We start from the raw sequence: 72,089 nt of genomic DNA, 5'->3' as shown, positions 1-72,089 counted from the left end.
TAATTCCACTTGCAACTCATCGGCAGTGAGCCTCTTTGGCGCATCACGGTTTTCATGCTTTGCATTGAACACATGTCTTCGGTATTTTGTAGGACACGGCATGTCCTTGGCAAGGAAACGGCGGTGTCCAATGTAATAAATCTTGCTAAGTATTGCGTATGATAGCAGATTCTTGTCACAGCGAACACATGCATTGTAACCATGTGTCGTTCGCCCTGACATAGTGCCCAAAGCCGGATAATCATGGATGCACCAAATTATAACAACATGCAGAAAGAAATCAGCTGGTGGGCTGCTATATAGGTCTCGAGTGAGAACACCCCTCCATAGCTGTTGAAGTTCCTCCACAAGAGGCTCCATGAATAAATCAAAATCCTTCCAGGACTTTTTGGACCTGGGATGAGCAAGGCCATCATGTAGTTTGATTCTTTGGTGCAAACATTTGGAGGCATGTTGTAAGGGATAACAAGCACTGGCCACATGCTATATGTGGCGCTCTGGTGGACAAATGGGTTAAATCCATTTGTAGCTAAGCCAAGTCTAATGTTTCTCAGGTCAGCAACAAACTTTTTGTGTTTCTGATTGAAGATTTTCCAGTCACTACCATGAGATGGATGGCTCATTACATTCTGATCTCCATACTCCTGATTCCTAGAATGCCACAGTACATCCTCTCTTGTTTCAGCATCATGAAACAACCTCTGCAATCTTGGTATAATTGGAAAATGTCTCAGAACATTATGAGGAATCCTCTTCACAACATCGCCATCTTTCCATCTTGATGATTTGCATTTTGGGCATTCACTTAAGTTGGCATAATCCTTCCAGAATAGAACACGATTATTCTTACAAACATGGATCATCTCATATCCAATTCCAACTGCAGGAAGGAAATTCTTCATTTTACTATAGGTTTGTGGCAGCTCAGATGCATCTGGGAAAGATTTGCGGAAAGCAACCAACTTCGCATCGCATGATTTGTTGGTCATCCGCTCAGATGTCTTCACCTGAAGAAATGTGACCATAGCCGAGAATACTAACAACTTATTTCCTGGGGTGACAACCACGTTGCATTGTTCCAACATGCGGGCCCACCGTTTTTCTTCTGCAGGTGAAAGTTCACGAAATGCGTGAGCATTTAATAGCATTGTTTCAATGTTGGTCAAACTCACTGGCTCCGCCACCACCACCTCTTCCTCCTCTTCCACCTAAGCATCAGGCAGATCAAGATGGTGATCTGCTGCTTTCACATAGTCAGTAACATTGATGTTCACAGCTTCACCATGATGAACCCACCTAGTATATATGACCGACATCCCATACAAGTGTAGATGATTTTGCACAATTGACTGGGGTCTTGTAACTGAATTCATACAACAGCTACACGGGCACAACACATCTGATTTTGGACCACCGTACTCAGCTATGACAAAGTTAATGAAGTTTTCAACCCCCTCGACATATGCAGCGGAGAATCTTCGAGTAGAAGTTATCCAAAGCCTTTCCATCCGTTAGACATACAAATTAGTTCTTCTACTAGATATTACAGGAAAAACATATATGCTTTTTTTATGAAGTCCAGAAAAATACCTAGGTTGATGTCTAAAGCTATGGCAAGATATTTGGACAAGCAGATCTAAGTAACGAAATATATATAAAGCTAATTCAGCAAACAGATTTGAGTGCTAAATTACGGCAGGTAGTTTCAGCAGTCAATGAGGACGAGCACACAACCATCGAAGGCCATCGCAGCAACAAAGATCGAGTATAAAACGGTGTAGAGCTATTTCACATAACAGATTGGCTACTAGACCATGGCAATCTACGTCACAATAAATATATGGCAGGATATTTTAGCAACTAATCGGGCATGGCATGCCATCTCAGCTAAGCAGATTGAGTGCAGAACAGGGCAAGGAAGCTTCTTAAGCAGAACATATTGACTATAAACTATTTCAGGAAATTGTGAGATTAACAGCGTCTATCAGCTACAGCGTACTCCGACATGCACGGGGCCTCAGTCTAGAATGCGCGTACCGTGGGAGAAGCTGACCACCGTGTGTCTCCACAAGAACGTCGCCGGCGGTGGCGGCGCGACTAGAGGACGGCAGTCTACGAGAGCGTACTGTGGGAGTGAGAGGATCGCCGTGCGTCCCCTCGATGAACCGCGACACCGACATATCGGCGCGGCGGGGAGGGCGGCTTTGGCAGAGCGAATGGAGTGGAGGGGGCCAGGGGGAGGGGGGTTTGGGGAATATTATTGGCTAGTTGGCCAAAGGGTGGTTGAATTTGGGATTTGGGGGGAATTTGGGGGGGGGGGATTTTCGCGTGTTGGGCGGGGGAGTTTGGCGCATGGTCGGTTTCTCCAAGTGCGGTCCCATGTGTCAGTGAAGTGGCATGCCGAAGCGCGTTTCGTTTGCATGAGCCGTGTGCAGGACCGAGCGTGTGAGGGGTGCAATGCGACCGCGATAGGCGTGCTGTGAGTGTACCTCCTTTTTTCCTTTTAAATTTGGCGCTTCATGCGATCCATCGATACTACTACTAGTAATGTGGTAATCCCAACTAAAACGGCACGGCCGGGTCTTTTCCCGCACGATATGCTGGGAGGTTGGCTTAGTTGTTTTTTTAGGACGAGTAATGCTACACCTACGTAATCCCAGTTACGTAATTAACGTAATGTGAAACATGTGGGCTGTTGTTTGGAGATTGGGGTGAGGGAGGGGCCCACCACCATGAAAATCAGGGGGAGAGAGAGAGGCAATTTACGTTAACCCTTTCATAGGTTTCCGTAGATGTAGAAAGATGTGAAATGTGTGAATGTGTAGTGGACGTACTGTTGGAGTGCCTAAGATAAATTGTGTATGTAGACCCTATGTGTTTAATTACTTCACATGTTAGCTTTGTCTTGGGTAAAACCTTCTAAGTTTATACACACAAAAATGAATCATCATTCCATATATTTTCATACTCCTACAATATATCTTACTATTATTGTGAAAGTTCATATACACCGGACGAGATTCATGCAAACACGACAGATTTTCATTACATTTCGAACTTTTATAGGACAGAAAAATAAAAGAAACCCGACCCTAAACCTTTTCTACGGCGGCGACCGATGTCCTCCATCTGCCACCTCCATGTACGGGGGCGGGGTTCAAGACCCGTGAAGTTAAGGTGCGGTCTCTGGCGAGTAAGAGTAGAACACGGGAGACGGATTGGCCAGTTGGCACACCATGCCCTGCCGCCTCACATGCCCTACTCATCCTCGGAGGAGTCCCCGACCTCGGCGGTGCCGATGGACGTGAGGTCGATGATGATGGACGTGGACAGTTCGTCGCTTCACCTGTCACATGCACAACCGAACGTTGGACGACAGCAAGTAGGACGCTGATACGTCTCCAACGTATCTATAATTTTTGATGTATTCATGCCATGTTTATAACATTTCTACATGATTTTGGTATGATTTGGTTAGAACTAACCCGAACTGACGCTGTTTTCAGCAGAACTACCATGGTGTTGTTTTTGTGCATAAATAAAAGTTCTCGGAATGCGCTGAAAATCAACGGAGATTTTTTTTGGAAAATATAAAAAATACTGGAACGAAGAGTTAACGGAGGGGAGTCCCGTGGGCCCCACGAGGGTGGAGGGCGCGCCCACCCCCTGGGACGCGTCACCCTGCCTCGTCGACTCCCTGTGGGGCCCCCTGACTTGTTCCTGACGCCAACACCTCTTATATATCCCAAAACTTCCAGAACATAACCTAGATCGGGAGTTCTGCCGCAACAAGCCTCTGTAGCCACCAAAAACCAATCGGGACCCTGTTCCGGCACCCTGCCGGAGGGGGGATCCCTCACCGGTGGCCATATTCATCATCCAGGCGCTCTCCATGACGAGGAGGGAGTAGTTCACCCTCGGGGCTGAGGGTATGTACCAGAAGCTATGTGTTTGATCTCTCTCTCTCTCTCTCTCTCTCTCTCGTGTTCTTGATTTGGCACGATCTTGATGTACTGCGAGCTTTGCTATTATAGTTGGATCTTATGATGTTTCTCCCCCTCTACTCTCTTGTAATGGATTGAGTTTTCCGTTTGAAGTTATCTTATCGGATTGAGTCTTTAAGGATTTGAGAACACTTGATGTATGTCTTGCATGTGCTTATCTGTGGTGACAATGGGATATTCATGTGATCTACTTGATGTATGTTTTGGTGATCAACTTGCGGGTTCAGTGACCTTGTGAACTTATGCATAGGGGTTGGCACATGTTTTAGTCTTGACTCTCTGGTAGAAACTTTGGGGCACTCTTTGAAGTTCTTTGTGTTGGTTGAATAGATGAATCTGAGATTGTGTGATGCATATCGTATAATCATACCCACGGATACTTGAGGTGACATTGGAGTATCTAGGTGACATTAGGGTTTTGGTTGATTTGTGTCTTACGGTGTTATTCTAGTACGAACTCTAGGATAGATCGAACGAAAAGAATAGCTTGGTGTTATTTTACTACGAACTCTTGAATAGATCGATCAGAAAGGATAACTTTGAGGTGGTTTCGTACCCTGCAATAATCTCTTCGTTTGTTCTCCGCTATTAGTGACTTTGGAGTGAATCTTTGTTGCATGTTGAGGGATTGTTATATCACCTAATTATGCTATTATTGTTGAGAGAACTTGCACTAGTGAAAGTATGAACCTTAGGCCTTGTTTCCTAGCATTGCAATACCATTTATGCTCACTTTTACCACTTGCTACCTTGCTGTTTTCATATTTTCAGATTACAAAAACCTATATCTACCATCCATATTGCACTTGTATCACCATCTCTTCGCCGAACTAGTGCACCTATACAATTTACCATTGTATTGGGTGTGTTGGGGACACAAGAGACTCTTTGTTGTTTGGTTGCGGGGTTGTTTGAGAGAGACCATCTTCATCCTACGCCTCCCACGGATTGATAAACCTTAGGCCATCCACTTGAGGGAAATTTGCTACTGTCCGACAAACCTCTGCACTTGGAGGCCCAACAATGTCTACAAGAAGAAGGTTGTGTAGTAGACATCAGACGCGTGGTTGACGTTGCTCCCGTCATCGGCCACGAACGTCACCACCGCTTGTGCGGTCGCGTATGTGTCCGGCTACGCCGCTATTGCGTTGTGAGAGGCGACTTGAGCGAGGGCGACAACCTCGAGCTTCATCCCCAAAGACAAGCTCTCCCGCTGAGCGTTCGTGCTCGCGGTCATGGTGGATGTGTTGCCAGATACCAGGAGGATACGCTATGGCGTGGAGTTTAGCTACGCGTTGCCGCTTTAAGTAGCGCATTCCGGTGAGACCAAGCGTCCGGGTGCGTCATTAAGTCACTAGTGTTGGTTCCTCGGGCACCGAGCCTCTTAATGACGGCATACGGACGGACGACATGAATGCGGGCAGCTGGCGCCGGCTAGGAACGCACCACGCGATGGTGCGAGGGACGAGGGTTTTTGGTGTGCCAGGGTAGTCAGCTGCGGACGTGGTAACGTTGGAGATGCCCTTTGCTCACATGCGATCCCCACATGTCATTGAAAAAGCAAGACGACCCGGCATGGTCTCAGGTCCTGGGGATGTAGTTGGCCGCGCTTTGAACACTCCGCGGACACATCGTGGCGTGCGCGCACTTCGGCGCCCCGTGCATCCTCGACGAGTCGGGTGTTGATCTGCTGGTCGTGCCACAATGCTAAAGACGAGCGTGTCCAGCGATGATGAGTGTGTCGCTCACCGCGGTCGCCGTGTCCAGAGGCAGTGCGGGAGCTGCGCCACGTTGCTGGCCCCCACGACCCACATGAACGGTTGCCGCTGGCGAGGAGGTCGTGGGCTAGCTCCTCCATTGGACTAGTCTGCGCCACGTCATCCCGACAGGTGTGCCCCACATGTCAGTTTTCCTGTTTTCCTGGTCATATTCGAGCGTCAGTGCTTCGCGTTACACATTAGGCGCAGAACAGGTGGTTTTTGTTCCCTAGTTCAAATGTGGTACAATACCAAGTTGTTACCCTAGCCCCAACTGTGGTGGTTTTGGGTACGGTACCACCCTTTTCCGTTTCAACTAGTGAAGCATAACACTTGATTAAGTAGTCGGATGGTGTGCTAATGTAGGTGTCCGACTGTTTGAAGGAATAGTTAGGTGTGCCCGATCCGTGCCCGCATTTAGGTGTCCAACTTACCATGTTCCGGCAGTAGTAACTATATACTAGTCCCTGTGTACTCCCTCTGTTGTTATTTACTCCACATTTTAGCTTTGCTCAAAGTCAAACTTTGTAAACTTTGACAAAGTTTATAGACAGAAATAATAACATCTACAATAACAAATCAATACCATTAGATTCATTATTGAATATACTTTCACATCATATAGATTTGCTATTGTAAATGTTCATATCTTTTCTATAAATTTGGTCAAGTTTTATGAAGTTTGAGTTCAGTGAAACCTAATATGCAGAGTAAATAAAAACCTGGAGTATCTTACTCCCTGACCAAGACGGAAGGGAAAATGAGATAACTTAATGTTTATTTGAGCCGTTCAAGTATAATCATGTAGTTTTGCTTATTTCTCATTCCTCTCCAACCCTCTTCTCCGTTGATCATGCCGCCCTCCAGTCGAGTCCATCCTCCCACATGCCTCATTTGAACATTCCATCGAGTATAATTCACATGTGGGCCCAGACCATGCTTGTATTTCCAATGTTGTAATTTGTCCGACATGCATACAGACAAACGGTTCGTTTGAAGTTTCACTTTGCCTCCACTACGTGTCGCTTCCCATCTTAGTTTTGACATCCCATTCGGTTCATGCCCTGGCACATCTTGACGATATCGATTGACGTTGAGAGATCAAGTGCGCGTCGTGCAAGGAGATAAAGGTTTGGTGTGTTTCTATGATAGAAATGACCCCCCCGGGGGGGGGGGGGGTGGTCTGTGTGGATCGGAGGGAGTATATTGTACATTCAAAAGCAAAACGAACGTACTGTACTCACCCTAGTCCTCTTTCAATCAATCTCTGGACCCCGAGATGAAACCGAGAGAGAACGAGTGGGTGCATGTGTGATACCTAAGGCGGATTCAAAATTTTGAACCGGTGATCATAGCATCAACAAATCATATATAAAGGGTATTCAATGTTAGTTTCGCTTTGAACGTACAATATACTCCCTCCGATCCTTTCTAGTTTACATATAAGTTTTATGTGTAGTCAAAATATCTCTACTTTGATCAAACTTACAGAAAAAAGTATCAACATTCAATAACGCCCAATCAATATTGTTTGATTCGTACGTACTCCTAGATTTGTATTCAAACAGAGATGGTTTCCAATTTGTTTTCAAACACATGAATGTGCTTGTTCTCGCGCATGCTCTTCGTACTAGGATTTCGCAATGAATAGCCGGTCCAATAGTAACCTTTCTTAAGCTCCCTGTCCAATAGTAGTAGAAGTAGTAGTACTAGTGGAGTACTGACAACATCTGCAGTAAAGTATGCAATACTCATAGTACTAGTAGTATACTCCCTTCATTTTATTTACTCCGCATAAAACAGAGGGAGTACTAGTAACACTCGGCCGACCTCTCTCTCTTCTAGTAGTATAAATGACGCGGCGGGGGAGGGGGAGGGACGTCGGTTTGCTCTCAACTGCGGTCCCACCAGCAAGCGAAAACGGAAGACGAAGCGCGTTCCATTCGGTGAGCGACGTGGAGGGTCCAGCGTGTCGGGGTGCAACGCGAACGCGACAAGACTGATATACACTGTCCGTTCCTTATGAACTTGCATACTTCGAGTACTCCTTTTTTAACACAGTACAGCCGCAAGCGCTCATACATGCGCGCATACACTCACCCCTATGAACACACACGCACACCCTACCCCTGTGAGCACCTTCGAGAGACTGAGCGATCATACCTCTATCTCTACTCTTATCTCTACTCTCGGTGATGATGGCGTGCCTGCCATCTTGCAATATAGGCCGCCCAATCTATATCTGACGGATAGAACGCGAACTATGGAAATTTTGCAAAAGGATACCCGCACCTCTATCGTTCATCCTTAACTCCCACAACTTCATTGTTGAGTAATTAAATGTCAGGACCCCGATTCCAAGTCACATCGATCTAGCCGGTAACACCTCATATCACTTTGCGGCCTCACGCACGGTATTCCCACGGGTGTCGCCTTACCATGGCCCAGGACCGTTTGCGTCTTTTGGCTCACGTATATGATAGTGTCGCTAGCATCCATATGACAGAGAACCCGGGCCGACATGGCTAGTCGTGAACCCAAAGTGGCACCAACTTACGGGGACAGGCATACATGAATCAACATCGAGCATGTCGGTCAGCAGCGTGCGAATCCGGGCTGTAGCACTGGGCTAACAGGACTCCGGTGAACCGGGCTGTAGCAGGCTAGGAAGGACTCCGGATGTCACCGCGTGACATTTCCCCGAAGGGACAGACATAGGAACGAAGAGAATCACATGCCGGCCAGTCAAGTGTTCCGGAGCAGTAGTGCTGGGCTAGCAGGACTCCGGTGAACCGGGCTGTAGCGGACTACTATGGCTCATGGAAGCACAAGACTACATTTCCCCATAAGAGAGGCTACCAAGGATAAGCAACTAGATTGTCGGATCCCACACATACCAAGCATTTCAATCATACACACAATATGCTCGATATGTGCAAATACAACATGGCATCACAACAAGACTCTACGACTCAGAGTAATTATTCATTAGGCTCCGAAGAGCCAGATATTACAAACATGGGTCTCATGACCCAACATTCAGAGCATACAAGCCAAAGCGCATGCGGAAGCTTAACATGTCTGAGTATAGACATCTACAAATGAAAAAGGCTGAGAAGCCTGACTATCTACCAGATCCTGCCGAGGGAACAAGATCGTAGCTGAGGTATCAAGCTAAACGTCGAAGTCCACACGGAACTACTAGCGAGACTGACGTCTCTCTGCAAAACATAAAATAGGCAAACGTGAGTACAAATGTACCCAGCAAGACTTACATCAGAACTAGCTACATATGCATCGGTATCAACAAAGGGGGGGTGGTGGAGTTTAACTGCAGCAAGCCAGCTTTGACTCGGTGGCTATCCTGAACTACGACTGCAAGTAACTCTTTTGAGGTGGCGCACACGAGTCCACAAATTCACCATATCAATACTCCACTATGGATCCGCTCCCGTCTCCCTACGAGAACGCCATCCATAGCACTCACGCTTATCTTGTGCATTTTAGAGTATCCACTTTCACTTGTCTATGAACTGTACAGGCAACCCAGAAGTCCTTTACCGCGGACACGGCTATTCGAATAGATGATGTTAACCCTGCAGGGGTGTACTTCGTCACACACGCTCTCGCCACTTACCACCATGTACACGTCGTGTACCTCGGCAACCTTCAAGCGGAAGCCTGGCGAGGGAGTCGGCCACGACCTGACTAACCACACAAGTCTCTAGTCCAGGTTTATCGCCTATTCGGGTTCCATCCGCAAGGAGATCCGGCCGGGGTGTCGCTCACGGCCCCAAACGATGTGAACAGGGTTCCCAAGCCCACCTCGACGGATGGATCTACGCTTGGTACACCGTGCCACGGTGCCTAGTCTGTCCCAAGCCCACCTGTACCGGGTACCACTTGGTAGACTACTAACACAACCTACAAACACCAGAAACTAGTTGCAACTCCTGGACAGAGATCGAGGCGGTTAATAAGCCGAGAGGGGTCGAGTTACCGGAACCCAATGTGTGGTAGTAACTGTTCATGGATCACAAATACAGAACTCAGTTCCTGAGGACGGTTTCAATGAGACAACCCACCATGTACTCCTACATGGCCTCTCACCGCTACCTTTACCAAATCGTGTTCACACCCTTAGCTCTCACACAGTAGGACATGTTCACCACTTTCCAATTCATTCCCGATGAATCAGACCTGACACAACTCTAAGCAATAGCAGGCATGACAAACAAGCATGAATGAGTAGGCACATCAGGGCTCAAACAACTCCTACTCATGCTAGTGGGTTTCATCTATTTACTGTGGCAATGATAGGTCATGCAGAGGATAAAGGGGTTCAGCTACCGCAGCAAGTAACAGATGAATCGTTGTTGTCCTAATGCAGTAAAAGAGAGCAGGAGCGAGAGAGTGGGATTGTATCGGAATGAGCAAGGGGGTTTTGCTTGCCTGGCACTTCTGAAGATAGCATTGAGTCTTCATCAGTGTCAACGATCACAACGTCGGAACAACGTCTACCGAGGGAACAAATACCGGCAACAGAGAAGGGAAACACAATCAATGCAATGCATAATATGATGCATGATCATGACATGTCAATATGCTGTGTTTTAAGCTAATGCAACTAGCAACATGTTAAATGGAGTTGGTTTGAACCCTAGGTTCAAATTCAAACTCCATATGTGAGGGTTTAAATGCCATTTATATGACTTGGCCTAAACAGCAGCCATAAGTTGTTCTAACATGCATGAAAATGGTACCGATGGATAGATTGGATTTTTCTGATCATTTTTCATATATAAATTATTTCATTTTGAGCTATAGATTATTTTCTATGATTTTTAGAAGTTTATAGGATTTCCTGGAATTTCCTGAATAAGAATAAATCCAGAAAATAATTAACTGCATCAGCACTGCGTCACTGTGACGTCAGCAGGTCAACAGACCGGGTCCAGGTCAAACCTGACCAGTGGGGTCCACTGGTCAGTGAGACAGACACTAATCCCGCGTTGACTCCGGCTTTGACCCGCTGCGGGGCCCGCTGTCAGCGTCTGCTGGTGGTCCAGCTGGCGGGGTTAGTGCTAATGATGAGGCCACGTCGGCCCTCGCCGGAGTTTCGCCGGCGACAACCAAAACTGTGGCGGCAACTCGCCGGACTTGAGCTACAGACGGCGGTTGGACGCGCGGAAACCACCAGGAGGTAGCCCACGCTCTTCCGCATCCAGGGGAGGTGTCAGAAGGTCGCGGGGTGGCCTGGTTCGTCGGCGGCGAGCACTTGGGCGGCCGCCAGAGTTTGGTGTGTGCGACAGCTGCGGCTAGAGCATGTGGCGGAGCAAGTTAAGCAGCGGGGCGGCAGCTACGGACCAGTAGGAGCACAACCATGTGCTCGGACGCAAGCTTTGGGTGCCCTGGCCACGGCGGCGCCATGGCCGGCGACACGGAGCTCTCGGCTCGGGTGGCTAGACTGGCTAGAGGAGGGGATTGACTACGGGGAGAGGGGGAAAACGCTCGGGGGCTCACAGCGGTGCCGTAGAGATGGCCAGCGTGCTCGGGGAAGCGTCTGCGACGGCGAATCGACCACGGGGATCACCGGACAGAAGCGGTGATGAAGACGACAGGGGCGGTGTTCTGCTGCTCCTGGAGTTGCGTCGACGAGGAGAGGAAGAGAGGGATGGCAGAGCTCAGGGATACGGTGGTTGGACGAGGGGGTCTCGGTAGCCACGGTGGACGGCGACGGTGGTGACGGGCGTGCTCGGTGGGCGTGAGAGAGCGAGACAGAGGAGGGGAACGGGGGAGAGGGAGAGCGGTCGAGGGGGGGGGGGTGCGTGGCGACGCCAGAGGCGTCCAGGCCGTCGAGGAGGCAGACGAGCAGGGTGGAGGTGGCGCGCGCGTGTGCGCGCACGGCGGCCACACGCCCTGCCTACTGGCCTGGGGAGGAAGACGACAGGGGAGGTGGAGGTGGGCTGGGCCAGCGAGCTGGGCCGGCTACAGGGACGGGCCAGGTAGGGCAGGTCAGTCCTTTCCTCTCTCTCTTTTATTTGTTTCTGCTTTCTATTTCTTTCCTCTGTTTTGAATTAGTAAAAATGCTAATTCATTTTGTAAAATCCTGATAAAAATTGTGGGCACTATTAGAATTATTTCCAACAGCCCCCAATTGTTTTCAGAAGTATTGAAGCATTTAAAATATTTATAGGCATTAAATGCTCCAATTCAAATACAATATGATTTAGCTCAAAAAATCCATAAATGGCCAAGAAATATGCTCATCATTTCTGGCAGAGGTTTTCACCTTTATTAGAAATCATGAACATTTTCCATGACATTTTGGGTTCTTTGCACCAGATTTTATTTAAACCTATTTGAATTCTTTCTGGTGCTAGGGTTTGATCAATCCCCATTTTAGCTTTACATAAAATTTAAACATGATGCAACACCAGATACTAGCACTAGGAATTACTAGAACTAGGGATGTGACAACAAAAAAGGAAGCCTATAGAACAATCTTGCATGGTGGCTGCTGCTGGCGTCGTCCATCCCCATGTCTCCGCTAAGTCCGATCACCAATCACCACCGCGCCCCACTCCTCCTCGCCTTATCTCTCATATTTCTTCTCGAGATATCATTTTTGATGAAATTCTCGAGATACCATTTTTAGATGAAATTCTCGAGATATCATAAAAAAATGCATCCTGGTGTTCCGTGCAATGCATGGGCATCTTGCTAGTCATCTTGAGATTTACGAAGCCACCACCTCGTCGTCGACAAGAATGGTGGGGAGGTTCGTATGTCTGCCATGTGAAACTCCAAAACTTTGGTCCCATCCCACCCCACAACTCTCCAGGCTCCAGCTGTCCGGCTTTGCAAACTCCGCACAGTCAAAACTGAATGACCGGTTGTCAGCGGAATCACTATTCACAACTGAACCTTCGTTGCTTGGCGTACGCCAGCTACTTGCCGGCCAGTCACCACTATCCCAAAACTAGACCTCCTCTCCAGCCCATTCCCCCACCTTTTGATCCCCTAGTCCGCATCAACCGTCCCCTAGTTCGCTGGAAAGCCATGGTGCGCCGCAAGATCACGTACTACAAGATGCTGAAGCCGGAGCGCCGCCCAGAAATCGCAGCGGCGGTCGGCGCCACAGACCTCCTTCCCAAGCTCGCTTTGAGGCAGGCCAATCCCCGAGTTCTCTGGAGCCAAGCTCCGAGGAGGAGGAAGCCGATCCAATGTTCATGGCGGAGGTTGCGGCGCAGAAGGCCCCTAATGCGTATGAGATGATGGACGTCGACTTCGTGCCGGTGTCCAGGTCCCCCATGGTGCAGGCGGACCAGCGGTTCAACCTGGCGACCTGATACGTCTCCAGCGTATCTATAATTTTTGATTGTTCCATGCTATTATATTATTTGTTTTGGATGTTTTATATGCATTAATATGCTATTTTATATTATTTTGGGACTAACCTATTAACCTAGAGCCCAGTGCCAATTTTTGTTTATTTCCTTGTTTTAGAGTTTCGCAGAAAAGGAATACCAAATGGAATGAAACTTTCGCGATGATTTTTCTTGGACCAGAAGACATCCATAGGACTTGGAGTACACGTTAGGGAAGCCACGAGGCACCCACAAGGACAGAGGGCGTGCCCAGGGGGTAGGGTGCGCCCCCACCCTTGTGGGCCTCTCGTGACTCCACCGACCTATTTCTTCCGCCTATATATTCTAAAATATTCAAAAACCAATGAGGAGAGCCACGAAAACACTTTTCCACCGCCACAACCTTCTGTACCCGTGAGATCCCATCTAGGGGCCTTTTCCGGCATCCTGCCAAAGGGGGAATCGATCATGGAGGGCTTCTACATCAACACCGTTGCCTCTTCGATGAAGCGTGAGAAGTTTACCTCAGACCTATGGGTCCATAGCTAGTAGCTAGATGGCTTCTTCTCTCTCTCTTTGATTCTCAATACCATGTTCTCCTCGATGTTCTTGGAGATCTATTCAATGTAATACCTTTTTGCGGTGTGTTTGCCGAGATCCGATGAATTGTGGATTTATGATCAACTTATCTATGAATATTATTTGAATCTCCTCTGAATTCTTGTATGCATGCTTTGATATCTTTGCAAGTCTCTTCGAACTATCGATTTGGTTTGTCCAACTAGATTGATTTTTCTTGCAATGGGAGAAGTGCTTAGCTTTGGGTTCAATCTTGCGGTGCTTGATCCCAGTGACAGAAGGGGAACTGGCACGTATTGTATTGTTGCCATCGAGGATAACAAGATGTGGTTTTCATCATATTGCTTGAGTTTATCCCACTACATCATGTCATCTTACTTAATGCGTTTCTCTATTCTATGAACTTAATACTCTAGATGCAGGCAGGAGTCGGTCGATGTGTGGAGTAATAGTAGTAGATGCAGGCAGGAGTCGGTCTACTTGATACGGACGTGATGCCTATATTCATGATCATTGCCTTAAATATCGTCATGACTTTGCACTTTTATATCAATTTCTCAGCAGTAATTTGTTCACCCAACGTAATATTTTCTATCTTGAGAGAAGCCCATAGTGAAACCTATGGCCCCTGGGTCTATTTTCCATCAGATAACTTTCTGATCTACAATTTTAGTTCCTGACTTACTTCCTTCGCAATCTTTTACTTTCTGTTCCATAAACCAAAAATACCGTTTATCCATCTCTATCAGATCTCACTTTGCAAATAACTGTGAAGGGATTGACAACCCCATTATCGCGTTGGTTGCAAGTTGGTGTTTGTTTGTGCAGGTATTCGGTGACTTGTGCGTTGTCTCCTACTGGATTGATACCTTGGTTCTCAAAACTGAGGGAAATACTTACTCTACTTTTCTGCATCACCCTTTCCTCTTCAACGTAAGTATTTCCCTCAGTTTTGAGAACCAAGGTATCAATCCAGTAGGAGATAATGCAAGAAGCCAGCGAATACCTGCAAAAAAACACCAACTTGGAACCAACGCGACAAAGCGGTTGTCAATCCCTTCACGGTTACTCACAAAGTGAGATCTGATAGAGATGGATAAAGGGTAAAGTAATATTTTTGGTATTTTTGGTTTATGGAACAGAAAGTAAAGATTGCAAAGAAAATAAATAGGAAACTAGAATTGTAGATCAGAAACTTATATGATGGAAAATAGACCCGGGGGCCATAGGTTTCACTAGAGGCTTCTCTCAAGATAGAATTTATTATAGTGGGTGAACAAATTACTGCTGAGCAATTGATAGAAAAGCGCAAAGTTATGACGATATCTAAGGCAATGATCACGAATACAGGCATCACGTCCATGTCAAGTAGACCGAAACGATTCTACATCTACTACTATTACTCCACACATCGACCGCTATCCAGCATGCATCTAGAGTATTAAGTTCATAAATAATGGAGTAACGCCTTAAGCAAGATGACATGGTGTAGAGGAATTAACTCAAGCAATATGATGAAAACCCCATCTTTTTATCCTCGATGGCAACAATACAATACGTGCCTTGCTGCCCTATTGTCACTGGGAAAGGACACCGCAAGATTGAACCCAAAGCTAAGCACTTCTCCCATTGCAAGAAAATCCAATCTAGTTGGCCAAACCAAATCGATAGTTCAAAGAGACTTGCAAAGATATCAAATCATGCATAAAAGAATTCAGACGAGATTCACATAATATTCATAGATAAGCTGATCTTAAATCCACAATTCATTGGATCTCGGCAAACACACCGCAAAAGAGTATTACATCGAATAGATCTCCAAGAACATCGAGGACAACTTTGTATTGAGAATCAAAGAGAGAGAAGAAGCCATCTAGCTACTAGCTATGGACCCATAGGTCTGAAGTAAACTACTCATGCTTCATCCGAGAGGCAATGGTGTTGATGTAGAAGCCCTCCGTGATCGAATCCCCCTCCGGCAGGATGCCGGAAAAGGCCCCAAGATGGGATCTCACGGGTACAGAAGGTTGCGGTGGTGGAAAAGTGGTTTCGTGGATCCCCTGGATGTTTTTGGGGTATAAGAGTATATAGGAGGAAGATCTAGGTCAGGAGGTCTACGAGGGACCCACAAGGTTGGGGGTGCGCCCTAGCCCCTGGGCGCGCCCTTCACCCTTGTGGCCGCCTCGTGGCTCTTCTGACTTGCACTCCAAGTCTCCTGGGTGTCTTCTAGTCCAGGAAAAATCATCGCGAAAGTTTTATTCCGTTTGGACTCCGTTTGGTATTCCTTTTCTGCGAAACTCTAAAACAAGGAAAAAACAGAAACTGGCATTGGGCTCTAGGTTAATAGGTTAGTTCCAAAAATCATATAAATAGCATATTAATGCATATAAAACATCCAAAATAGATAATATAATAGGACAGAATAATAAAAAATTATAGATATGTTGGAGACGTATCAAGCATCCCCAAGCTTAATTCCTGTTCGTCCTCGAGTAGGTAAATGATAAAAACAGAATTTTTGATGTGGAATGCTACCTAACATATTTATCCATGTAATTATCTTTATTGTGGCATGAATGTTCAGATCCATATGATTCAAAACAAAAGTTTAATATTGACATAAAAATATTAATACTTCAAGCATACTAACAAAATAATTATGTCTTCTCAAAATAACATGGCCAAAGAAAGCTTATCCCTACAAAATCATATAGTCTGGCTATGCTCCATCTTCATGACACAAAATATTTAAATCATACACAACCTGATGACAAGCCAAGCAATTGTTTCATACTTTTGACGTTCTCAAACCTTTTCAACTTTCACGCAATACATGAGCGTGAGCCATGGACATAGCACTATAGGTGGAATAGACGGTGGTTGTGGAGAAGACAAAAAGAAGGAGATAGTCTCACATCAACTAGGCGTATCAACGGGCTATGGAGATGCCCATTAATAGATATCGATGTGAGTGAGTAGGGATTTCCATGCAACGGATGCACTAGAGCTATAAGTTTATGAAAGCTCAAAAAAGAAACTAAGTGGGTGTGCATCCAACTCGCTTGCTCACGAAGACCTAGGGCAATTTGAGGAAGCCCGTCATTGGAATATACAAGCCATGTTCTATAATGAAAAATTCCCACTAGTATATGAAAGTGATATCAAAGGAGACTCTCTATCATGAAGATCATGGTGCTACTTTGAAGCACAAGTGTGGCAAAAAGGATAGTTACATTGTCCCTTCTCTCTTTTTCTCTCATTTTCTTATTTGGGCCTTCTCTCATTTTTTTGGCCTCTTTTTTCGTCCGGAGTCTCATCCTTACTTGTGGGGGAATCATAGTCTCCATCATCCTTTCCTCACATGGGACAATACTCTAATAATGAAGATCATCACACTTTTATTTACTTACAACTCAAGAATTACAACTCGATACTAGAACAAAATATGACTTTATATGAATGCCTCCGGCGGTGTACCGAGATGAGCAATGAATCAAGAGTGACATTGTCGGTGTACTAAAGTTTGGGCCCTTTAGCACCCCATACTTGTGCACGGGCAGTTGCAGCCACCTCCACGACGATCAAGGACAGATACGAGGCAAAGAGAAGCCAGAAGCTAGAAGACAGAGGACGAGCCGGACCCCCGGCAAGATCCTTGCCGGGACGGCTTGCGAGACCCCGGCAAGGTCCTTGTCGGGATAATTTGTAGATCACTCACAAGGGCACCCTTGAGGTTGAAGGCTCTGACACCATCGACAACGTTAAGGCCAAGGCCCAGGGGCGCGCGCGCGCGGTGGCGTGCAGATCTTTCTGAAGGCCAGAAGACGCAGTACCCGGCAAGGTCCACCGCTCCAGCACGGTGGCCGGCCTGCCAGCCTGGCAAGCACCTGCGAGGTGGCATGCAAGTCTTCTTGAAGACCCTGCCACCTCTCCAGCGCAGCAGCTGGCCAACCAACTTGGCGCTGCATGCCTCGTCGGCATGGACGTGTGTCAAGACGGAGCGGGGCAGCGATGGACGGGACTGGCTATGTTCCCGTCCCCGATAAAGCTAGAGGGCACGTAAGCAACGCATTTAATGCGTTTGTCCTAAGACGCCGGTGATAAAGATAGATACTGTAGCTGCTTTACACCTCTTGTGTGCCATTGTGGCAGCCCCTTGGACATATAAAAGGAGGCCCACGGCATATTGGAGGGGGATTCGGACTTTGGAACCTCTCGGCCTAGCTTGCATGCAAGCAGCTAGCCGAAGCTCAAGAACACAGAATACACAATCAAGCAAGACTAGGGTTTTACGCTTCTAAGCGGCCCGAACCAGGGTAAAAATCCGTCGTGCTGACCATTAGATCTGGTCTTTGCTCTACCCCTCTTCCCTGCCGAACCATAGAAGGGATCCACGTGATCCCATAGGTGTCGTTCCGCCGACATCTTTGGCCCGCCAGGTAGGGGTCGAACCTATGGCGGAGAAGAGTTCGGCAAACCCGATCTAGCGGTTAGCGCGTCGTGTCCTCGATCACCATGGCTCCCAAGAAGAAGGGGATCACGGCGATCAGTTCGTCTGGAGCTGATCCCCCCGTGCCACTCCAAGGGCAGGGCTGTGCTGCCCACGGGCGGCGCGGCAACCTCCAAGACAGCCCCGCCAGTGCCCGCGCTGCGGTCCTCCCAGGTCGCGGGCGACGAGCGGAGCCGCGACGTTGGTGACCCCGGGCGCCGCCGCGGGAAGAGCCCTCAGCATCATTCTCGAGATGCGTAGGGCCGGCAAGCACTAATGAGCCGCCAAGGCTCCATATTCATATTTTCTCATCTTTCTTTTTCACAAAGGATGGAAGGTCCCCTCGCATACAAGTTTGCCAGGGGGATAGAGAGTGTGGACGCCAACAAGCGACGCTTGAAGTGGCATCTTGCGAAGAAGAATACAACACCGAAAAAAGCTAAGTCACGAGACTTTGAGCAAATTTATTTTAAATATCGGGTTTATTTTCCTTGAATGGTCTCGGTTCTTGTATAAGGAAAACCTGCACGCGAAGGAACCTTGTCGGGATTGGTTGCACCCTTGCTCCGTTTCGAGTCCACTCAACGGCTCAAGTGACTGCACTAAAAACGGCAAGGTGCCTTGCCGGCAGCGGCACCCCCAGCAGGTTGCTAAGGATCCGTCCTCAAATCGCTCGCAGCTAGGGTGCATGCACCGGCAAGCCTTTCCCAGTAATGCATAGGGTGTGTACCATACAAAGAGGGATCAAACAAGGAAGATAGCATGCATTCAGTTTGAAACATAGCAAGTTATATTACATAAATAAATTTCCGCAGTTCTAACTTAAGCGACATTGTTTTGGGTATGGATCCATGACGGCAAGCGAAAGCGGAGCGCCTAGTCCCGGCATTGGCCTTCCTCCCTCGTGACGTGGTCAACCAGGCTGACGACGGGCGCGACAAGCTCCTCAAGTGCCTTGCGGTCCGCATCTATCAGCAAGCTATCTTGGCTGAGGTCGAGGCCAGGGTTCCTATATGCCACCTTGGTGAGCACCTTGAGGAGGGCGCCCCGAAAAATCTTCTGGGACTCGTTGGCCAGGTGGGTCGCTTGGCGGTCGTGGAGCAGCTGCAAGGCGTCAAGGATGGCCTCGAAGAACATGGTCACCCTGGCGCTCTTAGTTATCCCGCCGCCATGAGAGAACCTGATGTTCGGTAGGCCCATGGTGGATAGCTGTGGGGTGAGCTTCTCTGAGACGTCGACGTGGCGCTCGGTCCAGATCTTCACGCCGCCCATGAAGTCATTGTGCTCGGTGACAGCACTCTAGAGCGGTAGCCTCTCATCCTCGAGGCTCTTGGCCAGGGTCTTCTCGCGAGCCCTGCTTCCCGCAAGGGTGTCCTCCAGGGTGGTTAGCTTCAGCTTCAGATCGGCAATGGAGTCGTTGGCCCCGGAGAGCAGCTTGTTCTTTTTAGATAAGGAGACCTACAAGCCCGCCAAGGTGTCGATAGTTTTGTCCCTGTCACTCTTGAGCGTCGCGATCTCCTTGCTGTGCTTCTCCAGCTCCGCCCCCAGCTCCTCCACCTTGCCGGCCAACTCGTTCTTGGCGGTCTCTGCGGCTTCAGCGGTATCGACGGCCTCCTTCAGCTTGCCGGCATGATCCAGGACCTGAGCGGCGAGTGCATCTTTGTGTTTCTGCTCCAATTCCTGGGTCTGCTGCGTGACGAGCTTCTTGATTTCTTCATCCTTGCTGTGGAGCCTGGCGGCAAGCGCCTCCTCACGAGCGGCAAGGTCTTCTTCTTGGGCGTCGAGCGAGATGCGGCGCTCCCTTAGCTCACCATCCTCCTTGGCGGTACGCGCAGCGGCTTCCTCCTGGGCCTTCTCAATATTTGATTGCTTCAGGAGGAGCTCATTCCAATGATGACTCAGCTGCTCTTGGCTGGTCTTCAGATCCTGCCGGGCCTCCGTAAACCAGGCCTGCATCTCCTCGATGCACCCTTGGAAGCCCGCCTCTGCCGCATCCACGACCGCTGTCCTAGAGTCCACCTTCTCCTTGCGGGCACGGTAAAGTGCCTGAAGCTTCTGGAAGTTGCTGCTCATGGCTTGGAGGAGCGGCTCCTCCTTGGAACTACCGCTGCTGGCGCTTGGCTCGTCAACAACCTGGAGCCCGACAGCGGCGATGACCTCTTCGTTAAGGACCTCCCCCTCGGCATGCGCCCTGGTGCGTGCCATCCCTGGGATGCTGACAAACAGATCCTCGCCAATCTTCAAGTATCTGCTTGAGGTGGGGGCTTCAGAGGTGGACGGCTGGTCGCCAACCATCGTCTCCCCGGCAGCTGAGGATTCCAGGACCGATGTAGCGCCAGGCGCTCCTGAGGCAGGGATGCCATCAGTACGGTCGTCAGTCTCCTCGCTGGCCTCCCCGGCAGACCCCTTGGCGGCCTCTTCGTTTGGTTCCTTGGTGGCCTCATCGGCAGCAACCTTGTCGGCCTCGGCGGCAGCATCCTCGGCGGTCTCATCGATGGTGGCGTCGACATCCATCTGACCCACCGAGGAGAGGTCTGAAAACTAAGGAGGAGAAAAAGATGAAACCAAGATCGAAGTTTAAAGCAAAAACAAAAAGATTGCACTGGAAAACAGATCAAGACGGCAGGTGGCTTACCTACGACAAGTTGGGGGGAGTGGTTCCCTCCCCGCCAACGCTCGTTGCCGGTATGGGGCCGCCGGCATCTGTGCTTCCTGACTCCTCCTCCGCACGAGCGGGCTTGTCGGGGGACGGCCTTGCCGGGGATCTCTCCCTTGGCGGTGTGGGCTCGCCGATAGAAGCCCTTGCCGGGGACCCTTCCTTGGTTGGTGTGGTGGTTGATGGAGGAGACGTGTTGGGGGCGGCCCTTGACGGCCCCTCCTATTTCCGCTCTTCCCCTGCAAACCCAGCAAGATTAACGGTGAAGAAACACACCCCAGCGCTCCAATGGAAAGTGGGTAGAGGACTCACGCCGGGGGCTGCGTCGTGGGCCTGGGGCTGGGCTAATCATGATCACCTCCAGCGCGCTTGAGGTGTTTGACGGGGGCTTGTCGCCCGTCGAGGTCTTGGCCCTCTTCTCCATCCTCTGCGCCAGTGTCTCTGTGTCCCTGCAAAGGCAAGCCAAGACAAGATCAAATAAAGCGAGATAACCAAAACCAGAACTGAGGAAATGGAGAAGGTGGTGAAGCACTTACTCATCCCTTTCTTCATCCTCTTCCTCCGGCCTCCTCCTGTTCGGGCTCATGCCAGAGAGGTCGTAATCGGCCTCTGGTATGGTGTCCGTGCGGAGGGGTGGGGATGGAGGCCTGGGCTGCTTGGCCGAAGATGAGGTGGCAGCCACTGCTTCCTTTGCCGTCGCGGCCGTACGCCTCGTATGGCGCACAGTTTGTGCCGGGGCCTCTTGCCGCTGCGCGGCCTTGACGCTCGCCCCCTTGACAGGGACCTCTTCGGGCGAGGAGGCTCGCCGCACTGGCTCGTTGGAGCCAGACCACCGGAGGACGCGCCTCCTCCTCTCCCGGACTGGGGGCTCCTCGGGTAGCTCCTGTTCGCCCGTGTCGTCGGCCGCCTCCTCAGTAGAAGGGCCCCCGGTAGTGGCGCCTCTGCACTCCCCGGTGGATTCCGCCTGCTCGGGAAAGTCCTCTTCGGCCCTGGCCTCGCTTTCCTGGAAGCCAGCGCTACCGGCCGCCGCAGCAAGAGTCGCCTCTTCCGCCCTGTCGGTGATGTACGCCACCTCTTCGTCGGTGGTGTCGCGGACGAGCTGTTTTTCCTCATGAACGGGACGCTCCGACAAATTTTTGAAGAACTCCTGCACCCGCGCCACATCCGGCTTGGCCCAAGTCTGGTTGAGGCCATGGGCGTCGAACACCGGCATCATGGCGATGATGGAGGTTCGGGCAGAGTTGTTGCACATGGGGACCACAGCCACCAGCAGCTTGAACGGCTTGCCGGCCTCCTCAATCTTGTTGGCCTCCCCAGCCTTGCCGGGCTTGTCGACCTTGAGCTAGAACAGCTTCGAGCAGAGGGACGCATGCTGCATCACTGTGAAATTCTGATTCAAGCCAGGGCGCAACCTCATGATGTCCGCCGCGTTCCAGAAATCCCAAGCCGGCCTCCCTTTGTTATGCAGAGGGGCGATGCAGCGGCGGAGGAAATCCGCCCCAATCATCTCCAGGGTGAGCCCGGCAGCCTTGAGGTGGTGGATTCTGTTGATGGCAACTGTGAGCATCTTGTCCTGTGGGTCGAGGCTGCCCCAGTTGCCGCGACGGACCACTTGTGCTTGCCAGGGGGTGCAAAATGGATGCGGCTCTTTCTCCAAAATCCAGCACCACCTGTGCGACCATTCATCCCACTTCTCCTTTTGGTTCTCGTTCGGATACGTCTCCTTGCAACAGGCCTCGGGACCTAGGTGACGCAACCGGACAGTGCCCCTCCTGGCTGGATGCGGGGGGGGGGGGAATAGTGGCTGAAGAGCGCCGTGTTGGGGATCACCCCGTCAAAATTCTCACAGAGGTGAGCAAAGATGGCCATACACACCACGACATTCGGCATAAAATCTAAAAGATGGAAGCCGTAGGTATACATGATGTCGATGAAGAAATCCGAGAATAGGGGGCAGAGCCCGCAGTAAAGATAATCAATGAAGAAGGGGTATTGATCTAGACCTACCTCGCCGTTGGGACCGGGGATGACGTGGGTGGCGGGATGCCCCATCGTTTCCCTCCTCCAGATGAACTGGCACCGATCCTTGAGCACGCGCGCGTCGAGCCCAGGAGCGAAGACGACGTGCTCCCTCCGCCTTTTCACCAACTCATCCTCCGGCACCTCCTCGTTCCCCTTGAGAGCTCCCTTGTTTTTGTTCTTGGGCGCCATAGTAGTCGACGGAGGGCAGGGGGACCGAAAGTGGTGAGGGCACGGTGGCGATGGACGGAGAAGGAACCTCTAGATTGGGCTCGAGGAATCCTCTTTTTATGGGGAAGGCGCGGGGCTGCCTCTTTACTGTCCGGTGTGAAGGCATTGGCGCAGGCACAGGTGTGCTACAACCGTTCCATGCACGACCCCCACGACGCACACTCAATACAGATCGTGGGGAAGCGCAGCAGACGAGAGGATTACAACAGTTATTCCCGGCCACGATTGCCTGCGCACTGTTTGGGCCTGGCCCAACGATGCCTCGCGCCCGTGTATGGCCTGGGGCCTGGGGGCTCTTGTCGGTGTACAAAAGTTTGTGCCCTTTAGCACCCCATACTTGTGCTTGGGCAGTCGCAGCCACCTCCGCGGCGAGGCCTAAAGGGGGCGATCAAGGATAGATACGAGGCAAAGAGAAGCTATAAGACAAAGGACGAGCTGGACCCCCGACAAGATCCTTGCCGGGACGGCTTGCGAGACCCCGGCAAGGTCCTTGTCGGGACAATTTGCGGATCACTCACAAGGGCACCCTTGAGGTTGAAGGCTCTGACACCATCGACAACGTTAAGGCCAAGGCCCAGGGGCGCGCGCGGTGGCGTGCAGATCTTTGTGAAGGCCAGAAGACGCAGTACCCGGCAAGGTCCACCGCTCCAGCACGGTGGCCGACCTGCCAGCCTGGCAAGCGCCTGCGAGGTGGCATGCAAGTCTTCTTGAAGACCCTGCCACCTCTCCAGCGCAGCAGCTGGCCAGCCGACTTGGCGCTGCATGCCTCGTCGGCATGGACGCGTGTCAAGACGGAGCGGGGCGGCGATAGACGGGACGGGCTCTGTTCCCGTCCCCGATAAAGCTAGAGGGCACGTAAGCAACACATTTAATGCGTTTGTCCTAAGACGCCGGTGATAAAGATAGATACTGTAGCTGCTTTACACCTCCTGTGTGCCATTGTGGCAGCCCCTTGGACATATAAAAGGAGGCCCACGACGTACTTGAGGGGGATTCGGACTTTGGAACCTCTCGGCCCAGCTTGCATGCAAGCAGCTAACCGAAGCTCAAGAACACAGAATACACAATCAAGCGGGTCTAGGGTTTTACGCTTCTCAGCGGCCCGAACCTGGGCAAAAATCCGTCGTGTTGACCATTAGATCCGCTCTTTGCTCTACCCCTCTTCCTTGCTGAACTATAGAAGGGATCCACGTGATCCCATAGGTGTCGTTCCGCTGACAGACATGCATAAAAATCATGAACGGTGGCTTTGCCACAAATACGATGTCAACTACATGATCATGCAAGGCAATATGACAATAATGGAGCGTGTCATAATAGACGGAATGGTGGAAAGTTGCATGGCAATATATCTCGGAATGGCTCTGGAAATGCCATAATAGGTAGGTATGGTGGCTGTTTTGAGGAAGGATATGTGGTGGGTTTATGGTGCCGGCGAAAGTTGCGCGGTACTAGAGAGGCTAGCAATGGCGCAAAGGTGAGAGTGCGTATAATCCATGGACTCAACATTAGTCATAAAGAACTCACATACTTATTGCAAACTTCTATTAGTCATCGAAACAAAGTACTACGCGCATGCTCCTAGGGGGATAGATTGGTAGGAAAAGATCATCGCTCGTCCCCGACCGGCACTCATAAGGAAGACAATCAAAAAATAAATCATGCTCCGACTTCATCACATAACGGTTCACCATACGTGCATGCTGCGGGACTCACAAACTTTAACACAAGTATTTCTCAAATTCGTAACTACTTACTGCCATGACTCTAATATCACCATCTTCATATCTCAAAACAATCATAAGGAATCAAACTTCTCATAGTATTCAATGCACTTTATATGAAAGTTTTTTATTATATCCCTCTTGGATGCCTATCATGTTAGGACTAATTTTATAACCAAAGCAAATTACCATGCTGTTTAGAGACTCTCAAAATAATATAAGTGAAGTATGAGAGTTCATCAATTTCTATAAAATAAAATCACCGCCGTGCTCTAAAAAGATATAAGTGAAGCACTAGAGCAAATTTTGCCTAGCTCAAAAGATATAAGTGAAGCACATAGAGCATTCTAATAAATCATGATTCATGCGTGTCTCTCTCAAAAGGTGTGTACAGAAAGGATGATTGTGGCAAACTAAAAAGCAAAGACTCAAATCATACAAGGCGCTCCAAGCAAAACACATATCATGTGGTGAATAAAAATATAGCCTCAAGTAAAGTTACCGATAGACGAAGACGAAAGAGGGGATGCCTTCCCGGGGCATCCCCAAGCTTAGGATTTTTGACATCCTTGAATATTACCTTGGGGTGCCTTGGGCATCCCCAAGCTTAGGCTCTTGCGACTCCTTATTTCATAGTCCATCAAATCCTTACCCAAAACTTGAAAAATTCACAACACAAAACTCCAACGGAAAATCTTGTAAGCTCCGTCAGTATAAGAAAATAAATCACCACTTTTTGTACTGTTGTGAACTCATTCTTTATTTATATTGGTGTAATATATATACTATATTCCAACTTTTCCATGGTTCATACCCCCCCGATACTAGCCATAGATGCATCAAAATAAGCAAACAACACGCGAAAAACATAATCTGTCAAAAACAGAACAGTCTGTTGCAATCTGAATAATTCGAATACTCCTGTAACTCCAAAAATCCTGAGAAAATAGGAAATCCTACATAATTTGTTTATTAATCTTCTGCAAAAAGAATCAGTATTTTATCACACTCCTTCTAAGAATAAGATTTTTTTTCGTGAGCGCAAAGTTTCTGTTTTTCAGTAAGATCAAATCAACTATCATCATAGGCTATCCCATAGGTCTTACTTGGCAAAAACACTAACTAAAACACAAAAAAGCATCTAACAGAGGCTATCTGAAATATTTATCAAAAAACAGCAATGAAAAATATTGGGTTGTCTCCCGACAAGCGCTTTTCTTTAAAGCCTTTTTAGCTAGGCATTGAGATTTCAATGATGCTCACATGAAAGATAATAACTGAAACACAAAGAGAGCATCATAAAATATGTGACAAACAATTTTAAGTCTAACATTATTCCTATGCATAGGGGTTTTATAAGCAAACAAATTATCAAGGCAAGCAAAAACTACCATATGCAAGGAACAAGAAAGGAACAATAGCAATCTCAACATAACGAGAGGTAATTTAGTAACATGAAAATTTCTACAACCATATTTTCCTCTCTCATAATAGTTACATGTAGGATCATAATCAAATTCAACAATATAACTATCACATAAAATTTTCTCTTCATGATCCACATGCATGCAAAGTTGACACTCTTTCAAAATAGTGGGATTATCATAAAATAAAGTCATGGCCTCTCCGAACCCACTTTTATCAAAAACTTCATAAGATTGAACATTATCCAAATATGTGGGATCTAAAGTTGACACTATTCCAAACCAACTTTCAGAATTATTGCAAACATTATTATCAATCTCATATTCATCATGGGGTTTAAATAAATTTTCAAGATTATAAGAAGAATCACCCCAATCATGATCATTGGAACAAGTAGTAGACATAGCAAAACTAGCATCCCCAAGCTTGGGGTTTTGCATATTATTAGCACAATTGACATTAATAGAATTTATAATAACATCATTGCAATCATGCTTTTCATTAAAGGAGCTATCATGAATCACTTTATAATTTTCTTCTTTCAACACTTCATCACAATTTTCAGATTCACGAATTTCAAGCAAAACCTCATAAAGATAAAGTAGTGCACTCAAATCACTAGAAATTGGTTCATAATTGGATATCTTAAAAAGATTAGCAAGTGGATGAGGATCCGTAAACTTTTAGCAAGGGAAGATGCAAGAAAAAAGAAGGCACATGGTAACACAAGCAAACAAAAGATCGAACGGAAGAGGGGCGAAGAAAAAAAGGCAAATCTTTTCGACAATCGTTTTTTAAGTGGGGGAGAGGAAAACGAGAGGCGAATGGCGAATAATGTAATGCGAGGGATGAGTGTTTATGAAGGGTACTTGGTATGTCTTGGCTTGGTGTGGATCTCCCCGGCAACGGCGCTAGAAATCCCTCTTGCTACCTCTTGAGCTTGCGTTGGTTTTTTATTTGTAGAGGAAAGGGTGATGCAGCAAAGTAGCGTAAGTATTTCCCTCAGTTTTGAGAACCAAGGTATCAATCCAGTAGGAGACAACGCAACAAGCCACCGAATACCTGCACAAACAAACACCAACTTGCAACCAACGCGACAAAGGGGTTGTCAATCCCTTCACGGTTATTCGCAAAGTGAGATCTGACAGAGATGGATAAATGATAAAGTAATATTTTTGGTATTTTTGGTTTATGGAACGGAAAGTAAAGAGTGCAAAGAAAATAAATAGGAAACTAGAATTGTAGGTCGGAAACTTATATGATGGAAAATAGACCCGGGGTCATAGGTTTCACTAGAGGCTTCTCTCAAGATAGAATTTATTATGGTGGGTGAACAAATTACTGCCGAGCAATTGATAGAAAAGTGCAAAGTTATGACGATATCTAAGGCAATGATCATGAATATAGGCATCACGTCCGTGTCAAGTAGACCGAAACGATTCTGCATCTACTACTATTACTCCACACATCGACCGCTATCCAGCATGCATCTAGAGTATTAAGTTCATAAAGAACGGAGTAACACCTTAAGCAAGATGACATGATGTAGAGGAATTAACTCAAGCAATATGATGAAAACCCCATCTTTTTATCCTCGATGGCAACAATACAATACGTGCCTTGCTGCCCCTACTGTCACTGGGAAAGGACACCGCAAGATTGAGCCCAAAGCTAAGCACTTCTCCCATTGCAAGAAAACCATCTATTTGGCCAAACCAAATCGATAATTCGAAGAGACTTGCAAAGATATCAAATCATGCATATAAGAATTCAGAGGAGACTCAAATAATATTCATAGATAAGCTGATCATAAATCCACAATTCATCGGATCTCTTCAAACACACTGCAAAAGAGTATTACATCGAATAGATCTCCAAGAACATCGAGGAGAACTTTGTATTGAGAATCAAAGAAAGAGAAGAAGCCATCTAGCTACTAGCTATGGACCCGTAGGTCTGAAGTAAACTACTAACGCTTCATCAGAGAGGCAATGATGTTGATGTAGAAGCCCTCTGTGTTCGAATCCCCCTCCGGTAGGATGCCGGAAAAGGCCCCAAGATAGGATCTCACGGGTACAGGAGGTTGCAGCGGTGGAAAAGTGGTTTCGTGGATCCCCTGGATATTTTGGGTTATAAGATTATATATAAAAGGAAGATCTAGGTCAGGAGGTTTACGAGGGGCCCACAAGGTTGGGGGGCGCGCCCTACCCCCCTGGGCGCGCCCTCCACCCTTGTGGCCGCCTCATGGCTCTTCTGACTTGCACTGCAAGTCTCCTGGGTGTCTTCTGGTCCAAGAAAAATCATCACGAAAGTTTTATTCCGTTTGGACTCCGTTTTGTATTCCTTTTCTGCAGAACTCTAAAAAAGGAAAAAACAGAAACTGGCACTGGGCTCTAGGTTAATAGGTTAGTCCCAAAAATATATAAAATATCATATTAATGCATATAAAACATCCAAAAACATAATATTATAGCATGGAACAATAAACAATTATAGATACGTTGGAGACGTATCAGGGCACCGAAGGTGGGCCTCGGTGAGCACAACCCACCAGGGCGCGCCCAGGTGGGTTGTGCCCACCTGGTGGGCCCCCTCTGGTAGTTATTTGCTCCAATATTCATCATATATTTGATAAAAATTCTCCGTGAAGTTTCAGCTTGTTTGGAGTTGTGCAGAATAGGTAGCCTGACATAGCTTTTTCGGGTCCAGATTTCTAGCTGCCAGAATTGTCCCTCTTTGTGTGTACCTTGCATATTATTAGAGAAAAGGCATTAGAATTACTCCAAAAAGCATTATTATGGATAAAAACATCATAAATAACAGTAGGAAAACATGATGCAAAATGGACGTATCAACTCCCCCAAGCTTAGACCTCGCTTGTCCTCAAGCGAAAACCGAAATCGAAAAACATGTCCACATTCTTAGAGAGAGAGAGTTTTCAATAAAAAAATACGGACATAGAAGCATCATGTAGATTATTATAACAACAACAAATTATTATAATAGCAACAAACTTAAACATAAGACTTTTATCATAGAGCTTTTATCATAGACTTCTCATGAATAAGTGATAGTTCATCACACAATCGAAGTATAAAGCAAAACTCTATTAGAAACCAACAAACTATGTTCTCAGTCAACTTTGCAACCACAATTCATCATCTTTTCAGGAAGGGCCATGTATCGGAGCCTTTAGGCAAGTCCACATACTAAACCATCATATAGTCTTCTATGATTGCTAAAACTCACCGCATACACATGAGCAAAACGTTTCAACCAGACACATAGAAAGATAGGGGCTTATAGTTTCGCCTCCCAACGTATTCACCTCAAGGGTGATGTCAAAAATAATAACTCATGCTACCCATATTCCACTAGACATATGTGCCTAGATCTTTCCTCACCACATGATGCTTGCCAAAGGAGAAAATAAAAAGGAATAGAGAGTAACTTTGACTCTTTGCATAAAAGTAAATAAATAAAAGTAAAGGATAGGCCCTTCGAAGAGGGAAGCAGAGGTTGCCATGCGCTTATTTGTTTGTATGCTCAACCCCTTAGTGCAAAAGAACGTCACATTGCATTGCCCCTTGTGATAGCGACCTTTATTATGTAGTCTGTCGCTTTTATTCTTCACCATCACAAGTTCGTGCCACGCTCAATTTTCTCTTACACTAAATGATCTCACACATTTAGAGGCAATTTTTATTGCCTTTTTGCACCGATGACAACTTACTTGAGGGATGTTGCTCAATCCCTAGGTAGGTATGGTGGACACTTCGAAATAAGATTTAGGTTTAAGGGTTTTTGCATGCACAAGTAGTATCTCTACTTAGTGCGGAATTTTTGGCTAGCAAAGATAGGGGGCAAGCACCACATGTGAAAGGATCTATGACAATATGACTTCTATGTGAATAGGAACAAACATAAATCATTAAGTTGTCTTTCTTGTCCAACGCCGACAATTTTGGCATATAATATTTTGATGGGGGCTCACAATCACAAAAGATTTCTAGGATAGTATATTTATATGTGAACCTTCTCTTCCCTTATTAATTCTTTCATGAGTTGCATCATTGACTAATGCTATGTTTGTCAATCTCTAATAAAATTTTCTACTTATACTTTTCCTTATGTGGTGCCATCACCTACCATAAGATTAGTATATGATCTTCTTGATTTATTTACTTTCTTTTTATTTATATCTTTTCCTTTTATTGCATCAAGAAAGTAAAGAAAACAAAAACTCAAACAAAACTTTATTATATATCTTGCACACGATTACAAGGATAGATCACTAAGCAAGCTCTCACAAAGAAAGGATCAAACTAAACTTTTATTCATCTAAAGCAAAAGATCAAACTAAAATAAGTAAAGGCAAAAAGATAGTGGGGATGATACGATACCGGGGTACCTCCCCCAAGCTTGGCGGAAGCCAAGAGGAGTGCCCATACCCGATACACAATTTTCTTTTGGTGATGAAGAAGAAGGTGGTGGTGGTGGAGACGAAGAGGTAGAGGGTTTGCCCTTCTTTTCCTCCAACTTACTCCGGAGGATAAAGTTATCTATCCTCAACTCATCGTTCTCCATCTCGAGCTTTATTATCCTCTTGCATAATGCCTCCATGCTTTCATTTTTGAAACGGGGAGGAACTGATTCATCTTCATCCTCTTCGGAGGTCCAGCTATAGTGCTCCATCCCCATAAGACTTGGGGTTTGCGATGAAATCAACAACATAGCTCTCACCCTCAGAGTCTTGGGACGACATATTTCTAGATCTGATAGGAAAACAACAAGAAAAGAGAACAGAAGGTTTCTCCACGATACGGTGGTCAATAGGTTCGGGGGGTATATAAAGATTTTTTATCTTGGGAGACAAGCAAACATAAGAAAAATGGAGTTCGGAAGGTGTCCCAGGTGGACACAACCCACCTGGGCGCGCCTGGCAAGCCAGGCTCGCCCTCGTGTCTTGTGCCCACCAGGGTATGCTTCCTGGAAGTTTCTTATTTTCCTAATTTTCTAAATATTCCAAAACTGACAAAAAATTGTTTTGTGGATTTTCCGGAGTCCGTTTACTTACCGTATCACGAACCTCCTTATTTTCACGATTCTGGAGTGTTCCGGAAGGACTCTTTTATGTGTTCTTCCGGTGTCAAAGTTTGGATAATATTACTTTGGGCGTACCTGAGATATAGTGTTTTATTCGTTGCCTGTTAACAACCTTCGGGTTAGTACCTTTGGCATTATTTATTTTGATAGCTCCGGACCGATAAACCTCCTCGATGACATAGGGTCCTTCCCATTTTGGGAGGAGTTTTCCTACAAAGAATCTGAAACGAGAGTTGTACAAAAGAACATATTCTTCGAATTTAAACTCACGCTTTTGGATTCTCTTATTGTGCCATCTCTTGACTTTTTCTTTCAACAACTTGGCATTTTCATAAGCTTGGGTTCTCCATTCATCTAATGAGCTAATATCAAATAACCTCTTTTCGCCGGCAAGTTTGAAATCATACTTGAGTTCTTTGCTTGCCCAATATGCTTTATGTTCTAACTCAAGAGGCAAATGACAAGCTTTTCCATAAACCATTTTATAAGGAGACATACCCATAGGATTTTTATAAGCTGTTCTATAAGCCCAAAGTGCATCATCTAATTTCTTAGACCAATTTTTTCGGGACCTATTGACAGTCTTTTGCAAGAATAATTTTATTTCTCTATTGCTAAGTTCAACTTGCGCACTAGACTGAGGATGATAGGGTGATGCAATTCTATGGTTACCATCATACTTGGCAAGCATTTTACGAAAAGCACCATGAATAAAGTGTGAACCACCATTAGTCATTAAATATCTAGGGACTCCAAACCTTGGGAAAATAACTCCCTTAAGCATGTTAATAGAGGTGTTGTGATCAGCACTACTGGTTGGAATAGCTTCTACCCATTTAGTAACATAATCAACAACAACCAAAATATGCGTATACCCATTAGAGGAAGGAAAAGGTCCCATGTAATCAAATCCCCAAACATCAAATGGTTCAACAACAAGTGAATAATTCATAGGCATTTCTTGACGCTTACCGGTATTACCTATTCTTTGGCATTCATCACAAGATAAGACGAACTTACGGGCATCCTTGAAAAGAGTAGGCCAATAAAATCCAGATTGCAATACCTTGTGAGCAGTTCTATCTCCAACATGATGCCCTCCATAAGCTTCGGAGTGTCATTTCCATAGGAGTTTTCCCTGTTCATGCTCAGGTACACAACGTCTAATAATACCATCTACTCCTTTATAAAGATGTGGGTCATCCCAAAAGTAGTGTCTTAAATCATAGAAGATTTTTTTTCTTTTGTTGATCTGTAAAGCTAGCTGGTAAATATTTAGCAGCAATGTAATTAGCATATTCAACATACCAAGGAGTGTTATTAGAAACATTTAGTGCAGCTAACTGCTCATCAGGAAAACAATCATCAATAGGTAGTGGGTCATCAAGCACATTTTCAAACCTAGACAAGTTATCAGCTACGGGGTTCTCAGCTCCTTTTCTATCAGTGATATGTAAATCAAATTCTTGTAGCAAGAGAACCCATAAAATAAGTCTAGGTTTAGCATCTTTCTTTTCCATAAGATATTTGATAGCAGCATGATCGGTGTGAACAATTACTTTTGAATCAACAATATAAGATCTAAATTTATCGCAAGCAAACACCACTGCTAGGAATTCTTTTTGAGTAGTTGCATAATTTCTTTGAGCATTGTCTAGACTTTTACTAGCATAATGAATAACATTCAGTTTCTTATGAACTCTTTGTCCTAGAACAGCACTAATAGCATAATCACTAGCATCACACATAATTTCAAAAGGCAAGTTCCAATCAGGTGGTTGAACAATAGGTGCAGAAATTAAGGCTTTCTTGAGTGTTTCGAAGGCTTCTAAACAATCATCATCGAAAACAAAAGGAATATCCTTTTGCAAAAGATTCGTAAGAGGCCTAGAAATTTTAGAGAAGTCTTTGATAAATCTCCTATAGAACCCGAGATGACCTAGGAAACTACGAATACCTTTGATATCTTTAGGACATGGCATTTTCTCAATTGCATCAACCTTAGCTTTGTCCACTTCAATACCTCTTTCAGAATTTTTTTGGCCCAAGAATATACCTTCATTAACCATAAAGTGGCACTTCTCCCAATGCAAGACAAGATTTGTTTGCTCGCATCTATGCAAAACTCGATCAAGATTGCTTAAAAAATCATCAAAAGACTACCCATAAACAGAGAAGTCATCCATGAAAACCTCAACAATCTTTTCAAAAAAGTCAGAGAATATAGCAGTCATACATCTTTGAAAGGTAGCAGGTGTGTTGCATAACCCAAAAGGCATACGTCTATAAGCATAAGTTCCAAAGGGACAAGTGAAAGTGGTCTTTTCTTGATCAGGTTGAGAAACAGGTATTTGTGAAAACCAGAATATCCATCAAGGAAACAAAAGTGTGTGTGCTTCGTTAATCTTTCTAGCATTTGATCAAGAAAAGGCAAAGGGTAATGATCTTTTCTAGTTGCTTTGTTTAATTTTCTAAAATCAATTACCATTCTATTGCCTGTAACAATTCTTTGTGGAATGAGTTCATTTTTATCATTAGGAACAACAGTAATACCTCCTTTCTTAGGGACACAATGAACATGACTTACCCATCTACTATTAGCTGTAGGATAGATTATACCTGCTTCCAGAAGTTTTAAGATTTCAGTTCTTACCACTTCCTTCATTTTTGGATTTAAACGACGTTGGTGATCAACAACGGGTTTAGCATCAGGTTCCATATTAATCTTGTGCTGACATAAAGTGAGACTAATGCCCTTTAAATCATCAAGAGTATATCCAATAGCAGCTCGGTGCTTCCTTAGAACTTTCAATAATCTTTCTTCTTCATGTTCTGAAAGGTTAGCACTAATAATAACAGGATATATCTTCTTTTCATCAAGATAAGCACATTTCAAAGTGTCTGGCAATTGTTTTAATTCAAACACGGGATCACCTTTAGGTGGAGGAGGACCTCCTAGAGTTTCAATAGGCAAATTGTGTTTAAGCAGAGGACGTTGTTCAAAGAAAATCTTATCTATTTTATTTCTTTCATGCATATGTAAATCATTTTCATGGTCTAGCAAATATTGTTCTAAAGGATCAGTAGGTGGTACAACAATAGAAGCAAGACCAATTATTTCATCCTTACTAGGCAATTCTTTTTCATGAATCTTTCTACTAAACTTGGAAAAATTAAACTCATGAGACTCATCACCAAATCTAACACCGACAATTTGTTTCTCACAATCTATTTTAGCATTAACGGCGTTCAAGAAAGGTCTGCCAAAGATAATGGGACATAAGTCATCTTGTGGGAACCAAGAACAAGAAAATCAGTCAGGTATTTTATTTTCCCACACAAGACTTCAACATCTCTAACAATCCCAAATGGTGAAATAGTGTCTCTATTAGCAAGTCTAATAGTAACATCTATGTCTTCTATCTCTGCGGGTGCTATGTCGTTCATAATTTCTTGATATAAGGTGTAAGGAATAGCACTGATGCTAGCACCTATGTCACATAAACCATGATAACAGTGATCCCCCATTTTAATTGAGACAACAGGCATGCCAACAACAGGTCTAGCAACTTCTTCATAGAAGTAAATAACATGCCCATGTACGTTTTCTTCCAGGAGATCCTTAATCATAGCAACACTAGGTTCTACTTTAATTTGTTCATCAGGTTTAGGTGTTCTAATATAACTTTTAACCACAGTTGAAACTTTAGCATGTTCCTTTATCCTAACAGGGAAAGGTGGTTTCTCAATATAAGCAGTAGGAACAACTGGATCAACATTATAAAGTATAGTTTCTTCTTTAATTGGTATGGTTCTTTAAATTCTTCTTTAATAGGTGGGTGATATTTAAACCACTTCTCTTTGGGGAGATCAACATGAGTAGCAAATGATTCACAAAAGGAGGCTACTATCTCAGAGTCAAGTCCATATTTAGTGCTAAACTTTTGAAAAGCATCGGTATTCATAAAAGATTTAACACAATCATATTTAAGGTTAATACCCGACTCTTTACCTTCGTCGATTTCCCAATCTTCAGAGTTGCGTTTAATTCTTTCCATAAGATCCCACCGGAATTCAATAGTCTTCTTCATAAAAGAACCAGTACAAGAAGTATCAAGCATGGATTGATCATCACGAGAAAGCCGAGCATAAAAGTTCTGGATAATAATTTCTCTTGAGAGCTCATGGTTGGGGCATGAATATAACATTGACTTAAGCCTCCCCCAAGCTAGAGCAATACTTTCTCCTTTACGAGGCCAAAAATTATATATGTAATTCCGATAGCGATGAACTAGATGCATAGGATAATTTTTTTCGTGGAACTCCAATTTCAATCGATTCCAATTCCAAGATCCAATATCATCGCATAGCCTATACCATGCCAATGCTTGTCCCTTCAAAGATAAAGGGAAAACCTTTTTCATAACCTCATCTTCGGGTAAACCTGCAAGCTTAAACAATCCACAAATTTGTTCCACATATATCAAGTGCATACCAGGATGTTCGGTTCCATCTCCTGCATAAGGATTAGCTAGCAGTTGTTCTATCATACCCGAAGGAATTTCATATTCAATATTTTCAGTGGGTGCAGTGGGTTGAGGGGTAGCTAATTGTGGTTCCAGTCAAGGTGAAGATACCCCGAACAAACCCCTCAAAGGATTGTTTTCCATAGTAACAAGTGACAATAAGTTTCAGCACACTATATAAATGTTTCCTTACCAAATTCCACTTACCAGAGGCGCTTCACTCCCAGGCAATGACACCAGAAAATAGCCTTGATGACCCACAAGTATAGGGGATCAATTGTAGCTCTTTTCGATAAGTAAGAATGTCGAACCCAACGAGGAGTAGAAGGAAATGACAAGTGGTTCTCAGCAAGGTAATGTCTGCAAGTGCTGAAATTGTAAGTAGCAAAGTAGTTTGATAGCAAGATAATTTGTAACGAGCAAGTAACGATAATAGTAGCAAAAGTGCAGCAAGGTAGCCCAATCCTTTTGAGTCAAAGGACTGGCCAAAACGGTCACTTATAATAAGCAAAGCGTTCTTGAGGGTACACAGGAATTTCATCTAGTCACTTTCATCATGTTGGTTCGATTTGTGTTTGCTACTTTGATAATTTGATATGTGAGTGGACCGGTGCTTAGGTGCTGTTCTTACTTGAAAAAACCTCCTACTTATGATTAACCCTCCCGCAAGTATTCACAACTACGAGAAAAGTATTAAGAATAAATTCTAAAAATTGCATTAAACTTTTGGATCCAATCGGTCCCTTACAGAATAGCGCATAAACTGGGGTTGAAGCTTCTGTCACTCTCGCAACCCATCATCTAATTGCTACTCCACAATGAATTCCCTTAAGCCCAAATATGGTGAAGTGTCATGTAGTCGATGTTCACATGACACCACTAAGGGAATCACAACATACATACTATCAAAATATCAAACACATATCAAGTTCACATGATTACTTGCAACATGATTTCTCCCGTGACCTCAAGAACAAAAGTAACTACTCACAAATGATAATCATACTCAAGATCAGAGGGGTATTAAATATCATATTGGATCTGAACATATAATCTTCCACCAAATAAACCATATACTAATCAACTACAAGATGTAATCAACACTACTAGTCACCCACAAGCACCAATCTACAGTTCCGGTAACAAGATTGAACACAAGAGATGAACTAGGGTTTGAGATGAGATGGTGCTGTTGAATATGTTGATGGAGATTGCCCTCCCCAAGATGGGAGAGTTGTTCGTGATGATGATGACGATGATTTCCCCCTCCGGGAGGGAAGTTCCCCCGGCAGAATCACTCCGCTGGAGGGCAAAAGTGCTCCTGCCCAAGTTCCGCCTCGAGACGGCGGCGCTCCTCCCAAAAGTCATCTCCTTATTTTTTCTAGGTCAAAATGACCTATATACCAGAAGATGGGCACTGGAGGTGGGCCTGGGTGAGCACAACCCACCAGGGCGCGCCTGGGCTACCTGGCACACCCAAGTGGGTTGTGCCCACCTAGTGGGCCCCTCTGGTAGTGATTTGCTCCAATATTCATCATATATTTGATAAAAATTCTTCGTGAAGTTTCAGCTTGTTTGGAGTTGTGCAGAATAGATAGCCTGGCGTAGCTTTTCCAAGTCCAGATTTCCAGCTGCCGAAATTCTCCCTCTTTGTGTGTACCTTGCATATTATGAGAGAAAAGGCATTAGAATTACTCCAAAAAGCATTATTATGGATAAAAACATCTTAAATAACAGTAAGAAAACATGATGCAAAATGGACATATCAGGAGGCTCAACTCGACGCAGAGCGCGTGCATGCCGCTGCCATCGAGGCCCTCCTGCAGGCGGGACCGGATGTCATGGATGTGAACCGGGCGGCGGAGGCTCAACTTGATGCGGAGCGCATGGATGCCACTGCCATCGAGGCCCTCCTGCATTGTCTTGGGGCATAAAATTTCTGAAAGAGGTATTGAAGTTGATAAAGCTAAAGTTGATGCTATTGAAAAGATGCCGTGTCCTAATGACATTAAAGGTATAAGAAGTTTCCTTGGTCATGCCGGTTTTTATAGGAGGTTCATTAAAGACTTCTCAAAAAATTCTAGGCCTCTGACTAATCTATTACAAAAAGATGTTCCTTTTGTCTTTGATGATGATTGTGTAGAAGCATTTGAATACTTAAGAAAGCCTTGATTTCTGCACCTATTGTTCAGCCACCTGATTGGAATTTACCCTTTGAAATTATGTGTGATGCTAGTGATTATGCTGTAGGTGCTATTCTAGGACAAAGATTTGATAAGAAATTGAGTGCTATGCAATATGCTAGTAAAACTCTAGACAGTGCCCAGAGAAATTATGCTGCTACTGAAAAAGAATTTTTAGCAGTTGTATTTGCTTGTGATAAGTTCAGACCTTATATTGTTGATTCTAAAGTAACTATTCACATTGATCATGCTGCTATTAAATATCTTATGGAAAAGAAAGATGCTAAACCTAGACTTATTAGATGGGTTCTCTTGCTACCAGAATTTGATTTGCATATTATTGATAGAAAGGGAGCTGAGAACCCTGTTGCAGACAACTTATCTAGGTTAGAGAACATTCTTGATGACCAACTACCTATTGATGATAGCTTTCCTGATGAACAATTAGCTGTCATAAATGGTTCTCATACTGCTCCATGGTATGCTAATTATGCTAATTATATTGTTGCTAAATTTATACCACCTAGTTTCACATACCAACAAAAGAAAAAGTTTTTCTATGATTTAAGACATTACTTCTGGGATGACCCACACCTTTATAAAGAAGGAGTAGATGGTGTTATTAGACATTGTGTACCTGAGCATGAACATGAACAGATCCTACGCAAGTGTCACTCCGAGGCTTATGGAGGACACCACGCTGGAGATAGAACTGCGCATAAGGTATTGCAATCCGGTTTTTATTGGCCTACTCTTTTCAAAGATGCCCGTAAGTTTGTCTTGTCTTGTGATGAATGTCAAAGAATTGGTAATATTAGTAGACATCAAGAAATGCCTATGAACTATTCACTTGTTATTGAACCATTTGATGTTTGGGGCTTTGATTATATGGGACCGTTTCCTTCCTCTAATGGGTATACACATATTTTAGTTGCTGTTGATTACGTTACTAAGTGGGTAGAAGTTATTCCAACTAGTAGTGCTGATCATAACACCTCTATTAAGATGCTTAAAGAAGTTATTTTTCCGAGGTTTGGAGTCCCTAGATACTTAATGACTGATGGTGGTTCACATTTTATTCATGGTGCTTTTCGTAAAATGCTTGCTAAGTATGATGTTAATCATAGAATTGCATCTCCATACCACCCACAGTCTAGTGGTCAAGTAGAACTGAGTAATAGAGAGATTAAATTAATTTTGCAAAAGACTGTTAATACATCTAGAAAGAATTGGTCCAAGAAACTTGATGATGCATTATGGGCCTATAGAACTACATATAAAAATCCTATGGGTATGTCTCCATATAAAATGGTTTATGGAAAAGCATGTCACTTACCTCTCAAACTAGAACATAAGGCATATTGGGCCATTAAAGAGCTCAATTATGATTTCAAACTTGCCGGTGAGAAGAGACTATTTGACATTAGCTCACTTGATGAGTGGAGAACCCAGGCCTATGAGAATGCCAAGCTGTTTAAAGAAAAAGTTAAAAGATAGCATGACAAAAGGATACAAAAGCGTGAGTTTAAAGTAGGTGATTATGTATTGTTATACAACTCTTGTTTAAGATTTTTTGCAGGAAAACTCCTCTCTAAATGGGAAGGTCCTTACGTTATCGAGGAGGTCTATCATTCCGGTGCCATAAAAATCAACAATTTCGAAGGCACAAATCCGAAGGTGGTGAACGGTCAAAGAATCAAACATTATATCTCAGGTAATCCAATAAATGTTGAAACTAATGTTATTGATACCGTAACCCCAGAGGAGTACATAAGGGACACTTTCCAGAACGTTTTAGACTCCGAAAAGGAATAGGTATGTGGTACGGTAAGTAAACTGACTCCAAAACAGTTCTAATAGCAATTTTTCTCCGTTTTGGAATATTTAAGAAAATAGGAAAATAATAAGTAGTCCGAAAGGGACACGAGGCATCCACGTGGGTGGAGGGCGCGCCCTACCCGCCTGGGCACGCCCCCTGCCTCGTGGGCACCTCATATTCCCTCCGGACTCCATTTTCTTGCACGATACTTCTTTTGGTCGGTAAAAATTCAGTATATAATCTCCCGAAGGTTTTGACCACCGCACCACGACACAATCCTCTGCTTTTGTTTTGAGCTGTTTTTCTGATAGATCTAGATCACCATGACGTCTTCAAGCGCCCCCAAGGACAAATTTTTTGAGAAGGTCATCAACCCCTACCTCGCGGAGGTGCTGCAACACCCTCAAACCATTGAGATGCATGAGGGGATGCTGCACATCCGCGATGTTGAGGGACCAAGGAGGACCAGAAGCATGGAGACAAGACTCGAAGCAATGGAGCAACAAGTTTTCAAGTGCCAGGGGATGGTGGAATGCGGACTCAACGCCAACCACATGATGATCGCGGAGTTCACCAACAACCACAAGCTGGATGCCAAGAACATTGGGGAGACCATCTTCAAGCTTCACGAGAAAATCGAGCACCTCCAAGCCCAGATCTATGACCTGCAAAACCAAAACTATGAGTATGAATATAGATTCAAGAGGATGAGTTTGGCTGCAGATTTGAGGATCCCGGAGACTCGATCATCCTTCTATGATGGTACGCCTATGCCTTGGAAGATGAACGACAAGCCTACATCATCAACAACTCCATCATCACCACCTCCGAAGAAAGAGACATAAATACATCGGTATGGGCACTCCCCTTGGCAACTGCCAAGCTTGGGGGAGGTGCCCCGATATCGTATCACCATCACACTTCTATCTTTACCATTTTTCTTAGTTTGATCCTTTTGGTTATATCTTGATCTAGTAGAATAAAGTTTAGTATGATCTAGCTTTGAGTTTTTTGTGTTGGTCCTTATCTATGTAATCGAGTCCATGAGCTATATATAATAAAGATTAGTCTTGAGTCGAGGGCTTGGTTATCTTGCTATGATCTTAAGGTAATAAAAATAAGAAAGAAAGAAGAAAAATAAATAAAGAGATCATATTGATCTTATGGAGAGTAATGACTTCACATATAAAGAGTATGATGAATAAAAGTTGTTGAGAGTTGACAAACATAGTTTTGGTCATCGTTGCAATTAATAGGAAGTAATAAAGAAAGAGAGGTTTTCACATATAAATATACTATCTTGGACATCTTTTATGATTGTGAGCACTCATTAAAATATGACATGCTAAAAAGTTGATGTTGGACAAGGAAGACAACGTAATGGGTTATGTTTTCTTATATCCGAAATAAATTATATTGTCATGGATCATCAAACATGTTGAGCTTGCCTTTCCCCCTCATGCTAGCCAAATTCTTTGCACCAAGTAGAGATACTACTTGTGCTTCGAAATATCCTTAAACCCAGTTTTGCCATGAGAGTCCACCATATCTACCTATGGATTGAGTAAGATCCTTCAAGTAAGTTGTCATTGTTGCAAGCAATAAAAATTGCTCTCTAAATATGTATGATCTATTAGTGTGGAGAAAATAAGCTTTATACGAGCTTGTGATATGGAAGAAATAAAAGCGACGGACTGCATAATAAAGGTCCCTATCACAAGTAGCAATATAAAGTGACGATCTTTTGCATTAAGATTTTGTGCATCCAACCATAAAAGCACATGACAACCTCGGCTTCCCTCTGCGAAGGGCCTATCTTTTATTTTTGTCTTATACCTTATACAAGAGTCATGGTGATCTTCACCTTTCCTTTTTACACTTTATCTTTTGGCAAGCACTATGTGTTGGAAAGATCGTGATATATATATATCCAATTGGATGTTGGTTTTCATAAAGCATTATTGTTGACGTTACCCTTGAGGTAAAAGGTTGGGAGGCAAAACTATAAGCCCCTATCTTTCTCTGTGTCTGATTAAAACTTCATACCCATAAGTATTGCGTGAGTGTTAGCAATTGTCAAAGACTAAATGATAGTTGAGTATGTGGACTTGCTGAAAAGCTCTTATATTGAGTCTTTTCGATGTTATAATAAATTGCAATTGCTTCAATGACTGAGATTATAGTTTGTTAGTTTTCAATGAAGTTTCTGATTCATACATTACATTGTGAATAGATTGTTACTTTAGCATAAGAAATCATATGACTATATATATATATATATATGTTGCTATTCTAAGAATGATCATGATGCCCTCATGTCCGTATTTTATTTTATCGACACCTCTCTTTAAACATGTGGACATATTTTTCGATATCGGCTTCCGCTTGAGGACAAGCGAGGTCTAAGTTTGGGGGAGTTGATACGTCCATTTTGCATCATGCTTTAATATCAATATTTATTGCATTATGGGCTATTATTACACATTATGTCACAATACTTATGCCTTTTCTCTCTTATTTTACAAGGTTTACATGAAGAGGGAGAACGCCGGCAGCTGGAATTCTGTGCTGGAAAAGGAGCAAATATTAGAGACCTATTCTGCACAACTCCAAAAGTCCTGAAACTCCACGAAAGATAGTTTCGGAATATATAAAAAATATTGGGTGAAGAAAGCACCAGAGGGGGGCCACCCACCATCCACGAGGGTGGAGGGCGCCCCTACCCCCTGGGCGCGCCCCCTGCCTCGTGGGCCACCTGGAAGCCCCTCGATGCCCATCTTCTGATATAAGGTGTCTTTTCCCTGAAAAAGTAAGAAGGAAGCTTTCGGGACGAAGCGCCGCCGTCTCGAGGCGGAACCTGGGCGGAACCAATCTAGGGCTCCGACGGAGCTGTCTACCGGGGAAACATCCCTCCGGGAAGGGGAAATCGTCAGCATCGTCATCACCATCGATCCTCTCATCGGGAGGTGGTGAATCTCCATCAACATCTTCACCAGCACCATCTCCTCTCAAACCCTAGTTCATCTCTTATATCCGATCTTTGTCTCAAAACCTCAGATTGGTACCTGTGGGTTGCTAGTAGTGTTGATTACTCCTTGTAGTTGATGCTAGTTGGTTTATTTGGTGGAAGATTATATGTTCAGATCCTTTATGCACATTAATACCCGTCTGATTATGAACATGAATATGATTTGTGAGTAGTTACGTTTGTTCCTGAGGACATGGGAGAAGTCTTGTTATAAGTAGTCATGTGAATGTGGTATTCGTTTGATATTTTGATGAGATGTATGTTGTCTTTCCTCTAGTGGTGTTATGTGAACGTCGACTACATGACACTTCACCATTGTTTGGGCCTAGGGGAAGGCATTGGGAAGTAATAAGTAGATGATGGGTTGCTAGAGTGACAGAAGCTTAAACCCTAGTTTATGCGTTGCTTCGTAAGGGGCTGATTTGGATCCATATGTTTCATGCTATGGTTAGGTTTACCTTAATTCTTCTTTTGTAGTTGCGGATGCTTGCGAGAGGGGTTAATCATAAGTGGGATGCTTGTCCAAGTAAGGGCAGTATCCAAGCACCGGTCCACCCACATATCAAATTATCAAAGTAACGAACGCGAATCATATGAGCATGATGAAAACTAGCTTGACGATAATTCCCATGTGTCCTCGGGAGCGCTTTCCTTTATATAAGAGTTTGTCGAGGCTTGTCCTTTGCTACAAAAAGGATTGGGCCACCTTGCTGCACCTTGTTTACTTTTGTTACTTGTTACCCGTTACGAATTACCTTATCACAAAACTATCTATTACCGATAATTTCAGTGCTTGCAGAGAATACCTTACTGAAAACTGCTTATCATTTCCTTCTGCTCCTCGTTGGGTTCGACACTCTTACTTATCAAAAGGACTACGAGAGATCCCCTATACTTGTGGGTCATCATGATGCAGCACAACAACGGTAGGTATTTCCCTTAGTGATGAGACCAAGGTTATTGAACCAGTAGGAGAACCACGCAACACCACATAAATAGCTCTTGCACACAAAGAACAAATACTTGCAACCCGACGTAAGAGAGGGGTTGTCAATCCCTCACGGGTAAAAAGATAGGTAAAATTGTAGTAGATTCGATAAATAGATCTCGCGGGAACGCGAGATAAAATAAATAAACAAAAATTGCAGCAAGGTATTTTTGGTTTAATAGATCTGAAAAAAAAGCAAATAAAAATGGATCGCAAAGGCAAATATAATAAAGAAGAGATCCGGGGGCCGTAGATTTCACTAGTGGCTTCTCTCGAGAAAAATAGCAAATGGTGGGTAAACATATTACTGTTGGGCAATTGAAAGAACTTCAAATAATCATGACGATATCCAGGCAATGATCATTATATAGGCATCACGTTCAAGATTAGTAGACCAACTCCTGCCTACATCTACTACTATTACTCCACACATCGACCACTATCCAGCATGCATCTAGTGTATTAAGTTCATGGAGAAATAGAGTAATGCAATAAGAACGATGACATGATGTAGACAAGATATATTTATGTAGAAATAGACCCCATCTTGTTATCCTTAATAGCAATGATACGTACGTGTCGGTTCCCCTTCTGTCACTGGGATCAAGCACCGTAAGATCGAACTCATCACAAAACACCTCTTCCCATTGCAAGATAAATAGATCAAGTTGGCCAAAGAAAACCCAAATATCGGAGAAGAAATACGAGGCTATAAGCAACCATGCATATAAGACATCAAAGAAGACTCAAATAACTTTCATGGATAAAAACATAAATTTGATCAGAAACTCAAAGTTCATCGGATCCCAACAAACACACCGTAAAAAGAGTTACATCATATGGATATCCAAGAGACCATTGTATTGAGAATCAAAAGAGAGAGAGGAAGCCATCTAGCTACTAACTACGGACCTGTAGGTCTGCAATGATCTACTCACGCATCTTGAGAGAGGCACCAATGAGGATGAAGAACCCCTCCCTGATGGTGTCTAGATTGGATCTGGTGGTTCTGGAACTTCCGGCGGCCGGAATTGATTTTCGTCGACTCCCCTAGGGTTTCTGGAATATTGGGGTATTTATAGAGCAAAGAGGCGGTGCGGGAGGCCACCGAGGTGGGCACAACCTACCTGGGCGCGCCTGGGGGCCCAGGCGCGCCCTAGTGGGTTGTACATGTCGGCGTCCTGGGAACGGGGGTCCCCAGACTTGCCTGCCTACGGCCCACGGCGTCGCTCCAATAGCGGCCCTGTACGGCCCATCTTCACCAGCAAACACTCAAGACCCTCGCGAGGGGCCGAGCCTCATGAGGCGGACGACACAAGACCTCCTTGGGGGCGGCCTCACTAGGGTGGCTCGCGAGGAGCGGAGAGATCAAGGCGAGGGGCACCTCGTGAGGTTCCCATGACGTGAGCCATGAAGACCAAGGCCAGGCCGGCGCCAGGCGAGCGCCAGCGGGCGCAGAGTACTGGTTTCCCCTTTGGTGTTAAAGGGGCAGGCACAGGCGAGGAGTCCCGAGGCGTCAGGCAAAGTGTTGGGGATATGACTATTGGATATAACCCGCTCAGGAGGGGCCGGGTCATCCCAATGGCGGTTTATCAAAACAGAGCCCATGAGTATGTTGAAGATGGCGGTTCATGAAGTAGGCTTGTTAAAGGGCCCAAGCCCGAAGGCGGTTTAAGGCCTGTGAGTGTAAACCGCCATGTATATGTAACTTGTACTGTAAGGCATGTAAGATAAGTCACTGGGCTGGACACGTTTGTATGAGCCGGCCCGGACTTTGTAAACTGCGGGGCGTCAACCCATGTATATAAGGGGACGACCCGGCAGCGGCTTAGGGCAAGAAAGGAGAGATCGAAAGCTAGGTCAAGCGTATTCGCTCCCTGGTAATCGAGACATAAGGAATGCTACCTCAAACTGGATTAGGCCTTTACCTTCACCGCAAGGGGCCGAACCAGTATAAACTCCCGTGTCCTTTGTCCCGTTTAACTCCTCTAAGTTAACCTAGTGCGATGGCTCCACGACTAAGTCCTCACACTAGGACATCTGCCGTGCTAAACCCACGACAGTTGGCGCCCACCATGGAGACAGCGCACGATGGTTTCGAGTTCTTACCGGGCAGCTTCGAAGGGATCAAGGGATACGCTGTGGGTCGGTGACCAAGAATCGTCGCAGCAAGCTCTACATCGGCGACGCAGGGTGTGGCCCCAAGGTCGGCTCAATCGAGTACGGGTACCGGGTCCCCTTTAGCGGAATTCACGTCTTCATCGGCAAGATTGGCGAACCGGGCCCTGAGCCGGACACCTGCACCGACCTCTTTGAGATGGCTCAGCGTGCACGACCCGCCCGGGTTCAACCCGTCGTGAGGCGTGCCTTCATTGGATTCATCCATGGGGGAGAATGTGAGGAATGATCTATGTCTGGCGGTGAGACGGCCATCTATTCTGATGGTGAGTCGGCCACCGGTGAGACTACTACGTTGTACCAACAGCAGGACGGCGGGCTTGGGGGCTGTTCCGATGGCGACAATATTTCGGACCCCTGTGAGTCGCCGAACCGGGTCGCGATCTTCATGGCCGGTACACAGTTAGTGCAGAATTCGTCAACTGCAGCAGCAACGGTTTCTAGGTTAGTAGCGGCGACGGCAGCCGGGGCAGGAGGACCTACGGGCCTGCCGGCTCAGGTCTTGTCCGGCTTATTAGACGCCTTGACAACACTGCTGACAGCAGCGGTTAACCCAGCAAACCAAGATCAGCACAACGCGGAGGTTGCAAAAGGGAGAGATCAGATAGCTCAAGCCAAGGAGGACCTGGCAGCCGAGGATGTGAGGATGACGGCGGAACGAGCGGTTTTGGAGGCTCAGGCACAACGGATCCAGGCTGATTCCTTCCGGCTCTCATTAGATCAGAACGCTTCAAACGACGTGATGAGGAGAAGGCACCAAAGTCATCTGGCCCGGTTTATGAGGCGAGGAACCTCTTCAACACTCCTGGTGCGGGGACCAGTGACCCGCCAGGGGTAAACCGGGCAGTAGCCACACCTGGGACTAGAGCGCCGATTCAGCCACGCACGACGGACCCACCCCATCAGAATAATATCCCACCACAGCACGTGCCAACACCACCGGGTCATTATTCTAACCCTTTGGATAACATGATCGTTGCAGCGTCACGATTAGCGGCTCTCCCAGTTGAAGGAGAGTCTCCAACTACAATTGAAACGCGGAGGGCTAGAGGATTATTCCTACAGTCGTGAGAGGATCCATTCAACCCCTCGCCCAAGCCAGAGTTATAGCAGACACATGGACTCCCCGACGATGTCAAGCAGCGAACAGCGTCGTAACCCGCCCCATACTACTTAGGCCCTGATGGATCAGGATAGAGCACGTCGTGGGGCTGAGCTGGCAGCTCAGAACACGGCTCGTCAACCATGTCCGGTTTGTCCGACAACTTCAGTGGAGTTAGGCGTGACTTCCAGATCCTTGGGAGTACCATGTTTAGTACCGGCTCTATGTAACGTACGTCTGCCCAAAGATTTCAAGGGTCCTTGTAAAGTGCCCAACTACACAGCTGACTTACCCCCTGAAACGTGGGTTCAAAGTTATGAGATGGCGATGGAGTTACTGGACGTCGATGATGTTGCATGTGCTAAGTATTTCACCATGATGTTGGAAGGAATAGCTCGTACCTGGTTAAAGGGGCTACCAGCCAACTCCATTGGATCATGGGCCGAGTTAAGGGCCCAGTTTATCTATCAGTTCAAAGACACGTGCAAGCAGCCTATGTCGATTGTAAACTTGGCTGCCTGTGTGCAAGAAGAGGGTGAGTCGAAAACCCATTGGGTGCGCCGGGTCTCAGCAATTCTGCATTCGTCAGATCGTATCAAGGTTGATTCGGTAGTCTTAATGTTGGAGAACAATTGTCGTTTCATACCCCTGAAGCAATAATTAGGGAGACTCAAATGCCACTGCAATGACATGGGGACACTCATGGCGGCTCTGGTTAAATATGCCGACTCTGACAGTACCAAGGACCCCGAGTCTGATGAGGAAAAGACGGGTAAGGGAAAGAAGAGTAGCAGCGCCAAGGGGCAACCCAATCACCCGGCGAGTCAAGGGAGCAGTGGTAAGCGCAAGGCTGGTAATAATTCTGACCTTGTGGCTAATACCAATACGCAGAATATTGGCCAGCGCCGTAAGAGAAAACCACCTCCTCGGACGGGAGGATCCGGGGTCAATCTTGAGCGGCTGCTGAATCAGCCTGCCCAAAGCATGGCATGCAGGAAAGACCATCCAGTCACCTCTGGAAGGACTGCTATATTATGAAGGAGTTCAAAAATTCCAACTTGTTCCAAGACAATCATGGACCAGGCGGAGGCTCAGGTTCCGGTTCTCATGGCCCGGGTTACGGTGGTGGCGGTGCTAATTCCGGCTTCCATGGTCACCAAGGCAATCAAGGCAATCAGGGCGGTTATCATCAACAGTCCGGTTAGGGGAATCAGCAACAGCAGTCTAGATATCAAAGTAACCCGAAGCAATTGATTAGTGGGCAGTACCACGACTTCACCACAAGTTTATGCAAGCGGGATCATAAGCTCCATAAAAGGGTTGTGAACGCCGTTGAGCCGGCAGTTCGCCGTTACTTATGATGGTCTGAGCAGCCCATTGTGTGGAGTCGTGAGGATCACCCGCCCCGGGTTGACAATCCGGGTCACTTGGCTTTGGTGGTAGCGCCTCAGGTTGGAGGATATAAATTCACCAAGGTACTCATGGACGGAGGTAGCAGCACCAATATCCTTTATTATGAAATCTTCCGTCGCATGGGGTTGACTGATAAAAATCTTAAGCCGTCAAATACTGTTTTTCACGGTGTGGTGCCTGGTAAGTCGGCATACCTGGTTGGTAAGATAGCTCTGGAGGATGCATTTGGGGATGATCATGATTCCAGGTCTGAGATTTGACCTTCGAAGTGGTGAATATCAAGAGCCCTTATCATGCTCTGTTTGGGCGGCCGGCTTATGCTATGTTCATGGCAAGGCCTTGTTATGTTTATCTACAGCCCAAGATGCTGGGTTACAAGGGGACGATTACGGTGCATGGAAGCCGGAAGATAGCTTTGGAATGTGAGGAAGGTGATACAGCCAATGCTGAGTCTATCTGCGCAACAGAGAAGTTGAAGTTTTATAAAGACAATGTTGACCCGGCAGATATGACCTCTTTGAAAAAGCCAACGACGGAGCATGACCCGGTTTTGAAGTTTAAATCGGCAGACGACACCAAGCTGATTGATTTTGTTCCTTGCGATTCATCCAAGAAGCTCAGCATCAGTGCTAATCTGGATCTGAAATAGGAAAGCGCGCTCATCAAGTTCATCCATGAGAACCGAGACATCTTTGCAAGGAAACCTTCTGACATGCCAGGTGTACCGAGAGAACTCGCTGAGCACACTCTTAATATTGATCCCAAGTTTAAGCCGGTCAAGTAGTTTCTTCATCATTTTAATGAAGGGAGGCGTAAGGCAATCGATGAAGAGGTAGCCCGGCTCTTGGCGGCTGGGTTCATCGTTCAAGTTTTTCATCCTGAGTGGTTGGCTAACCCAGTACTGGTGCTCAAGAAGAATGGCACTTGGCGTATGTGTGTGGATTACACGGACTTAAATAAGGCTTGTCCAGCTGATCCTTTCACTCTCCCTCGTATTGACCAAATTATTGACGCTACGGCGGGTTGTGAGCGTTTGAGTTTTTTGGATGCTTGTTCTGGTTATCATCAGATCAAAATGGCAGTTAAGGACCAGGAGAAGACAACTTTCATCACTCCATTTGGAGCCTTTTGTTATGTGCCCATGCCTTTTAGGCTCAATAGTGCCCAGGCGACTTACGAGCAGTGTGTGCAAAATTGCCTTCATAATCAAATCGGGCGTAATGTTCATGCTTATGTGGATGACATTGTGGTGAAATCTAGAAAGAAGGAAACCCTGATTGAAGATTTGAAGGAGACCTTTGACAATCTCCGGGTTTATAAGATGATGCTTAACCCGGCCAAGTGTGTTTTTGGTGTGTCAGCTAGAAAGTTGTTGGGTTTCTGGTTTCCAACAGAGGCATTGAGGCTAACCCAGAGAAAATCAAGGCCATCACTTATTTGGCTAAGACGGCGTGTGTTAATGATGTTCAACGTCTGGCAGGTCGTATTGCGGCTTTAAGCCGGTTCATAAGACGGTTGTGTGAAAAGGCTATACCGCTGTACCAGATGATGAAGAAAACATACCACTTCGTCTAGAGTGATGCTGCTAATCAAGCATTTGAGGATTTGAAGCAACAGTTGGCTGAGCCGCCCGTTCTGGCTGCTCCCATTGATAAAGAGCCGTTGCTGTTGTATGTGGCTGCCAACAGCTGATGTCTACTACGCAACCTTCTTCTTGTAGACGTTGTTGGGCCTCCAAGTGCAGAGGTTTGTAGGACAGTAGAAAATTTCCCTCAAGTGGATGACCTAAGGTTTATCAATCCGTGGGAGGCGTAGGATGAAGATGGTCTCTCTCAAACAACCCTACAACCTAATAGCAAAGAGTCTCTTGTGTCCCCAACACACCCAATACAATGGTAAATTGTATAGGTGCACTAGTTCGGCGAAGAGATGGTGATACAAGTGCAATATGGATGATAGATATAGGTTTTTGTAATCTGAAAATATAAAAACAGCAAGGTAACTAATGATAAAAGTGAGCACAAACGGTATTGCAATGCTAGGAAACAAGGCCTAGGGCTCATACTTTCACTAGTGCAAGTTCTCTCAACAATAATAACATAATTAGATCATACAACTATCCCTCAACATGCAACAAAGAGTCACTCCAAAGTCACTAATAGCGGAGAACAAACGAAGGGATTATGGAAGGGTACGAAACCACCTCAAAGTTATTCGTTCCGATCAATCCATTGGGCTATTCCTATAAGTGTCACAAACAGCCCTAGAGTTCATAGTAAAATAGCACCTTAAGACACACATCAACCAAAACCCTAATGTCACCTAGATACTCCAATGTCACCTCAAGTATCCGTGGGTATGATTATACGATATGCATCACACAATCTCAGATTCATCTATTCAACCAACACACAAAACCTCAAAGAGTGCCCCAAAGTTTCTGCCGAAGAGTCAAGACGAAAACGTGTGCCAACCCCTATGCATAGGTTCATGGGCGGAACCCGCAAGTTGATCACCAAAACATACATGAAGTGAATCAATAGAATAACCCATTGTCACCACGGTTATCCCACGCAAGACATACATCAAGTGTTCTCAAATCCTTAAAGACTCAATCCGATAAGATAACTTCAAAGGGAAAACTCAATCCATTACAAGAGAGTAGAGGGGGAGAAACATCATAAGATCCAACTATAATAGCAAAGCTCGCGATACATCAAGATCGTGCCGAATCAAGAACACGAGAGAGAGAGAGAGAGATCAAACACATAGCTACTGGTACATACCCTCAGCCCCGAGGGTGAACTACTCCCTCCTCGTCATGGAGAGCGCTGGGATGATGAAGATGGCCACCGGTGAGGGTTCCCCCTCCAGCAGGATGCCGGAACAGGGCCCCGATAGGTTTTTGGTGGCTACAGAGGCTTGCGGCGGCGGAACTCCCGATATATTCTGTTCCCCAAAGATTTTAGGGTATATTGGTATATATAGGAGGAAGAAATATGTCAGGGGAGCCACGAGGGGCCCACGAGGGTGGAGGGCGCGCCCAGGGGTTGGGCGCGCCCCCTGCCTCATGCCTTCCTCGTTGATCCTCTGACGTGCACTCCAGGTCTCCCGGATTGCTTTCTTTCCAAAAATAACTTTCCCGAAGGTTTCATTCCGTTTGGACTCCGCTTGATATTCCTTTTCTGCGAAACACTGAAACAAGGGAAAAACAGGAACTGGCACTGGGCTCTGGGTTAATAGGTTAGTCCCAAAAATAATATAAAAGTGTTTAATAAAGCCCATAAACATCCAAAACAAATAATATAATAGCATGGAACAATCAAAAATTATAGATACGTTGGAGACGTATCAGCATCCCCAAGCTTAATTCCTGCTCGTCCTCCAGTAGGTAAATGATAAAAACAGAATTTTTGATGTGGAATGCTACCTAACATATTTGTCAATGTAATCTTCTTTATTGTGACAAGAATATTCAGATCCATAAGATTCAAAACAAAAGTTTAATATTGACATGAAAACAATAATACTTCAAGCATACTAACAAAGCAATCATGTCTTCTCAAAATAACATGGCCAAAGAAAGTTATCCCTACAAAATCATATAGTCTGGCTATGCTCTATCTTCACCACACAAAGTATTTAAATCACGCACAACCCCGATGACAAGCCAAGCAATTGTTTCATACTTTTGAAGTTCTCAAACTTTTTCAATCTTCACGCAATACATGAGCGTGAGCCATGGACATAGCACTATAGGTGGAATAGAACGGTGGTTGTGGAGAAGACAAAAAGGAGAAGATAGTCTCACATCAACTAGGCGTATCAACGGGCTATGGAGATGCCCATTAATATATATCAATGTGAGTGAGTAGGGATTGCCATGCAACGGATGCACTAGAGCTATAAGTATATGAAAGCTCAACAAGAGAAACTAAGTGGGTGTGCATCCAACTCGCTTGCTCACGAAGACCTAGGGCATTTTGAGGAAGCCCATCATTGGAATATACAAGCCAAGTTCTATAATGTAAAATTCCCACTAGTATATGGAAGTGACAACATAGGAGACTCTCTATCATGAAGATCATGGTGCTACTTTGAAGCACAAGTGTGGAAAAAAGGATAGTAGCATTGTCCCTTCTCTCTTTTTCTCTCATTTTTTGTTTTTTTGTTTGGGCCTTTCCCTTTTTTGGCCTCCTTTTCTTTTTCTTTTTTTTGTCCGGAGTCTCATCCCGACTTGTGGGGGAATCATAGTCTCCATCATCCTTTCCTCACTTGGGACAATGCTCTAATAACGATGATCATCACACTTTTATTTTCTTACAACTCAAAAATTACAACTCAATACTTAGAACAACAATATGACTCTATGTGAATGCCTCCGGCGTGTACCGGGATATGCAATGACTCATGAGTGACATGTATGAAAGAATCATGAACGGTGGCTTTGCCACAAATACGATGTCAACTACATGATCATGCAAATCAATATGACAATAATGGAGCGTGTCATAATAAACGGAATGGTGGTAAGTTGCATGGCAATATATCTCGGAATGGCTATGGAAATGCCATGATAGGTAGGTATGGTGGCTGTTTTGAGGAAGGTATATGGTGGGTGTATGGTACCGGCGAAAGGTGCGCGGTATTAGAGAGGCTAGCAATGGTGGAAAGGTGGGAGTGCGTATAATCCATGGACTCAACATTAGTCATAAAGAACTCACATACTTATTGCAAAAATCTATTAGTTATCGAAACAAAGTACTACGCGCATGCTCCTAGGGGGATAGATTGGTAGGAAAAGACCATCGCTCGTCCCCGACCGCCACTCATAAGGAAGACAATCAATAAATAAATCATGCTCCGACTTCATCACATAACGGTTCACCATACGTGCATGCCACGGGAATCACAAACTTTAACACAAGTATTTCTCAAATCCAAAACTACTCAACTAGCATGACTCTAATATCACCATCTTCATATCTCAAAACAATCATAAGGAATCAAACTTCTCATAGTATTCAATGCACTTTATATGAAAGTTTTTATTATACCCATCTTGGATGCCTATCATATTAGGACTAGTTTCATAACCAAAGCAAATTACCATGCTGTTTAGGACTCTCAAAATAATATAAGTGAAGCACAAGAGTTCATCTATTTCTACAAAATAAAACCACCATTGTGCTCTAAAATATATAAGTGAAGCACTAGAGTAAACAACAAACTACTCCAAAAAGATATAAGTGAAGATCAATGAGTAGTTAAATAATTATGTAGCTATGTGAAGACTCTCATTTAAGAATTTCAGATCTTGGTATTTTATTCAAACATCAAGCAAAGCTAAAGAAAATAAAATGACGCTCCAAGCAAAACACATATCATGTGGTGGATAAAAATATAGCTCCAAGTAAAGTTACCGATGAACGAAGACGAAAGAGGGGATGCCATCCGGGGCATCCCCAAGATTTGGCTTTTTGGTGTCCTTAGATTATATTGGGGTGCCATGGGCATCCCCAATCTTAGGCTCTTGCCACTCCTTGTTCCATAATCCATCAAATCTATCACCCAAAACTTCAAAACTTCACAACACAAAACTTAACAGAAAACTTGTAAGCTCCGTTAGCGAAAGAAAACAAAACACCACTTCAAGGTACTGTAATGAACTCATTATTTATTTATATTGGTGTTAAACCTACTGTATTCCAACTTCTCTATGGTTTATAAGCTATTTTACTAGCCATAGATTCATCAAAATAAGCAAGCAACACAATGAAAACAGAATCTGTCAAAAACAGAACAGTCTGTAGTAATCTGTATCAAATGTATACTTCTGGAACTCCAAAAATTCTAATATAAATTGGTGGACCTTAGGAATTTGTCTAGTAATTATCTTCAAAAATAATCAACTAAATATCACTCTCCAGTAAAAAGTTGAAGCTAATCTCGTGAGCGCTAAAGTTTCTGTTTTTTACAGCATGATCATAAAGACTTCACCCGAGTCTTCCCAAAGGTTCTACTTGGCACAAACACTAATTAAAACATGAAAACACATCTAACCAGAAGCTAGATGGATTATTTATTACTAAACAGAACCAAAAAGCAAGAAACTAAAATAAAATTGGGTTGCCTCCCAACAAGCGCTAACGTTTAACGCCCGTAGCTAGGCATGATGATTTCAATGATGCTCGCATAAAAGATAAGAATTGAAACATAAAGAGAGCATCATGAAGAATATGACTAGCACATTTAAGTCTAACCCACTTCCTATGCATAGGGATTTTGTGAGCAAACAACTTATGGGAACAAGAATCAACTTGCATAGGAAGGTAAAACAAGCATAACTTCAAAACTTTAAGCACATAGAGAGGAAACTTGATATTATTGCAATTCCTACAAGCATACATTCCTCCCTCATAATAACTTTAAGTAGCATCATGAATGAATCCAACAATATAACCAGCACCTAAATCATTCTTTTCATGATCTACTTGCATAGAAATTTTACTACTCTCCACATAAGCAAAATTCTTCTCATTCGGAATAGTGGGAGTATCATAAGAGACTTGAATACTATAAATTGTTTACACATTAAAAGAGTAATGTTAAGAAAAAGGGTAATCATAATCATGACAAGTTTTATAAATATAATCATCACTACTTCTTATAGCATAAGTTTCATCACAATAATCATCATATGTAGCAACTTTGTTCTCATCATACTCGATTGAAACCTCTTCCAAGATAGTTGACTCATCACTAAATAAAGTCATGACCTCTCCAAATCCACTTTCATAAATATTATAAGATTCAACATCCTCCAAAATAGTGGGATCATTACTTCCTAAAGTTGACACTCTTCCAAACCCACTTTCATCAATATAATCAGCATAGGTAGAAGGCATGCTATCATCATAACAACTTTGCATATCAAAACTTGGGAGGCTAGAATATCATCATTATTAAACATAGCATCCCCAAGCTTGGGACAAACATTAATTTCAGCAAATATATTCTCAAATATGTCATCCTCATCAAACATAGCTTCCCCAAGCTTGGGCCTTTTCATATCATAAGCATAATCACTCTCATCATTAATAGTATGGATAGCACCAATAGTATAGCAATTATCATATTCTTCCAAGAAAGTGCCAAAAAGATTTTCAAGATCATAAGAAGTATCATTATCTTCCCAATCATAATCATCACAACAAGCAATAGGCATAACGAGATCATCATCAAGTGCATCATCTTCCATAATTATTTTTGATTCATTTTCATGGGGCACAACAATAATAGGAGCAACATTATTTGGGAGAGATATCTTTTTACCTCTCCTACCTTTTCTTTTCTTATTCTTCACCAGACCATGTGTGGGTTCAATTCTCTTTTTGGAGCTCCTTATTAATGAGATTGGTTGAATAGAAGGCTCCTCCTCGTTACCTGATTCATCATAAGAAATAACAGGAGGATATTGGGAAGTCTCTTCCCTTTATTTAGTGTTCTCTTCATCTTCTATTTGCTTTCTTTTCTTTATGTAATTGGCAATATAAGGATTTTCAATGCAATTCACTACACAATACATATAAATTTCCTCTAGATCAAAATGAAGAACTCTATCAAGGGCAAATTCTGGAATGACCTTAGTTATACGTTTCATTTCTTCATAACCCAAGAGAAAACTAAGTTCATTACGATGTGCAAGGGAAATCAAGTCATCACAATTTTTGGACACGATACGATCATGAAACAATTTGCATTGGGTACTGAAATGATCATGTTCATTGCAAAGTTCACAAGTACGGCTAAGAAAAAATAAATTTTCAGCACAAACATCTAGCCTTTCTTGCAACAATTTAGTTTCTAAATGCTTATGCCTCTTGCAATATCTGTCTTCCCTATTTGGTGTGTACTTGCAAACCCAATACACTCCACAAAAATCGACATGCTTATAAGAGATATTTTCATCATGACTAGTGCAATCATCATTAGTACTATGGATATTCAAGGAGTTCATACTAACAACATTGCAATCATGCTCATCATTCACATATTTTATGCCAAGCATTCTATGTAATTCTTCTTCTAGTACTTTGGCACAATTTTCCTTTCCATCATACTCACGAAAGATATTAAAAAGATGAAGCGTATGAGACAAACTCAATTCCATTTTTTTGTAGTTTTCTTTTATAGACTAAACTAGTGATAAAACAAGAAACAAAAAGATTCGATTGCAAGATCTAAAGATATACCTTCAAGCACTCACCTCCCCGGCAACGGCGCCAGAAAAGAGCTTAGTTGACGGGGTGTGAGTGCCGCTTACCTAGCCTCCCCGGCAACGGCGCCAGAAACTGCTTGATGTCTACTATGCAACCTTCTTCTTGTAGACGTTGTTGGGCCTCCAAGTGCAGAGGTTTGTAGGACAGTAGCAAATTTCCCTCAAGTGGATGACCTAAGGTTTATCAATCCTTGGGAGGCGTAGGATGAAGATGGTCTCTCTCAAACAACCCTGCAACCAAATAACAAAGAGTCTCTTGTGTCCCCAACACACCCAATACAATGGTAAATTGTATAGGTGCACTAGTTCGGCGAAGAGATGGTGATACAAGTGCAATATGGATGATAGATATAGGTTTTTGTAATCTGAAAATATAAGAACAGCAAGGTAACTAATGATAAAAGTGAGCACAAACGGTATTGCAATGCTAGGAAACAAGGCCTAGGGTTCATACTTTCACTAGTACAAGTTCTCTCGACAATAATAACATAATTAGATCATATAACTATCCCTCAACATGCAACAAAGAGTGACTCCAAAGTCACTAATAGCGGAGAACAAACGAAGAGATTATGGAAGGGTACGAAACCACCTCAAAGTTATTCGTTCCGATCAATCCATTGGGCTATTCTATAAGTGTCACAAACAGCCCTAGAGTTTGTAGTAAAATAACACCTTAAGACACACATCAACCAAAACCCTAATGTCACCTAGATACTCCAATGTCACCTCAAGTATCCGTGGGTATGATTATACGATATGCATCACACAATCTTAGATTCATCTATTCAACCAACACACAAAACCTCAAAGAGTGCCCCAACGTATCTACCGGAGAGTCAAGACGAAAACGTGTGCCAACCCCTATGCATAGGTTCATGGGCGGAACCCGCAAGTTGATCACCAAAACATACATCAAGTGAATCAATAGAATAACCCATTGTCACCACGGTTATCCCACGCAAGACATACATCAAGTGTTCTCAAATCCTTAAAGACTCAATCCGATAAGATAACTTCAAAGGGAAAACTCAATCCATTACAAGAGAGTAGAGGGGGAGAAACATCATAAGATCCAACTATAATAGCAAAGCTCGCGATACATCAAGATCGTGCCGAATCAAGAACACGAGAGAGAGAGAGAGATCAAACACATAGCTACTGGTACATACCCTCAGCCCCGAGGGTGAACTACTCCCTCCTCGTCATGGAGAGCGCCGGGATGATGAAGATGGCCACCGGTGAGGGTTCCCCCTCCGGCAGGGTGCCGGAACAAGGTCCCGATAGGTTTTTGGTGGCCACAGAGGCTTGCGGTAGCGGAACTCCCGATCTATTCTGTTCCCCGAAGGTTTTAGGGTATATTGGTATATATAGGAGGAAGAAATACGTCAGGGGAGCCACGAGGGTGGAGGGCGCGCCCCCTGCCTCGTTCCTTCCTCGTTGATCCTCTGACGTGCACTCCAAGTCTCTCGGATTGCTTTCTTTCCAAAAATAACTTTCCCGAAGGTTTCATTCCGTTTGGACTCCGTTTGATATTCCTTTTCTGCGAAACACTGAAACAAGGGAAAAAACAGGAACTGGCACTGGGCTCTGGGTTAATAGGTTAGTCCCAAAAATAATATAAAAGAGTTTAATAAAGCCCATAAACATCCAAAACAAATAATATAATAGCATGGAACAATCAAAAATTATAGATATGTTGGGGACGTATCAACAGCCGGGCTGTCAGTGTAGCTATTGTGGTAGAGAGGAAGGAGACAGGCAAGGAATATCCGGTTCAGCGGCCGGTTTACTATATCAGTGAGGTTCTTATTGAGTCCAAACAACGATATCCACATTGGGAGAAGCTTGTGTATGGGGTTTTCATGGCTAGCCGGAAGCTTAAGCATTATTTTCCGGGTCATCCTATCACTGTGGTTAGTTCTGCCCCCTTGGGGATGTCATTCAAAATAGAGAAGCCACAGGTCGGATAGCCAAGTGGGCCATTGAGCTTAGGCCTCATGGTTTAAAATATGTGCCCCGTATAGCCATCAAGTCTCAAGCACTTGTTGATTTTATCAATGATTGGACAGAGTTGCAGATGCCAGAGGAGAAGCCGGATAACATGTATTGGACTATTCACTTTGAAGGCTCGGGGGCTGGAGTTGTATTAACTTCCCCACGAGGTGATAAGTTTTCTTATGTTCTTCGGCTTATGTTCACTTGTACTAACAATACATCTGAGTATGACGCCTTGCTCCATGGTCTTCGGCTGGCTAAGGAGATGAGTTTAAGCCGAGTGAGGTGTTTCGGCGATTCAGATCTGGTGGATCAGCAAGTTTCTGGCACTTGGGATTCTAAGGATCCACTCATGGCGGCTTACCGTCGAGAGGTTGATGCTATTGCTGGTCACTTTAAGGGTTATCAAGTTGAACATGTTGATCGCAGGAAAAATGAAGCGGCCGATGCTTTAAGTCGGTTAGCGTTTCAGCGTAAGCCGGTACCGCCTAACACTTTCCTGGATATTCTGCATAATCCTTGTGTCAAATTACCTACAGAGGAAGATCTGGCTATTCCTGACCCGGAAGCGCAACTCGTGGCGGTTCTTCATGCGATTTTTGATTGGACAGTCCCATATCTGGCTTATATGACCCGGAGGATGAAACATTGGCCAGACAGATTTGCATCATCGCAGTATCACAGGGGTGTTTCAACATTGTGTTTCCCCCAAGGAGGGTTGTGAGATTCTGCGTGAAATTCATGAAGGTGATTGTGGCCATCATGCTGGCTCGAAGCCCCTTGTGGCTAAGGCTTTTCCATCATGGGTTTTATTGGTTGACGGCTCACGCTGATGCTGAGGATCTAGTAAGTAAATGTGATGGTTGTCAGAAATTCTCCCGACGAGCTCGTGTCCGCTCAAGAATCCAGGATGATTCCAATTACTTGGCCGTTTGCAGTCTGGGGGCTTGATATGGTTGGGCCTTTCGAAAGGTCCAAAGATAAGAAGACACACCTCTTGGTGGCGGTTGACAAATTTACAAAATGGGTTGAGGCAGAGCCGGTCAGTAAATGTGCCGCGGCGACGGCGGTTCAATTCATCAAAAAGGTGATTTTCTATTTTGGCTTTCCCCCAGTATCATAACCGATAATGGCACCAATCTATCCAAGGGTGCTTTGAAAGAATTCTGTCAACATGAGCATATCCGGCTTGATGTATCATCAGTGGCTCACCCCCAGTCTAATGGTCAAGCTGAGACAGCTAATCATGAGATCCTAAGAGGCATCAAGCCCCGGCTTATGGTTCCCTTGCAAAGGACGCCGGGTTGTTGGGTGGAGGAGTTACCTTCTATGTTATGGAGCATCAATACTACCCCCAACAGATCTACGGGTTATACGCCTTTCTTCATGGTTTATGGAGCAGAGGCAGTTCTCCCCAGCGACATCCGTCATGATTCACCCCGAGTGGCGGCTTATGTCGAAGCTGATAATGAAAAGGCGCGTCAGGATGCACTTGACTTGTTGGATGAGGAGCGTGACCTCGCGGCGGCTCGTTCGGCGATTTACCAGCAAGATCTGCACCGTTATCACAGCCACTGGGTTAAAACCAGAACCTTTCAAGAAGGTGACCTGGTGCTCCGGCTTATCCAGATCAGACAGATATGCACAAGTTATCCTCACCTTGGGAAGGACCCTTTGTGGTCAGCAAGAATCTAAACAATGGCTAATACTACCTTATCGATGTTCGAGAACAGAAGGATTCACGTAAGTCGGAGGTGGAGACCCACCGGCCGTGGAATATTGCTCATCTTCGGCCTTATTATACTTGAGCCACCGGCTCTTACAATGTACATATCTTGACAGTGTATATATTATGATCATAATAAAGCCGGCATCCCTGATAAATCAGGGCTTCTGTCATTTCATTTCAAGAATAATGAGTCTTTTTTATTACAGAAAGATCACTTGGGAGCTTCTTGTTCAAACATAGGTGTATTCACCAAAGAGAACATAGCGTTACTACCCTCTTGATCCGGCGCAACGCCGTTCTCACAAATCACTTGGGAGCTTCCTGTTCAAACATAGGTGTATTCACCAAAGAGAACGTAGCGTTACTACCCTTTTGATCGGCGCAATGCCACAATTATGGTCACTTGGGGGCTTCCTGGTCATATTCTAACCATAGCTCGGAATATCCCTCTTGATCGGCGCAATGCCACAATTATGGTCACTTGGGGTCTTCCTGGTCGTATTCGAACCATAGCTGTGAATATCCCTCTTGATCGGCGCAATGCCACAATTATGGTCACTTGGGGGCTTCCTGGTCGTATTTGAACCATAGCTATGAATATCCCTCTTGATCGGCGCAATGCCACAATTATGGTCACTTGGGGGCTTCCTGGTCGTATTCGAACCATAGCTGTGAATATCCCTCTTGATCGGCGCAATGCCACAATTATGGTCACTTGGGGGCTTCCTGGCCGTATTCGAACCATAGCTGTGAATATCCCTCTTGATCGGCGCAATGCCACAATTACTGTTATTTGGGGGCTTCCTGATCGTATTCGAATCATAGCTGTAAAACATCCCTTTTAACCAGCTCAATACTAACACTTATGGCCTTTGAATATTTTTCTTGGTCCGGCTTATATTTGTCTTGGCGGCCTTTGAAGGCCTCGCTTTTCTTGCTTGATTTGTTTTTTGGAACATTTTTGGATTTATCTTCACGTACGATTTAACAAAGATCCAGGCCATGTAGCCTCAACGATTGCGACTCATATTTGAAGCACATCTGAGGTTCATGATAACCCGGTCTGGCTTTCGACGATATGTCACCAGCAGATGATATTAAGTACTCAGAAGTTTTGTCTTCTAAAGTTTTGGGTTATCACCCTAACTGTTTTGATATAATAAGCCGGCAGTGTTTAACTTCATATCACAGGTATGATATTTTCAATCCTGATTAAACCGGCCCTGGATATGACCTAATTCGGTTGCCAGTGGTTTATATAGGGTATTATGACCCGCCCCGCGGTAAACTGCCGGGGCACTTGTGCTTTACTTGTGTGCAGGTTAATGATAGATCTCCTGTGCATAAGTCAACATTATCATAAGTATCATAAGATAGCTTTTCAAATGGCAGGCCAAGCATTAATGCACAAAAGAAAAACGTGCACGAGGGCACGACAGATCAAAGTCGTACTAGCCTATTACATGGCTCAATGTGCCTAAAGGATCAGTTTTTTCATAAGTTAAAATATTTGAGCCGCCCAGCGGATCAATCTTCCTGGTCTTGACGATTTGAAGCTTCTGGATCATCCTTTTCCGGTTCTTCGTCCTCCACCGTCTAAAAATTTGGCGATGTCCAATCGATGCCAGATAAAGCTTCAAATTGAGCCTCATCATCTATAAGTTCAGATGGTTCAACTTCAGGGGCAAAAGTATGCTTACGGATTGGGGGGATTAGATCCATCACTTTATAAGCCAGCGTCGGCATCATCTAGTTTTCCAGGCTATAAGCCGGATGGTATTTGGACAGGTCCATTTCATTGGCAATAAGACTGGCCAGGGGACGTATCTCTTTTACGCAGGCAGCAAAGTCTTTTGATCAAATGCAGTGCCGTCCTCTTTTAAGCTTGGGTATCCAGTAGCTACCTCAGACGGGTCTAGCTCTGGTAACCATGCCTTGGCCCGGCTCAAAGCCGTCATGACACCAGCTCTTGCAGACGACCGCTTCATTTCATCATCCTAGCGGGAAACACAGAAAGTGTTTTGAAGACATCTATCAAGAGAATAGGTGCTTGATTAGTTGGAGAAATTGTAGCCAGTGCACGCTGAGCTCCAGTGTATAGCTGTTCAACAAGAGTGTAAACAGCTTTGAGCTTCACAAGCATATCTTGGTTAAGATTACTGCTCCTGGGACCTGAGTAAGTCATCGATTGGTCAGAGATGGTTTATAATATCATGGAAAAGATTCACTTTTTATGCTTAAGAAGGCGACTCACCAAAGATAGCAGAAACCATCTGGGATACACGGTGTTTTAAACCGGTGAGCTCAGTGGTCACCTCTTGAAGAGTCGCCGCTGCTTTTTCAGTTCGCTGCGTCAAGGCAGTCTTTTCTTCAGCCCAAGTGTTTCTCTCTGCCTCAAAACTGGTCTTCAGTTTTTCCATTTCAGCCACGCTAGATTGCAATTTTGACTCAGCCTTCCGGGTCTCAGATTCTTGATTCTTCAGCCGGGTCTTTGCATCAGACAATTGTGATTGAAGAGCAGCAGTGGCATCCTGTACAAGCACAGGAATTGTAAAAACATTCATATCCGGGTTACAAGAGTATAAGTCCCAAGCCTTTTGCAAGCAACAACACTTGGCACTTGGGGGCTAATGCCTCCTGAAACAATTCTTCATACAACGACTCATATAAGTAAAGTCCCAAGCACTTTGCAAGCAAGAGTACTTGGCACTTGGGGGTTAATGCATGTCACTTCTATCTTTTTGCTACTTTATGATGATCCGTTTGTGATGTAAACAATCACAGCCGGCTCATAGTAGGGGCTACACAGATAAGCTCAACTTTTTCAACAATGGTAAAACAGGACCGGCTCATTCATACTGATTAAACTGGCCCTTGGGGACTACGGATGCAATCTTAATTGCTTAAATCCGATTTAACTATAATGGTGCAAGCCGGCTTTGGAAGAATTCCACTACAGATGTTTACGGTTATTCTAAGTCTACAGCCTATTCAATCTTATCATACCCAATAGACTTGGGGGCTGGCAGGATGTACATAATTTATTTAAGCATGAATTCATACCTCATATTTCTGATGCATCTGCTTCACCATATCGATTTCAAGATCGCGGCTGGAGTGTACTTGGTTGAGGTAGCCAGACAGTATTTCACTACTGCTCAATTGCGCATAGTGGGAGACATCAAACCTCACTTTCCGCCTTTCAATAACCTCTTGTTTGGCAGAGTGCTTGGCTAAGACAGTTGGATTTCCTGGTTCTATAAAGTTGGTACCAATGATCAGAACGTCATCAGTATGAGTCTCCGACGGCTTAACTAGGCTTGATGATTCTGTATTCAAAGGATTGAGTTCTGTTTGATCAATAGAGAGATCAGGAATATCAGGTGGAACGTCAGGGGCAGGTTCTTCTGGCTGTTTTTCAGAAGCATCGGGTGCAGAGACTTGCTATTCCGGTTCAACAACTTTAGGATCCTCAACTGGCTTGGTCACCTTTGCCTTTTTGCTAGGCTTTGCTTGTCCACTGCACGGGTTGTGACAAGTCGGTATAATTTTAAGAGTATAAAGAGGGACAGAATAAAAAGTAATTATTTTTACCCAGGGGCAGTCTTGAAAGCCAGTAGCTGGGTCTATGATGAGTCGCCAGAGGAAGAGCGAGAAACCTCCTGTTAGTCTGAATCAGAGAAATTCAGTGGCTGGCAAATGAGACCCACCAGTGGGTAAAAAGAAGTTAAGTTTGGAAGGACCTCATTCTGGCATTTCCGTGGAACTGGAGTATTCGGTAAGCTGGAGGACAATTCTTCACCTCCGCTGTTCCAAGTCTGGCGCCGGCTCTCGTGCTGCTGTTGCTTCAAAAGAAAGTGAGGATCCAAATGAGCTAAGGGGTGTGAAAACCTTACTTTCTGGGTTACTCGTTGAAATTTCTGTCTTGGCAAAGGCTCTGAGTCAGAGGAAATAATCATTACCTCTTCTTCAACTGCTTGGCTGGCTCCCGTGTCATGCTGACAATAATCAATGTCAATAAGATAATTGAAAAAGGAGCCAAGGGAGTCAAGGGCTACCTTTGACTCAGAATTGTCATTCAGTTCAAACATATCATAAGTGCTTGATTTCTTCTTAGTTCTCTTGGTGGTTTTCTTGGCGACTTTCTTGGCAGCCCTGGCCTTTTTGGCAGCTTCATGGTCATATTTTGCCTTCCAAAAATCAGATTTAGCCTGTGGAAGTCAGCAAAGTTGAGTTAATAGAATATTTGACTAATGAGATAAAAGTAAAGAAATTTAGAGACTCACATCCGGTGGCGGGTTAAGCTTGCAGAAAGGATTCAGACCCACTTTGCTGCAGTCTTCCAGATCTTCGTTTAGAAGAGTCTTTGTCATTTCGGTGATCACTTCATCAGTTAAACGCACGGAGCTGTGGCGCAGAGGAACCTTTAGGCCACCCGTGTAAGTACACATTAAGCCGGGTCGGCGGCTTAAAGGGATAATCCGCCAGGCAACCCATCACCGAACCAAGTCAATGCCAGTTAAACCGTTTCCCAGCAGAGCCTTGACCTTCGCAATAGTGGGAGCAAGATTTTTACGTTCAACAGCAGTAAGCTTTTCAGGAAGATGATGTTTTGTGTCAAGGTGTTGGGCACGATAACCCGGTAATGGATTCTCATCAGCCGAAGAGGTATCTTTGCAATAAAACCACATCTGATTCCAATCTTTTGGGTGACTCGGCAAATAAGCATAGGGGAAGATGGCATCTCTTCTTCGTTGAATTGAGATTCCGCCAAGTTCCAAGCTCGGTCCATTGGTAAACTCATTTTGGCGGTTTAAATAAAAATACTCCCTAAAGAGTTCAATGCTAGGCTCCTATTGAAGGTATACTTCGCAGAAGACATGAAAGTTGCAGATGTTTGACACAGAATTGGGGTTCGATGTCTTGAGGATGGAGTTGAAAAAAGTGCAGAACGTCACGGAAAAATTTAGAACCGGGTGGTGAGAAGCCCCGATTCATGTGATCAGTAAAAACAATGACTTCATCATCCTTTGGCCGAGGTCTTTCTTCGCCTGGATCAGGGGCGCGATAATGCATGACACTCTTTACTGGCAAGTACCCGACTTTGACAAACTCTTTCAAAGTGTTCTCAGTGACAATGGAGGGAACCCAGTTACATGAAGTGACTGTTTTCGGCGGCATTGCGAATGGAGAAGCCTAAAGGAAAGAAAAATTTTGCCGAGTTAAATTGATTCATTAAGCCAGAAATAAAAAGCAGCAGTATATATTCAAAATGGCGGCTTAAATGGGGTCTAATGATATATGGGTAATTATAAGCCAGTTATGTAAGCCGCTGTGACAAGCACTGGAAGTCAAGATCTGATCGACAACAAATTTTACTAAGTGTTGGGACAAACATGTTTCAACAGATTGGAGCTATAAAATTGGATCTACAGCAGTTCAAAGAAATGAAATAAAATATAAACCTAAGGTGGTGGCAGCAGAAAAGTGGGGATGCCCAGATGAGATCTGTTGCAATGAGGATATGTTCTGATATTAAAAACCAGGTGCTAAAATTACTACCGCACAAGATTGGTGCCGTTTTCAGATCAAAACTATGCAACCTTAGAAAGAGAAGGAGGAACAGTGATGAACACCGACGAACAAGGAAGCCCTAAGGTAGATCTGTTAAGAGGAAAAGTGAAGACTTACCGACGCTGATGAATAGCGGAGGAGCGCCGCGAGGTTCTGGTTCGTTCTGGGTGATGCAGCGCCCGAAGTCGAAGCAGTGGACGAAGATCGACGGCGGCGGAGTTCGGGCGTGCTGGAGCGTTGCGAGGAGGAAGAAGAAGGAGAGAAGGCGAAAGGGGGAGAGTGAAAAGAGGACCCGTGGCCCTATTTACAAGGCTGGAAGGATATGTGGTAGGTGCGGGAATCGAGGAGACAAGAAAATGGATACATGACGGCGCGAGCGCCTCGATTTTCGAAGGTTCATAAGGAAAAGATTTATTAAGATTTGGGCTATAATATTAATAACATGTGACATCATGGCGGGTCACCGCAATCTCAGGAAATGACGTCATGGCGGGTTACAATACAACGCAGGAAGATGAAGAATGATTTTTCTAAGTATTGAAGATTTACATGAACAAGTTCAAATCAACCTGGGGCCTAATGTTGGGGATATGACTATTGGAATAACCCGCTCAGGAGGGGCCGGGTCATCCCAATGGCGTTTTATCTAAACAGAGCCCATGAGTATGTTGAAGATGGCGGTTCATGAAGTAGGCTTGTTAAAGGGCCCAAGCCCGAAGGCGGTTTAAGGCCCGTGAGTGTAAACCTCCATGTATATGTAACTTGTATTGTAAGGCATGTAAGATAAGTCACCGGGCCGGACACGTTTGTATGAGCCGGCCGGGACTCTGTAAACCGTGGGGCATCAACCCATGTATATAAGGGGACGACCCGGCAGCGGCTTAGGGCAAGAAAGAAGACATCGAAAGCTAGGTCAAGCATATTCGCTCCCTGGTAATCGAGACATAAGCATTACCAACTCAAACCGGATGAGGCCTTTACCTTCACCGCAAGGGGCCGAACCAGTATAAACTCCCGTGTCCTTTGTCCCGTTTAACCCCTCTAAGTTAACCTAGTGCGATGGCTCCGCGACTAAGTCCTCACACTAGGACATCTGCCGTGCTAAACCTACGACACAAAGGTTTCCATATCGGTGCAACAAGACCAAGACCAGCAGGACGGCAGGACGGAAGTCATCACGGAGCCCACGACGGCGTCACCACCAGAGCCTTTGGCAGGCGAAGACCACCTTTTTTCAAGATAGCTTGTACTAGCTGTTCCCCTTCGAATTGGCCATTCTGGGATCCCTTCCCGCCTAATATTTGGGGAGAGGACCCGGCCTCTATAAATAGGACTGGCCGCCACCGTAGGAGGCAACTGATCTGGGATCTGAGATCCATTCCATCCAAAAACACACAAGCTCACCGAGCTCAAGAACGCCTCTCCTCACGAGGTAGTTCTTCCCTTGTACTTGTTCATCCAAGCCTACTAGCCAATCCACCACACCACACTGGAGTAGGGTATTACACCACATCGGTGGCCCGGACCAGTATAAACTCTTGTGTCCATTGTTCTTGGGTTCGGCGAGCTGAGCTTTGAGATTGCGGTGTGGGAGAGAGCTAGGGGGATAGATATCTTCGTGCGCACCCCAGAGTTCGAACCTTAAGGGTTTTGCTGGAACTCGTGATCCGACATTTGGCGTGCCAGGTAGGGGTGCGCTGAAGCTTTCCTTCGGTCGATCCACGCTCCACCGCTCCACCGCGTCCATGGCAGATGTGCATCGAGTCCGCACCGAGCGTCGGGCCGCCCTCACCGCCCGTGTCGCTCAGACAACCCCAGTTGGCGGGCCTCCCTGTCGTTCTCCGTCACCCATCGCCAACGCCGCCATTGGCCCGGCGAGAAACGAGCAGCAAGCATCCTCGCTGCACCCCTTTGTGCGGCGGGACGGCCGCACCGCCACCCCGTCGCTGACTCCGGCCGGCTCATCGTCCCACACTCGTTGCGCGCCCACGAACGCGCACGCCGCGCCGCTCATGGCACACGAGCTCCTGCGCTACCACCCGGTCGACGACCTCTATGAGAACTGGCTGGACCGCATCGCTGAGCTCATCAGCGCTGTCGGGGGCTCTCCCGCACCGTCCCTCTCGCTGCCTCGCCCTCCGCCAGCTGTGGGCGATGTAGCTCACGGGGCGCCTCCACCACCTCCGCACCAAGATGGCACCCTGGCACCAAGACGCGCGGCCCCTCGGCGCGACCCGCCGCATCGGGTGCCCGTGCATGAAGAAAGAAGCTGCCAAGAGGTTCCCCGACCAAGAAAAAACGCTCCCACGCTCCCAGCGCCACCGCGTCAAGATCGCCCGCGGCGGCTGTGCGCGGGCGTCAAGACCAAGCTCCTCCCCCACGGCGGGCCCCGGTGGCTATGGCAGGCTACCGTTCCTTCACCCTGGAGCTGCGTAGCACCGTTTGGCCAGGCAAGTTCAAGCCAGACCTGCCTCCGTACTATGATGGCACCCCGATCCTGCGGAGTTCTTGCAGCTCTACGAGCTGAGCATCGAGGCGGCCAACGGCGAGGAGAAAGTCATGGCAAACTGGTTTCCGATGGATCTGAAAGATGGTGCTCGCTCGTGGCTCCTGAACCTGCCCCCAGGTTCGATTTCCTCCTGGGGTTAGATGCGCGACTGCTTCATCGCCAACTTCCAGGGCACTCGCAACTGCCCGCCGGCCGCGGGTGACCTACACCGCATCAAGCAGCAGCCAGGGAGACCCTGCAGAAGTACATCCAGTGCTTCAACAACGTTCACCTCAAGATCCCCAAGGTGACAGACGAGGCCATCATTTTAGCGTTCTCTAATGGTGTCTGCGACATCAAGATGAAGGAGGAGCTCGCCATCCACAAGAAGCTGTGCACGGCTCTGGAGATGTTCAACATGGCGACCAAGTGTGCAAGAGCTGAGGAGGGGCACCTTTCTCTCCTCGAGCTCCCTGTTGCCGACCTAGAAGAGAAGAAAGCCAAGGCCAAGGACGTGAAGCGCAAGGGGGTAGCCGTGCTCGTGGCGGAGCCAGATACAAAGCGTGACCGGGACCACCCCAAGTCATCCAAGAGCAGCCGTCCGTTCTACGCCTTCCACAATGTACACGGCCACAACACCAATGACTGCTAAGAGCTCAGGGGCATTCGAGATGGACGCTTTGGTCGATGCCCCGAGCGCAACAACCGGGGCTACGGCCAGGGAGGAGGACGAAGTGGAGGACGCTGGGACGACCGCGACCCCGTTAGGAGTGGCGCGACCGGCCTCGTGAGGACCACTGGCAGGACCAGCCTCGTGAGGGCACCTGGAGGGACCAGCCTCATGAGGACCATCCTCAGGGCAATCCTGGTCTCCCTGTGCTACCGCCACCACCAAGAAGGAAGGACGACTACCATCAAGACGAGGGGCTGGGGGCTTCCAGGAGCCGCGCGCTATCACTTGCATCTTGGGCGGTGCTCAGGTCCCAGCTTCCCAGCGCGTCTTCAAGAAGTTTGCTTGCGAGGTGAACGCAGCCCTCCCCAGGCTCGAGGCCACGTGCCCGCTCAGGTGGTCCATGTGCGCCATCACCTTCAGCTCGTCGGACCAGCTCAAGTGCGCGACAACTGCCGGCGCCCTCCCGATGCCTTGCTCACCTGTCATCAGCAATGTCCAAGTCACCAAGACCCTCATCGACGGTGGCGCAGGGCTCAATGTCCTGTCCGTCGAGACGTTCGATAGTCTCCAAGTGTCGTACGATCAGCTACAGCCTGCCAAGCCTTTCTTCGAAGTGACCGACGGCTCCACGACCCCAATAGGGCAGGTCCGCCTCCCTGTCACCTTTGGCCAGCGCGACAACTACCGGACCGAGCTCATTGACTTCGACGTCACCCACATCCGTCTGCCGTACAACGCCATCCTTGGGTATCCAACGTTGGCCAAGTTCATGGCGGTGACCCACCATTGGTACAACGTCCTCAAGATGTCAGGGAGTGGCGGCATCATCACGGTCCCGTGTGAAGAAAGAGACGTGGTGTGCTCCCTTGAGCGCGCCTTCCAAGCCGCAGCAATTGAAGACCCCGACAATGAAGGCACACTGTACCCTCCTAAGGCCATCCCCAAGAAGAAGAAGCAGCTGCTCCATCCAGTGCCTCAGGCAAGGGGCGTCTCCAGCGGCACCACCTCAGGATCAGCGCCCGCAGCTGGGGCGCCTCCCTCTCTTGCATAGGAAGGCGCGCCCGGCGCCCTCCTCGGGCAGGGCTCGGGGGCTCTCTTCTGGAGGGCCTCAGACCTAGCCAACATCACGAGGGAAGCGCTCGGGCACCACGTGGAGGCATGCTTTGGTGCATGTTTCCCTCGAGAGGGCACAAGGCAAGGAGCGCCCGGTGCTCAGGAGTTCATCACCCACGCGATCCAGGAGCTTCAGGAAGCAAGGACCATCCGAGGCCACCGTTGTCCACCACCCGGCGCAGCCCCCCATCTTGGCGAGGACGGCGGGCTACGCGTCTGCATCGACATTCCAGGGCTCAACAGGGCCACATCTCAGGAGCGCTTCTGGCCTTCGAGCGTTGGCCGGTGCGAGGGTCCGCCGCACAGCTATGTTCGCATGCCGTTTGGCCTGCCGAACGCGGCTGTCACCTACCAGCGTCATCTACGGAGCATCCTGGCGACTCAGGAGGCCAGGCATCACGCAGTTCTGGCGGAGATGGCGATGGTCCACAAGGAACCACCCGAGCCCCCAGAGCCTCCTGGGGCTCAGGGCCCTGGTGAATCGTGAGTTGTGACCTCTCCATCGGCACGCATCTTTAGCTACCTCAACACTCCTTTGACAACGGTATCACGTGACATTTTCCAAGTTTACTTAGCTTGGAGTGCCCCTCAGGCTGCATCATTCCCAGGTCGCACGGGCCTGCCCACGTGACATGTATCTTTTTGCATCTTTAGCTTACTCTGTTGGGGGCGCCCCTCGGGTTGCATCATCCCCAGGCTGCTCGGGTCCGTCCCAGTGGCATGTATCGTTCTTACATCTATCCTGAGCTAGCTTGTACCCTTACATAAGTTATCTATGGCTATCACCTTCTTATCTGGTACATCGATACCCCACCCGCGACCACCTTCATTGCCACGGGAGTCACGCGCCGGTTGTTTTCGCTTAGGCTTCCTCGCATGAGTAGGCTCGGCACGGCGTCTGTGCTCGGGTCCGTCCCTCCAGCATCGATAAAGCCAACGACTGAGCTCTGTCTGGCGGGCCGTCCCTGTTCACGTCACCTCCTAGGGTCGTTGGTGTCTGGCCTTCTCATGGGATCGCCTCGGAAAATTCGTCCGGCGCAGGTTACCTAACCATCTCGCAGGATCACTGAAGCTATCAAGAACCAAGACCAGGCGCAACCGTCCTTGAGGTAGGGCCTCGTGAGTCCCGCGCTGGCTCAGGAGTGCCCAGACACACCTCGTCTAGCCCTGCCGTGCAAGCCACGTGTCAAGGCAGGGCTGTACACGCCCCGGGGGCTCCACTCGGAGGGAGCCGTCACCCATGCACCAGTGGAAGCACCATGCTCCGCGCTGGTAGTCGACATGGTCGAGGAGCGGCTATGCCCGTGCAAGTGCGGAAGCTCTACGCTCTGCGCTGGTGATAAACAGCTGAGGGCGGCCCCACGGCCGTACCAACCTCAGGGAGCCACCCGGCTCAGTGTCCAGCCTCACCGCAATGCTCTCCCCTCGAAAGAGTCGCGCGAGGGGGCTGGGCACGGGGGCTACGCTTAGGCCCCGCCTAGCGTACACTGCCCTGCCAGGTCCCTCGGACCTGGTCGTCGCACGCCACTCCCGAGCGGGACCTCGGCGAGGATAGGTATGAAGGTCTGTTTGAGCGTCAAGGGGGACTCCTGAGCATCTCGACTCAGAAGCCTAACTGGCCACGTAGCCCCTCATC

This window comes from Triticum aestivum, chromosome 7D (genome assembly GCF_018294505.1).
Source record: "Triticum aestivum cultivar Chinese Spring chromosome 7D, IWGSC CS RefSeq v2.1, whole genome shotgun sequence".
Lineage (NCBI taxonomy): Eukaryota > Viridiplantae > Streptophyta > Magnoliopsida > Poales > Poaceae > Triticum > Triticum aestivum.
Note: the sequence above shows the minus strand (reverse complement) of the source record.